We start from the raw sequence: 54,967 nt of genomic DNA, 5'->3' as shown, positions 1-54,967 counted from the left end.
CACACATCATCGAAAACAATGGCGTATTTTTTGTTAGCAGATGGCTCCTCAAACTTCTGATCAGGTCTTCCACCTTGTTTGCTTCCCGTGGTTCCACGTGTAGCTTCTCCATCAGCGTTTCCAGAATCTTCTTCGGGTCGTACGATTGAGACACTGTGACCTACACGCGGGCAGATTCGAAGTGTCCCATCACAGCTCCGTTGTCAAACACATTCTTAGCGAGAGTAGTCTTCCCAACACCACCTTCGCCCACAAGGATATTACCACAAACTCCGACGGACCTTTCACTAGCTTGTGGATGAGCTCCTCCCTCATAGGCTCGATTCCGACGACCTCATCATCCTCCACGAAGAGCGACTCCAACCGAGGGACAATGTGCTCTTTTCCGGCACATCCCGACTCGTCCCAGCCCAATCCAACGGTCTCAGCCCATATCCCACACCCCGGGCTTTGATGTCGTGCAACGACCGCTTTATGGCGTCAATTTCCATCGCTATCTTGCGACGGGGTTTTAGAAATTTGACTCGGCCGATATAGCGTGTGAGCCCTTTCAGGTTGTTGAGTTCGGTGAGCTTGTAACGATAGTTGTCAATGAGGACTTCAATGTGATCGGATTGCATGCAGATCTGATTGACCCACGCTTTAACGGCTTGACTCGTCTCTCCTCTCTCAGACTTGGCTTCACCATCTTTGAGTAGAGGCTGGATTATCTCCGGCTCCTCTTTTAAGCTCTCAACCTCCCCATAGATTTCTTTCAACGATTTTACTTCATCGATCAGCAAATTTGCCTGTTTCTCGATCACTGGAACCAAGAACGCTTCCATTGTTTTCGATCAATTAGAAAACGAAACTTCGTCTGTCTTTCAAATCTCTTGCCATTGTTGAGCATTCACTTGCCACTACTATCTTGAACAAAACTCCATCGCAAATTTCTGTGCACAATGACTAGCTTGCCATGTTCTGGGTCAAATATTTGACTGGCTGTCTAGTCTATCAACTTGGCATTGATTTTTGCATAGCAACAGTCACCAAAACAAGAATTCCTCGCCAACTGTTGTCTACATGGGTCGGTAATTAATTACTGGCTTGTTATCCTATCAACGCCTTCTATTCTCCTTTTTAATGAAATTGTTTTCCTTGGTCTTTGGGGCTTGACGGACTTATGAGAAAACTTTCTATTCCAATTTTCGACCATAAATTTTAGGGTAATTATTAAGCTATATAGCCTCCTGAAAATAGGCAATTTATTTTTAGCCCACATTTTGTTAATAAATGGTAAATAGCCAGGAGAATTTATTTACAGCCAAAATATGACTAGACTACCCTTTTGTTTTCCCGCCCAGTTTCTATCGGCTATTTACACGTAATCAAGTCAAATATTTGGTTATTAATGCTCGCGAATATCAAGGAGGTAATTATAACCGTGTAGCTGCGTTCACACTTAACCACAACCGCTCCCATTTATAATTTTTCAATACAAAATGAAAGAGAACCGAGAGAGAGAGAGATAGAGCCGAGAGAGAGATCGAGGGAGTGAGAGCTCGAGGAAGAAGAGAACGCTCGACCGGATCACCACCAAACACCCCGTCATGAGCGGACCCAAAACCCGCGCGCGCTCGGACCGGGGAGTCGCCGGGAGTTGCCGAGAAGAGATTGATGAGGAGTTCGGCTGGAATCAAAGAGGACCGTCGGAATTCATCAAATTGAGAAGGTATTTCCCGTGAAAATTCATCAAATTGAGAATGTATTCATCAAAGAGAACCGTTAATTCAAGAGATTGATTTTTTTTTCTCGTGCTCCCTGTTTGAATTTTCCGAGAAGAGAAGAATCTGCGTCCAAAGATCCCGATCGATATTATGGACTCCGCGAATAACAGTTTTTTTTTTTTTTTTTTTTTTTTTTTTTTTTTTTCAGTATGTTCGTGAAAATAGAAATCATATTTACAGTATATTCGTGTAAATACGAAGCTTATTTACAGTATATTCATTGTAAAAACAAAGCATATTTACAGTATATTCACTGTAAATACAAAACTTATTTACTGTATATTTACAGTATAATCGTGTATTTGCACTGAAAAAAAAATCTGGAAATATTTTGAGCACGAAAATTCTGGAAATTATGAATATATGGAAGACAAATAATAGCAACGAATGAAGAATATATTTACAGATTTTATCCATAATTAATTGCACGAAAATAAAAACTAATTACCTAAAGTCAACTCCGAAAATTTCCAAATACATAACAATTAATGGCTGAGAACTTTCAAAATCTGCTCAAAATTCAAATTTCAAATTTGAAAACTTCCCTATTCGGTTTCAATATTTAATTCGAAATTAAAAAAAAAAAACTGTCTAATTAAAATAACGTAAGGGCAAAAATGTAAAACTAATTCAATTAATAAGCTGCCACGTAAGCAAGATGGCTATTTACGGGAAATTAACGAAAGGGTGACTAAAATTAAATTAGTACACATTCCGTGGCTTAAGCAACCAATTATTTATAAATTTTATTGGGCCAGCCAACAAACAGTTACTTCCTCTTTTGCCCAAAAACCCCAATTCGGGGGAGAAAAGACAGAGCAAAAGGCAGTGACTCATTCTGAGATATTCTCCGTCGTCTACGGCGGCGACGTACATGATCAATACCTAAAATTATATGGATTTTATATAGGTATTATAGACTTACAATTTCAAAGTCGGTTTGTATACTGTTATTTTGTGTCCTGCTCAATTTATTTTATTTTTTGAAATTTTTGGGATCATTCTGAATGGAGAAAATGGTGGCAAAAATACCCAAAGATTGAAAATATTTGCATTTTCTTACCAATTGTTTAAAACCTGCGGGCAAAATACTTAAGGTTATATTTCATCAACTCCGTTACTACCCATGTCGTTATGTTGGATGTGTATTACAGATGTTAGTGATTTATTTGACAATTAAGTAATGAGAATTGAATGAAAAAGCAATAGAACGAATATAAAAAAGAAAAGCAAATTAAATAATAATTTAATCCGAATAAAAAAGCATGTGTTGGTCGAAATCCCCAAATTAATGCCTTAGGTTTTTTTTTTCTTCTTCTTTTCTTCGTCATCTTCATCGAGTCTTCATCTTCATCGCCATCTCTTGGTCTCATCTCATCATCGAAACTCCAGCGACCTGGCGATGTCGTCATCTTCATCGTATAATGGCCATCGAGATGTGCGTAGGAGTTAGTCGGTGAAGCACGTTGGATTTCGTCCCACTGAGACGTGCCACCAAGACCCGTTCGTGTTTTCCATGTCTTCTTCGTGTTCCCCATGATCTTCGAACTCTTCCTCTGCGAGATCAAAGTCTTCAACTCCGACAGCCTCGTACTTAGGATTTTTCTTCGTCTTCGTCATGTAATCTTCGTCTTCGCCAGGATTCTTCGACGATTCAGGGTCCTCCATCGCAACTGTCGTTCGAACGGGAAATTAGGTTTCGTTTGTTTTTTTTTATTCGTTCCTTTTCAATCAAATGTATTTAATTTGTTTTTCTTTTTTTTATTCGTTCTATATAATGCTTTTTCATTCATTTCTCATTACTTAATTGTCAAATAAATCACAGATGATGACATCTGTAATTCCCATCCAACATAACGACACAGGTAGTAACGGAGTTGATGAAATATAACCTTACGTATTTTGCCCGCAGGTTTTAAACAATTGGTAAGAAAATGCAAAAATGTTCAAACTTTGAGTATTTTTGCCACCATTTTCTCTTCTGAATGTCATCTCTTGAATTTATACTTTTTTTTTTATACTTTTCCTTGTTATTATTTTAACAAATTTATCAGTAATAAGTTACTTCAAACATGGAAATTTCAAAATAGCCAAAATTTTAAAAATATTAAACAACTAGCACAGACAGAGAGAGATAGAGAGAGAGAGGCTTCTCGGGCGGTTGTGAGCGGCGGGCGACAACGACTAGAGAGCAGTGAAAGGCAGAGAAGGAGTGGATGACTTGGGCCATGCAGAAAGCAAAGGCGGGGACTTATTACAACTTCATTCCTTTCATTAAGGCATTAAGGCGTTATCATCATCACCATGAACTCCAATCTGATTTCGATGTCATCATCCGTGATATGTACTTTTGACTAGTACTGCTCTGTTTTTTTTTATTTGAATACTCTAGGGTTAAATAATTGATATATTAGAAGAAGAATTGGTTTTAATCAAGGAAAAAAATGCCGTTTCGAGTCTCATGATTTACGGAAAATCTTCATGCCGATGAAAAACCGAACGGAAAAATTGTGGAAAATGGCAAGTGAAATGCCGTTTTCAAATGCCGTTTTCGATGGAAAACCGACGTCCCGACGGAAAACCGAACGGAAATAATGTGGCGAAACAAACATATATATATATATATATATATATATATATATATATATATATATTTAAAATATATTTGCAAAATTCATTGTTAATGATCATCTTATTCTAAAAAATAGTTTAGGACCAAAATGTTCCATTTATAGCTAAGCCTCCTATTTTATTTTATTTTAGTTTTTCTAAATTAAGCTCATAACTCATTTTTATTAATATCACACAATCACAATTACAACATTTCTTTATCAACATTTCAATTCATTTCACACAATCACAAATACATTTCAATTAATAAATATTCCAACAATTTCATATCAACAATTCAAACAATTTTATTTCAGTCATAAACTTACTTGAAAACAGAGAACACAAAAAAAAAAAAAAATGTCGCCGGAAAAAATGGAGGTTCGCCGGAAAAAATGGTGGTTCGCCGGACGTGTCAGAAAAATTTGGAAAAAATATATATCATAGATCACAAAATTTCAAACAACTTTAATGAAGGACATTATGTTAAAAAAATCATTTTACAGATCAAATCAACGAAAACAAATTCTGGGTTTTTGAAAAAAAAAACGACGAACTTTCTCCCCGATTTTCGCCGATTGTCGCCGGAAAAGTGTGAAAAACACACTGCGCTTGGACGGCCGAAAATCCATGGAAACGAGATGTCGTTTTCGCCGAAAATCCAACGACGTAACAATGACATATTGCACATCGTCGGCCGTTTGGACGGCGAAAACGACTTTTCCTGCGAAAATCGTGGAAAGCCGGCGACATTTGAAACCCTGGTTTCAAAAAAGAAAAACCCAAACCATTTTAGAGAAAAAAAAATCTCAGACCGAAACTCAGCAATTGAAGAAGTTCTGGAATTTTTCGACGATTGAAGCGTTTTCAGAAGCTTTTTATGCAATTGAAGATCATAAACACTCGAACCCGTCGCCAAAGAAAATGTAATATCCCGAGTTTTTTTTTTTCTTCCAAAAATGGCTGTTCTAAATTTTTTTGACAGCTGTCTAATCTATTTTTTTTTCCCAAAAAAGGTTGTTCTTACTTTACCGAGAAATTGTGTTTGCATGCTAATGTTTTTGTTCAAGAATGTTAATTAAGGGTTTGTAATCTGAGAATGGCGTTGGTTTGAAATCAATAGTATTGTTTGAGTGAATGACGTTGGTTTTTTGGATCTGCTGTAGGAAATTGTTTGAATCTCCATCTGAAAATAAGTATCTGTAAATTGGTTGTTAATAAGTTATTATAAACAGCTAGCCTATTAATGGTGTAAATAAGTCACAAATAATTTTGAGAGTGTTTGTAATATGCTACTATAGGTCGTTAATTCTGACAGTAACAAACCAAGCAGTCAACTATCTTTTTACTTAGGAATTTAGAATTTATTTAATGTTTTTACTGTCCTAAAACTCTAGTATTCATTGTTGATGCCATGTTACTGCAATAGTTAAGTAAATTTGTATTTCAGTTTTTGAAGTTTGAGTTTCTGCTCAATTCTGTAAGTATGTGTATAGCTATAACTTTTATCTTTTTTTTTTTTTTTTTTGTCAATTTACATGCATGTTAGTTAATTAACTACCAATTTACATCAGAATTATCGCCAAATGAAAACAAAATAATATCAATAAATGAATAATATTTTTACAGATCGTATATTAATGTTTTGCCACGAAAATAGAAACTAATTAGTTAAGTCAATCGCTGAAATTTCTCCAAATCCACACGTCCAAAAATTCAAAAAAACCAGGTTAACTACTTTCCTAATTGGTTTGATTCAAAATTAAAAAAAAAAAAAAAACTGCCTAAATGAAACTAATTAGTTAAGTCAACTGCTGAAATTTCTCCAAATCCACACGTCTAAAAATTAAAAAAAACCAGGTTAGCTACTTTCCTAATCGGTTTGATTCAAATTAAAAAAAAAACCGCCTAAATTATAATTAATAAGGGCATATTTTAATTAATGAGATGCCACGTAAGCAATATAGTTAGTTACAGGAAATTAACGAAAGGTTGGTTAAAACCAAATTGTTAACTTTAAAGATGGCTAGCCTTAGAAATGATCCCGGAGACTGATATCTCCAGCGATGAGGTGGCGGATTTTACGAGGTTTATAGGTAATGGGGATTTTTAGTGTTGGTTGAATTAAAACTAAAAGTAAGTTCTCTTTTCTTGTCGGAATAGACCATATCGGGTCTCTTTCAAATAATAAATAATTTATTTTTTTAACAAGAATTAATAAGTAAATTTAAAATTAAAAAAAATACACAACTGTTGCCGATTAGATTTTAAGGCAAAGTTGGAAAGACTATCAAGCAAGTCAAAAGGAATGTCGAGTCGAAACACGGCAATCCAGTCGTTGGACACAGTAGGTTGTCTGAAATTTGTGGTTGAGAGATTAGTACTAAGTCAATGCTCAACAATGGCAAAGAGAGTTCATAGAGTTGTCAATTTGATCGGAAATAATGGAAGCTTTATTGGTTCCGGTGATCGACAAACTGACGGATTTGCTGATCGAAGACGTAAAATCGCTGAAAGGAATTCACGGAGAGGTTGAGAGCCTGAAGGAGGAGCTGCAGATAATCCAGCCTCTGCACAAGGACGTGGAAGCCAATTCGGAGAATGGAGAGACGAGTCACGCCGTGAAAGCGTGGGTGAACCAGATCCGCGTTCAAGCTGATCGCATTGAAGATCTCGTCGACAACTATCGTTACCATCTCACCGAGCTCCACAACCAGAAAGGACTTATCGGCTATGTCCGCAGAGTCACATCTCTAAAGCCCCGTCGCAAGCTTGCATCGGAGATTGAGACCATAAAGCGGTCCTTGCACGGCATCAGAGGCCGAGGTGTGGGATACGGCTTGAGACCGTTCGATCGGGCCGGGCCGATTCGAGGATGGCTCGGAAAAGAGCGCATTGACCCTCGGTTGGAGTCGCTCTTTGTGGAGGAAGAGGAAGTTGTTGGAATCGAAGCAGTGAAGAACGAGGTCATCGACAAGCTGGTGAAAGGTCCGACGGAGTTTCTGGTCATTTCTCTGGTTGGCCAAGGCGGTGTTGGGAAGACCACACTCGCCAAGAAAGTGTTCGACGATGGAGCCGTGATGCGACACTTCGAATCTGCCCGAGCGTGGGTCACTGTGTCTCAGCAGTACAACGCGAGGAAGATTCTGGAAACGCTGGCGGAGAAGCTTCACGTGGTACAACGCGGAGAAGGCAACAGGGTGAATGATCTGATCGAACTTTTGAGGAACCATTTGCAAACAAAGAGGTACCTCATTGTTTTTGACGATGTGTGGGAAGAGTGCTTTTGGGACGATGTAAAGCTAGCTCTGCTTCCCAACAACAACAACAACAAAGGAAGCAGAATCGTGATTACGACACGGAACAGTTCGATCGCTGATGACTGTAGAAACTCGCCTCGCGATCTCATTCAACACATCAGTCCTTGGCTTCAAACGCCGGCTTTCGAGCTGTTCTGCAAAAAGGCTTTTGGGAGCGAGTTTCCAGGTGGTTGCCCCGACGAGCTGTTGGAATCTTCGATGGAGATCGTTAGTAAATGCCAAGGCCTGCCTCTTGTTATCTCAGCCATCGCTGGGCTGTTGGCAACGAAAGAAAAGACGGTCTTTGAATGGGAAAGAGTTCTTCAAGATCTTAACTCCAAGGTCGGAGTGAGCTCCAAACTAACCCGAGTTAACAAAATTCTGTATCTTAGCTATAGCGATCTGCCTCACTCGCTGAGACCATGCTTCATGTATATTTGTCTATTTCCAAAGAACTATTCAATTGCCGATGAAACACTGTACCGCTTGTGGATTGCTGAAGGCTTTGTCAAGGCCAAAGGAGATATAACACCGGAGGAGGTCGCTGAAGGATATATGGCTGAGCTCTTTAGAAGAAACTTGGTTTCCCTCAACCGATTCAAAGTAACCATCGGAGAAGGTAAATTCTTTCTCGTCCATGATTTGATGCGTGGTGTGATCATATCAAAGGCCGAAGAGCTGAACTTCTGTCAAATCTTGGATGCAAATGCGTCGAAATTTAGGGGCAACTACCGCAGGTTGATGATCTTCGGCAACACTGAGAAAGCCTTAGAGAGCGTAGAAACTTCAGGTGCTCGAACTCTTTTCCTCTCCCGCACCTCCAACAATAAGTTAACAGACTCTTTCATGGCTTCTTTGTTTCGAAAATTGAAGCTTCTTGAGGTGTTGGATCTCGAAAGCTCATGGATCGAAACTCTCCCAAAAGAGATCGGAAAAATGTTGTTGTTGAAGTACTTGAACCTGAGGAAGACGAACATCAAGTCGCTGCCCAAATCCATAGGGAAGCTGAGAAACCTGGACTCGCTGGACATCAGAGACACACTGATAACAGAGCTGCCAAAAGAGATCAACGAGCTCAGAAATCTCCAACACATATTGGCGTACCGTTTCAACAACCGCAACCACAAAGGAAACTTTGATTACGTCATCGGAGTGAGGCTACAAGAAGGCTTCGGAGGTAACCTTGAGGGCCTTCAAACTCTCTCCGCTGTGGAAGCCCGTCCCAATGGAGGAGCTAATCTCATGAGAGACTTGGAGAAGTTAGTGAAGCTGAGGTGGCTCGGCGTCGTGGGGTTGACCGCAGGGCTGACCAATCAGCTATCCTCCGTCATCGGGAAACTGAACCGCCTCGAACGGTTGGGTTTAATGTCAGCCAACGACGCGGAACTCTTATCTCTCCAACAAGTGACATCACCGCCTCCTGGGCTCCGCGACCTCATGTTGATCGGCCGGCTCGAGAGGCTTCCAGGCTGGATCACCGAGCTCCGAAGCCTGCGCGCAGTTGCATTAACCTCGTCGAGGCTGAACGGCAAGGCGATCGAGGCTTTGAAGGGCTTGCCAAACTTGGAGAGCCTCCAATTGGGACCCGACGCATACGAGGGAGAGGAGTTGTGTTTCGAGGAGGGCGGGTTTCGGAGACTCAAGTCACTGACTATATACGAGTTGGGGAATCTGAGGGCGGTGAAGATTGCGGAAGGAGCTTTGGTCGTCCTCGAACGGCTTTTCGTAAACCATTGCCCGAGGCTTGAAGAGGTACCTTCGGTCAACCATCTGAGACATCTCGACTATGCGAAGGTGAATGGAAATTTTATCATCTGATCATTATATCCAAGCTCTATATCATGCCATTTTTTTTTTGTCCGCTTTTCATTTCTCTGGTGGATTAATCTGTTTTACTGACGATTGTTGTACTTTTGTTGTCACTTGGGGTTTACATAATCGCACATAAAATTTTGATTTTCTTTATGTAGAAATTGAGAGAGAGAGTGAGAGAGAGAGTTAAATATGAGAAATATTCTTTTATGTTTTTTATATGAAATTGTATCACCTATTTATACATATGTTGGATACATTAGACTAGACTAGGTACATGATCAGTGTGATAAATATGTGCAATAACAATTTTTAGGAAATAAAGAATATTACACATAGAACAAGACATATAAAATAGAATAAAAAATAATTGCAACACTTTTCCCAAGTGAGATGAGTTCCAAGGAACCGGCTGATTCCAAGGTGGTGAGGTCAGTTCGGAGTGCGGACTCCGAACTGAGGACGAGTTAGTGTTGACACGAGCTGGAAGATGAGACGAGCACGAACTAATTTTCTACACTCCCCCTCAAGCTTGATTTGGTATGATGAACAAATCGAGCTTGGATTGCACAGTTCGAAGAGGCTCGTCTGAAAGCTGAGAACTCCGGCGAGTTGGGCTGCAAGTTGTGTTGAGAGCTCTATGTGAGAAGAGCTTCGAGATGAGAGCCTCAAAAAATGAGACGAGCTCTGAGCTGGAATATGCTTGCTCAGTGATACGAGCTTCCGATTCTCTTCCACAGGACTACAACTGATTTTCCTCCAAGCATGCCTGTCTTTTTTGCAGGTCTTCGTTCCTAGAGTTGCGTCTTGGAACTTATTTACTGCCAAGTATACATGGTCTATGTTAACAGGCGTCCGGAACTGAAGTTGAGTCTTGGGGCTGGTTCTTGAATCATGTTGTTGCGTGGAGTGATGTCCGAGAAGCGTAGAGATTCTTCCAGTATTGACATAGCTGGTAGCTTTGAATCATGAGTGTTGTCAATGGTGCCCACAAGAAGAGTAGTGGTGTCTATTTGTGTACATTTGATGTAATATAGTCTTACGAAGACTCTTTCTTGTAATTGCCTATCTATTCATTAATAAAGTTGAAACGTTCATTCATTCTTTCTTTGTTTGAAGCTTTATGATAAAACCTTAGTCTTTTAGTCCATAAACAAACTTAACAACTTACGAAGAGACAAATGTAGATTTGCATGAACAAACTCTTCGTAGTTTGCTTAAAACGATATATTCGCAATCTTAGGGTCAAAGGACTATTGACCTCAGTATGATTGTTAGAAGAATCTATGATGTCTGGTTATGAGGCATTGGGAGTTGGGGACTCTATAGTTCTTCTAGGTATCTTCCGAAGGTACTGAATTGACCAGTGCACTTCTAGACACAATATAAGAACAAACCATTTAACCTCTTATGTCTCGAAGTCACTATGTATGAATTGCATCATGCTTACCTTAATCCTGAAATGAGACATGCCATTTCACACCTTAGTATTCTCATTTGAGAAAGTCAAAGTTCGGACTCACTATGTGATTCCGAACAAGGCCTATTGGTGAAGTACTAAGTTGTGAGTATGTCATGAGTAACTTTGTGAAGTTCTCATAGATATGGAATTCATGTACAAGATTGCTGAAATGCAATGTATGTCACCTCATGCTTTGTTCCTTGGAGTGTGAATAAATGAACTGGCCAGTGTCCAAATTGAGTCCTGACTCTTTTGGATGAAACAATGTGACTTGTTAGCTCCTCGTCAATACATTGTTTCTAACTTATTCACAAGCGACGAAGGAGTTGAGGAAATAACAGCTAGAAGGGTAAAATGGTAATTTAGTAAATCCCGACTAGCTGATGACATTCATGAAGGGTAGCATAGATAATATTCAGTGGATCCGCTCATCATAATTAGGTCGAATTCTTGAGTAGAAAATAAATTCATTTGAACCGAGAGATTTTCAGTGTCAGCTCTTTAGTGGAGTCAGTTGGCATTAAGCTAAACTTGGAAAATGTTTGTGAACTTTTGAGTCCAAGTGTTTAGCTCAAGCTTTGTTCATTTGGGTCCATGAGGTCACTGTCACGAATCACATCGATAGGAATAGTTAAACTGGAAGCTAAGTCAAAACAAGAACGAAAATTGTCAAAAGGGTAATTTTGTCTTTTGAGACATATGATGAAATGAATGTCAATAAATTTTTTGACAAGTTCATTTGATGACTTAATGTCACTCGGCCATAACTTGATTATTGGGCCTCGTGAATTAATTTCATTTCATAAGAATTTTATTGAAAATTCTTAATGGGCATTTTTCATGTTGTCATGAACAAGTGGAAAAGCTTCTAGAAGGCCTTTCTAGATAAGTTATAGGCGCCCAAATACCCAAGAAACAAGAGAGAATATTTTGTGCATAAATGTATGAAGATACTTGCCAAAAGAAAAAGAGGAAACAAATTTCCTCTAAGGGTAATAAGAGGTAGGCGCCCAACACAAGTAAGATGCAAGGCAAGGAACAAAAAAGGAAACAAATCCAAGGCTTAATGAAGTCCACCTTGGCCGAGTGCATCATAGAGGAAAAGAGGAAATTGGCTCATGAATATGTGATATTCTATAGAAGAGGAAACTACCTTATTGAAGGTAAGACCTCTCCTATAAATAGGAGCCTCATTCTTCTCATTTTTCTCATTCCACATAAGTTAGAGATTGAGAGCTTCTCTCTCTAGAACTTGTGGTTGCCGCCCCTCTTCTCTCTCTCTCTAGTTTATTTTCGATTTTTCTTGTTTTGGCACCTAGGTCCTCACTCGACCTAGTGTTTAGCTCTGCGACTCGAAGCAAATGGTATTTCCTCTCAATTTATCACAATAAAGGGTCATGGGCTCGTCGACGTTTGGAACAACTTCCAAATGCTTAAGGAATTTTCTAAGCCATACAGCCTCTTTGGATGCTTATCTTGCTCACGAAGACGAGAAACAGATGAAAACCCTTCGATCTGATCGAGGTGGTGAGTATATGTCTGGAGAGTTCGATGACTTTCTTAAAGAAGAAGGTATCGCTTCTCAGCTTACCGCACCTGGCACACCTCAACAAAACGGAGTGTCAGAGAGAAGAAACCGAACTCCGACATCTCTCAGCCCTTGTTGAGGATTTCTGTCCCGGAGATGGTCAAATGGAGTGTTTGACCACGCCTCATCTACCGAGGGACAGAAGATAAGAGCGTGGCTGGAAGTCTCGTTTTTACAGCTACAAAGGGGGCAGTCCGGTTGGACCGGTATATGTCTTCGCTCGAGATTCGCTCTAGTCGGGATAATATCCTTGCTAGCCCACCACAAAAAGACCTTGACTTTAGGGGGAAGCTCAAGATTCCACACTTTGCCCCACAACTCGTCGGGTGAGGTGTTAGACGGACCAACCTCCTCCTTGTCTTCACCAGTTGTTCTCGCAAAGTGATAACCGCTGCGAACTGTGTAGACTCCATGAGGCCCGGGGTGCCACACTAATCTGTCTCCCTGCTAAATATTAGGTCGTGCCATAGCTAGAATAGCCTCTGCTTCGAAAGGTAAGAAAGGTTCTCTAACCATTTGAGCATTCCACTCTCCTGAATCGAGAAGTAACTCACTGACTTTGGCATCCGGGCTAAGTATCCTCGGGGACTGCATGACAATGAAGACGGCATCGGTAACCATTTGTCTCCATAAATTCGCAGGGAACTGCCATCTCCGACTCTCCATCTACACCCCATTTTGAGCAGCTCCGCTCCCCACACGAGGCTTCTCCACACATAGGTGATAAGTGAGATTCATTCACACTTATCTATGACTCTTAGATAAGAATCGAAGCTTGTTCTTAATGTTTTTGATATTATTTTGTACTTTTAATTGCATTTTCAGGTTTGAGAGAGTATGAGAAGGTTGTGGTGCATAAACGGGCTGAATCGGAGCTAAATCGAGCAAGTTATGGTCATTTGAAGTAAAGTCAACAAAAGTCAACGACGGTCAATGGAGTCAACGTTTCTCGAGAGGCGCGCCGCGCCCTGGTGCCACAATTTACACCGAGAGCTCGAGCGGGCAACGCGCAAGAGAGGCGCGGCGCGCCTTCATAAATTCTCGGGTGGCGCGCCGCGCCGTTATGTGGCGCACCGCCCTTCAGAAAATTCACGAGTGGCGCACCGCGCCGTTATGTGGCGCACCGCGCCAGTTGCCTTTTCAGCATTTTTTGGAGCTCGTCTTTTAGCTCATTTTTGGCCCTTGGATCTCATCCAAGGGTCCTTATTTGCTCCGAAAACATCTCTTGAACCCTCATATACACTTGTTCAAGTGGGAAAGGAGGAAGCTTTAGAATAGAACACTTTTGTTTTGGTTTTTGAAACTTTAGAGAGAGAAAGTGAGAGAGAGAAAGCTAGGGTTTGACACCCATTTTGCTCTTGAGCTTGGGAGTGAAGAAGAAGAGGGAGAAGTGACTACCTCCATCATCCTCATCACCTCCATTTGTTCACTCTAAACTCTATCTCTTTTATTTATTGTTTTTTACTTATTTACTCCACTTTTTGCTTGTTGAACATATTTTAAGCTTTCAAGTATTCTATTTGGGTTTTGTTGATTACCTTTGTCATTTGAGCATTGTGATAAGTTTATTGTTTTATTTAAGTGGAATATTGAAGTAGTGCTTGAGTTTTATGATATATTTATTTGGTTGTTGAGATTAGCATTCAATGTCTTGTTTCTTTATTGTTTTGCTTCTTTTACTTATTTCAATTTTACTTTGTTTATTCTTAATCATGAGTAGCTAAGTAGATTTGGGGTGCGATGTAGTTGAGTAGTTGAGTTGGTTGGTCAAACATTTGGATTAGATTGGTGCTTCATGGTTGGGTTGAGAGTGGAATTCTATGGGTATGGGGCGTGTGTTAGCGCTAATTAGAGTAGCTACCTAGTTAGTGAATCTTAGACGAGTTTAGACACCGAGAGGTAATAAACGAGTGAGCTCTACCCGTCCCATCATTAACCTTCCTAGAGCTATAGAAAGACTAGGGGGTAGATGTAGTTGTTTGAAATCCCGGGCTAAATGCGGTTTTGTGCTTTAATAGAACCCAAACCGAGAGGTGTAAGTTCGACACATAGCTAGATTCCTAAAGACTCGAGAGAGATTAGTGAATGTTATAGGAGGGATTGAGACTAAGTTTTAACACTCTAAACCCGAGCTTAGAATCGTATCTTGACCGACCGACTCGATGAAATAACAAAATCGTACCCCTTCCTTTTAACTTGTGTTTAAATAGTGCTTTCACTTTTATTTACATTTCATCTTGTTCACAAAACAATAAAAAAACCCCCATTTTTCATTTTCCATAACTCGAAAAAGAAAGCTAGTGAGTTCGCTTCGAAAATAGTCTAGAGTCCTTGTGGGATCGATATCCGTGCTTTTGCACTCTATTACTTGACGACACGTTCGCTTGCGTCGTGTGAGATTTCTCTAGTTGAGAAAATCTCCATCAATAGGAACAACCCGTCTTTAACTTCGCGTCTAAAATCGAGGAGTTGAAGAAATACTTGCCCGCCATGACCTTTGCCGCCAGAGTTTGAGGCTCACACGCTAGTCTCCACACCTGTTTGGCGAGAAGAGCTCGATTGAAGTCGGAGAGCTTTCGGAAACCCATCCCCCCTTGACTCTTTGGCCGACACAGCTGGTCCCAACCCTGCCCGTGGAGTTTATTCTTCGAACCCTCTGATCCCCACCAATAGTTAGCGCATTCCTTCTCAATTTCTTCGCAAACTCCTATGGGGATTTTGAACGAGCTCATGGCATACGTCGGAATGGATTGAATGACAGATTTGATTAGCGTCTCGCGCCCCCCCATCGAAATCAGCTTCTGGCTCCACCCCCCAATCTTTCGAAGAGCTCTTGTCCTAAGATAGCCGAACTGGAGGTTCTTGGATCGGAGTGTGAAAGTGGGAAGACCTAGGTAGAGATCGAGTCCCTCGGCTACACGCACCCCGAGCATCTCTTTGATTTGTCCGATGTGGTACGGAGAGGTGTTGGGCGAGAAAGAGATCGTCGATTTTTCGAAGTTCACCACCTGCCCTGACGCCTTTTCATAGATGGAGATGCAATGGTGAAGGGCTCGGCACTCATTAACGTCCGCCCGGAAGAAAATAAGACTGTCATCGGCGAAGAACAAGTGCGACACCTCCGGGCTTCTTCTCGATATACGTATGCCATGGATAGCCTCGTTTTGGACCTGTTGGGGAATCAAGGAGGAGAAACCTTGGGCACAAAGTATAAAAAGGTATGGAGACAGGGGATCACCTTGGCGGAGACCTCGGGAAGCGGTAAAGGGTTCGGAGGGCTGTCCATTAACTAGGACCGAGAATTTAGTCGTGGATACACAGTCCAATACCCGGCCGACCAACTTCGGCCCAAACCCCATAGCCTTCATCATTCTTTTGACGTAGACCCACTCGATCCTGTCATAGGCCTTACTCATATCGAGTTTGAGGGCAGCATACCCAACACGACCTCGCTTGCGTGCCCGAAGCCAATGGTTACACTCGAAACCCACCATTATATTATCACCAATATTCCGCCCAGCGATAAAAGCACTCTGGTTGTCGTCGATGACAAAACCGATAGCCTCCCGAAGGCGGTTAGCTAGAGCCTTTGCCACAATTTTATAAAGAATGTTACACAGAGAGATAGGACGGTAGTCTTTGACGTTCTTGGCCTTCTATTTCTTTGGGGTGAGTGATATGTAAGTATCATTCTAAACTGCAACACTCACCCCGTCGTTAAGAATCCGAAGGCAGCTCTGGATGACTCTTTCCCCCACCAAGTCCCAGCAAGTCAGAAAAAACCCCGCAGTCCATCCGTCCGGGCCCGGTGCTTTCGTTGGGTGCATGTCAAACAAAGCCTTTACAGCCTCTTCCGGAGTGAATGGGCTCTCCAACTTCTCCCTTGTCTCCTCGGGTAGCTTCGGGACCGAGTCAGGTATCCCCTCGTCAAGATCGTCCTCCCCTGGAGTGGTCGACGTGAAAAAATCGCTGTAGTGGCTCGAAAACACCCGCAGAATATCAGAGTTTCTTGAGAGGTTTGCTCCATCCGTATCCATTATCGACGTAATGGTGTTCGTTCTGCGTCTTTGATTGGCTTGGGCATGGAAGAGCTTAGTGTTGTGATCTCCATGAGCAAGCCAATTAACCCGGGCCCATTGTTTCCAATGAATCTCCTCCGCCGAGAGAAGCTTTTCAAGCTTTACATTGAGGGAAGTGATTAGGGGAACATTCGAAGCATGCACCCGATCCATCTTCAAACCCGCAATCCGTCTTCGCAACGCTCCGATTTTATGGGGTAGGTTCTTGAACTTTTCCCGATCCCACTCTGTTAGGGCGTGCCTCGTGCGAAGAAGATCAGCCGATACCTCCCCCGGCCAACCGCCGCCTTCTGTAATCCGCGTTTCCCGAATCTTGTCTTTGAAATCTTCCTCGAACCTCCATTTTTCCTCAAAGTGGAATCGGCGCCCGGGACGTCTCTTGGCTCTCTCCTTCCCCCTTCCAAGCCTGAGGCGAATCGGGCGGTGATCCGATCCGTTGAAGTCCAGGTTGAAGGCTTCGAAGTCCGGGAAAGTCTGCAACCACTCTTCGTTGGCACAGAAACGATCAAGTCGTTCTTGGATGAATCCCGGGGGGGCCACCCGTTGGCCCACGTGAATTTCTCTCCTCTATACCCCAAGTCCTCCAGCCCCGCTTCGTTAAGGGCCTCATGGAACTCACTCATATCACTCCAACTCCTCCGCGCTCCCCCCTCATTCTCTCCGTCGTACAAAATTTCGTTCCAGCCTCCTCCTACGAGCCACGGTAGTTTCCTGTTTCCATGGGCCCCAGCCAATCTCTTCAGCAGTTCCCACGAGAAATGTCGTTCGTCTGATTTTGGGTTCCCGTAAAACGCCATTCTTTCTCCTCTTTCCTAATGATAGTATCAATGTGCCCTATGGATGAAGAATGGACCGTAACCGAGACCCCCTCCGCCCATAGAAGCACCAAACCTCCGCTTCTTCCCCGACTATCAACAACAAATAAGCCATCCATTCCAAGGGCTGCCTTCTATCGCTTACACTGTGCGGATCTCAACCTCGTCTCAGACAGGAAAAGTACGTCGGGAAACTCATCACGGACGAGCCTCCCAAGGTCGCGGAATGCACCGGGGTTGCCCAGCCCCCGGGCATTCCAGCAGAGGAGATTCATAATGACCGCCGGGTCTGGCTCACCTCGCCAGTCCCCGCCGATCCCGAAGAGACACCGCCCTCCGATTCTTTTCTCACCAGTCTGTCCTCTTCCCTCCCCGTCTGACTTTCTTCTGACATAGTTGCCACCTCCTTCAGAACTCCCAGGCCGTGGAGGAGGCCTGTAGTTGGTTTATTCTCAGTCGTGCTATCAGTTTTTGTCGCCGGAGTTGACCTCTTTGTGAAGCTACGCCGCGCCGCCTTTTTAATCGACGTTTTCCTCCGGCTCTGAGGGTGTTCCCGGGTCCCTTCTTCTTCTACGACCTCGGGCTGAACCCCCAGTCGTCTCTTCTTGGCTCCAACGCCGTCATAGCTCTTCGACCAACAGATCTGATTCCCCCTCCCCCCAGATGGTTGTAGAGCCGCGGGATTACTCAGCTTCTCATAGTTTCTTTTTTCAGAAATAGGCTTTACTGGGTCTGTAGGGAGGGTTGGCCCATTTTTTTTTAGAACCATTGTCTTTGGGCTTGGGGGGCTGTGAGGCCGAAGCCCAATAAACCCAAGTTTCTCGAGAGTAGGATCCGAAAATTTGGGGCCCGCCACGTTGCCAGATGGGGCAATAAATACTGGGATATTAAATCTTTTTTCGGGACTTTTAAAACCAGCCTTCTCTCGCTCCAACTCCCCAGAAAGCTCATCATTGTTTCTCTTGGAGTTCTCGGGAACTTCCACAACTCCTGCAGTTCCCGATCTAATCTCGTTCCCGAAGCCGCCGGCTTGCTTAGGGTTCTGGTTTGAGGCCTCCTCCTCGAAACATGAGCGTCGTCCCACCTCTGCTCTCAGCCATGGTCCCAGCGGAGCATAGATATTCCCCGACGAGTCCTTGATTCTTACCACTGGCAGGTTGCAGGATTTTGTTCCGTGGCTTAGTCGGCCGCATCTTAGGCACACCATCGGGAGTTTCTCGTATTTGAAAGATATCCAAACAGGTTTACCTCCCACATGAATGAAACGGCCTGGGTTTATGGGGTGGTCCAACTTCACCTGAACTCGACAGCGAAAGAACTCGCCGAGGACCGACCGGTAGATGTTGTCCCATTTGAGGTCTACCACTTCCCCTGCAGACGCCGCCAACCTTCGGAGATTAGCCTCACTCCTGGCCTGAATTGGGACCCCGAAAATTCTGATCCAAAGTTTTACCGATGAGAACTGGCAATCCTCTCCAGCAGGAGGACCCCCCATTGAAGACACATGGGCCCTTATCTATCATCTTATTGCAGGCTTCCACCGACATGAATTCCAGTCCTACCATCATGTTTCCTTCAGTCTTCGCTAGCAATTTAATGCCCCAATCCTTCTCATTCCACCAAAGACGTTTAAGGATTGAGGATAGGAGTTTAATGGATCCAATCTTGGACGCCACTACCTACCCTACCGCCGCATTCCCGCAGAGGGAAGAGAGCTCCTTCCCGTCCGTCCCCTCTGCATCCATCCCCCAGTCTTCTTCGTCCATGTTGAGCCCCTCTGCAAGGTTCACCAAAAGATCAACCTCCTCATTGCTCATCTTACCAACTCCCGCCGGCTGCCCTCTCCCTTGTCCGTTAATACCGCCGTCAGAATCTATATGTCCAGTACTCTTCCACGAAAAGCAACAAAGGACAAGATAGATATGACAGAGATAGAATGTCCAGGAAAGTAGGCGTAAGAAAGTGTCTGAATAGACAGGTCCACTAAGGAAGGGCTCCACTAGAAACTAGAGAGCATTTTTTTGTTGTTATAATGTTATCCTTGCTTTGCCTTGGTGTTTTTTTTTTTTATGGTCATATAATTAAAAAAAATAAAATAACCAATGTTAAGTAGCTATTTAATACTATTTTTATATCAAGTAATATTTTTACTAACTGTTAAGCCGTTTTTTGGGTTTAACATTCGAGGACACGTGGCGTGCCTGGAATAGTCACGTGCCTAATATGGGGTCGGCCCAAATTACTTTTCGAGAGTCCAGTGGGCTCAAGGAAGTTCGGGACAAAGGCCAAAGCGTCCAGGAGCTTCAGAGGATCTCAGAATCATAAACAGGGAAACGATGCTTTGTCTTCTTTTTCGTCGGGAACGCGTTCTTCGTCTTCGATTCCTGGCCTGGAGGTCGAGCTCGCCTGGGGGGTCGAGCTCGTCTGGAGGGTCGAGCTCGTCTGGAGGTTGAGCTCGGCTGGAGGTTGAGCTCGCCTGGGGGTCGAACTCGGCTGGAGGTCGAGCTCGCCTGGAGATCGCCCCTGCTGGGAGAGTGAGCTCGCCTGGAAGGTTGAGCTCGCCTGGGGGTCAAGCTCGCCTGGGAGTCGATCCTGGCTGGAGGTCGAGCTCGTCTGGAGAGTCGAGCTCGCCTAGTGATCGCCCCTGCCTGGAGAGTGAGCTCGCCTGGAGGGTCGAGCTCGGCTGGAGGTCGAGCTCGCCTTGAGATCGCCCCTGCCTGGAGGGTGAGCTCGCCTGGAGGTCGCCCTGCCGGGAGGGAGCTCGCCTGGGGGGGTCGAGCTCGCCTGGAGGTCGCCCCTACCTGGGGTTTGAGCTCGCCTGGAAGGTCGAGCTCGGCTGAAGGTCGAGCTCGCCTGGAGATCGCCCCTGCTGGGGAGTGAGCTCGCCTGGGGGGTCGAGCTCGGCTGGAGGTCGAGCTCGCCTTGAGATCGCCCCTGCCTGGGGGTCGAGCTCGCCTTGAGGCCGCCCCTGCCTGGGGGGTCGAGCTCGCCTGGAGGCCGCCCCTGCCTGGGGGATGAGCTCGCATGGGGGGTCGAGCTCGGCTGGAGGTCGAGATCGCCTGGAGATCGCCCTTCCTGGAGGTTGAGCTCGCATGGGGGTCGAACTCGGCTGGAGGTCGAGCTCGCCTGGAGATCGCCCCTGCTGGGAGAGTGAGCTCGCCTGGAAGGTTGAGCTCGCCTGGGGGTCGAGCTCGCCTGGGGGTCGATCCTGGCTGGAGGTCGAGCTCGTCTGGAGAGTCGAGCTCGCCTAGTGATCGCCCCTGCCTGGAGAGTGAGCTCGCCTGGGGGGTCGAGCTCGGCTGGAGGTCGAGCTCGCCTTGAAATCGCCCCTGCCTGGGGGTGAGCTCGCCTGGTGGTCGCCCTGCCTGGAGGGAGCTCGCCTGGGGGGTCGAGCTCGACTGGAGGTCGCCCCTGCCTGGGGATTGAGCTCGCCTGGAAGGTTGAGCTCGGCTGAAGGTCGAGCTCGCCTGGAGATCGCCCCTGCTGGGGGTCGAGCTCGCCTTGGGGGCGTGACCGTGCTCCTCGTGAGCTGCCTACGTACCCGCCTTGCGGGATCAGGTCATGACGTAGTTCATGGGATTCTTGGTTCAGGCTCTATTCCTGAGTGGGGAGTGGAATCTTTTTGAGGTTTAGAGAGTTCTTGAGTTCGGAGTGAATCCTGGACCTTTTCCCCCTTTAGCTCGGCTGGAGTACTGAGTTTGGAGTCCTCTTGAGTTGGGAGAGTATTTGGCTGAGTGAATTCTGGGATTGAGAGTCTCTGGGGTTTTTGAGAGCTTTTGAGTTCGGGGGATTCTTTTTTTCGTTCTCCCTTTGAGTTGAGAATGAGTGGATTATTTATAGGAAAAGAAACCGGTGCTTGATGCTTGGTTGATGCTTGATTGAAGCTTGGTTGGCGCTTGGTTTTTGCTTGGTCGGTGCTTGATTGAAGCTTGGTTGGCGCTTGGTTTTTGCTTGATTGAAGCTTGGTTGAAGCTTGGTTTTTGCTTGGTTTGAAGCTTGGTTTTTGCTTGGTTGAAGCTTGGTTGGCGGCTTTGGTTGAAGCTTGGTTTTTGGCTTTGTTGAAGCTTGGTTTCTGGCTTTGGTTGAAGCTTGGTTGGCGGCTTTGGTTGAAGCTTGGTTTTTGGCTTTGTTGAAGCTTGGTTTCTGGCTTTGGTTGAAGCTTGGTTTTTGGCTTTGGTTGAAGCTCGGTTTTTGGCTTTGGTCATGCGTGTTTGACTTAAACTGTCATTTTATATTGTAACGTTGTTTTTGCGATTGAGGTGTCGTTTTTTACCATAAGAAAAAGACGGCATAACACTAATTTTAATTCTTTTCACGCTACTATTTATTTATGATTCCGGGAGCATATTTTAGCATGTTCGACTACATTAGAATAAGAAAAAATAAATAAATACAAATTACAAAAAATATATCTTAGCTCATGTAGATATTGTTCACCATCTTAATGCACAAGAACTGTTGGCAGAATCGTGCTAATAAATTATTGTTGGAATATGGAAAACCATTGTTTCTCATCCGAACGTGCAAGATCCTTTATAAGCAAATAATACACACACACACACACACACACACACACACACACACACACACGTGCAAGTATATATATATTATTCTGATATACTAAACTGAAATCCCAATACACCGTAACTTCTACGGTTTTGAGTGGGTCCCACAACTTTTATTTTCATTAATTGTTAATTAATATATTCTATAGATTATTTTATTTGTTAACTTAATATCTCTATTACACATTATACTAATGGATCTTACAATCTAAACTTTTTCTCACTAACATATTTCTTTGTTTATTTGCTATTTCTAAACTTCTGTTCTGTTTTAAATTTTATTTTATTAGGCTTATAACGGTTTTATTTTTTATTCAACCGCACCTTCTATTCGTTTGCTACACGAGGATTAATGGGACTATCTATTTATTTTCCCTCTCTGCATATACAAACCCACAGGTTTTGCCTAAATTTAATTCCAGTCTCTCTCAACCCCAAAAAATTAATCTAACCATAATCTATTTCCTTGAAACTTATAATAATTTAGTCACACACACATTAAAATCTAAAGTATATAGACACCATAACTCATACACAAAATGATACCATAAATTATTAAATGATCTTGCTCTAATCATTACACCTCTAACCAAAAAAAAGGAAGAGAAAAAGCAAACATTGTAACACATCCAAATTGTATAAGTCTATCAAAATAATCTCTCAAATATTTAAATAAATACTTAAATTTTACTCATGAACAAGAATGATTTTACTTATTATGTTATGTAATTTATTTATTCATGAATATAAGACAAAGTTTGCGAAGCAACAAAAATCAAAACACATATACATATTTTTGAAAAAGGAAAGAAATATGTTTTTTAAATGGCTAACTTTAGTAATTATTTTTTGGATAAATTACAAGAATACCCCCTGAATTCAAAGGTCGTTAACGAACTGCCCCCTGAACTCGAAATTTCCACAAAAACTATCTTGAACTATTGTTTTGCTGCGACGTTGCCCCTTCCGTCAAATTTATTGTAACTCTTTTAAAAATTTGGTGACGTGGATATCAAATGTGATTTAAAACATGTTTAATTATCAAGTTACTCTCAGTTATTATTATTAAAATCCATTGCTCCTCTTTCTCGATCGTGAGGACTTGGAACCCTTTGCTCGAGGACGAAATCGCCGGCCAGACCCGATACTAGCAGACGAGCGACAGGGCGAGAATCTGCAGAGTCGCCGGGTTCTTCACGAAGTACTTGTCCCATATCCTCTGGACGACCAACCCGTCGAAGACTCCTATTATTTCGTACCCAAAAGCCCTTCGAGTTGAGAACAAAATTTACCTGGCAAAGAGAAATAGTTGAATTCTTGAACACATTGTCGCCGACCAAAACATACATCCAAGAACACCAACCCAATTTCAGAAACGCCAAACCATGTCCAAAAAGAATAATAAACCCCTAATTTCAAATCAAATTTTCGGCTAAAACACGAAGAGATTTCAGAAATCAAACCTAACACACGAATTCACACAAAAACGAGCCAAACCCGAAGCCAAACACCACATAACCACGAAATCAAGCAATCAGAACCAAAATCCCTAAATCAATTTTTGAAAACCGAAACCCTAGAGGATGCAATTCAATTCATTCAGCTCATAAACCACCACCATGAAGAATCGGAGGAAGAGAACGAAGGTACATGGCTTACCGGCGAAGTTTTCCGGCGAGAATCTCTTTCTGTCGGCTGACCCACGACGCGCGCAACCACAGAGAGCGCGAGTCATCAACAAATGTAGATTTGCATGAACAAACTCTTTGTAGTTTGCTTAAAACGATATATTCGCAATCTTAGGGTCAAATGACTATTGACCTCAGTATGATTGTTAGAAGAATCTATGATGTCTGGTTATGAGGCATTGAGAGTTGGGGACTCTATAGTTCTTCTAGGTATCTTCCAAAGGTACTGAATTGACCAGTGCACTTCTAGAGACAATATAAGAACAAACCATTTAACCTCTTATGTCTCGAAGTCACTATGTATGAATTGCATCATGCTTACCTTAATCCTGAAATGAGACATGCCATTTCACACCTTAGTATTCTCATTTGAGAAAGTCAAAGTTCGGACTCACTATGTGATTCCGAACAAGGCCTATTGGTGAAGTACTAAGTTGTGAGTATGTCATGAGTAACTTTGTGAAGTTCTCATAGATATGGAATTCATGTACAAGATTGCTGAAATGCAATGTATGTCACCTCATGCTTTGTTCCTTGGAGTGTGAATAAATGAACTGGCCAGTGTCCAAATTGAGTCCTGACTCTTTTGGATGAAACAATGTGACTTGTTAGCTCCTCGTCAATACATTGTTTCTAACTTATTCACAAGCGACAAAGGAGTTGAGGAAATAACAGCTAGAAGGGTAAAATGGTAATTTAGTAAATCCCGATTAGCTGATGACATTCATGAAGGGTAGCATAGATAATATTCAGTGGATCCGCTCATCATAATTAGGTCGAATTCTTGAGTAGAAAATAAATTCATTTGAACCGAGAGATTTTCAGTGTCAGCTCTTTAGTGGAGTCAGTTGGCATTAAGCTAAACTTGGAAAAGGTTTGTGAACTTTTGAGTCCAAGTGTTTAGCTCAAGCTTTGTTCATTTGGGTCCATGAGGTCACTGTCACGAATCACATCGATAGGAATAGTTAAACTGGAAGCTAAGTCAAAACAAGAACGAAAATTGTCAAAAGGGTAATTTTGTCTTTTGAGACATATGATGAAATGAATGTCAATAAATTTTTTGACAAGTTCATTTGATGACTTAATGTCACTCGGCCATAACTTGATTATTGGGCCTCGTGAATTAATTTCATTTCATAAGAATTTTATTGAAAATTCTTAATGGGCCTTTTTCATGTTGTCATGAACAAGTGGAAAAGCTTCTAGAAGGCCTTTCTAGATAAGTTATAGGCGCCCAAATACCCAAGAAACAAGAGAGAATATTTTGTGCATAAATGTATGAAGATACTTGCCAAAAGAAAAAGAGGAAACAAATTTCCTCTAAGGGTAATAAGAGGTAGGCGCCCAACACAAGTAAGATGCAAGGCAAGGAACAAAAAAGGAAACAAATCCAAGGCTTAATGAAGTCCACCTTGACCGAGTGCATCATAGAGGAAAAGAGGAAATTGGCTCATGAATATGTGATATTCTATAGAAGAGGAAACTACCTTATTGAAGGTAAGACCTCTCCTATAAATAGGAGCCTCATTCTTCTCATTTTTCTCATTCCACATAAGTTAGAGATTGAGAGCTTCTCTCTCTAGAACTTGTGGTTGCCGCCCCTCTTCTCTCTCTCTCTAGTTTATTTTCGATTTTTCTTGTTTTGGCACCTAGGTCCTCACTCGACCTAGTGTTTAGCTCTGCGACTTCAAGACTCGTTCTTAAGTCGTAGTGTTTAAAAGTGCCCACTCACTGATTCCTTCTTTTCGAGTGATTTAGTGATAGAAACTTTCGTGGTTGCTCGAGGTGCCGAGGAAAGAAAGAGAGACGTGCTGCGAGGGGAGACGAGCGTTGCGAACTTTCCAAAAGCTTCTTCAAAATTCAAGCTTCAAGAAAGGTTAGTAAACTCTTAGCTCATATTGTTTTTTAATTACATGTACTTGCTTCTTTGTCTAGGTTAGTAAAAAACCGTTTTTACTTGAAAAGAAATTTTTTAAAATTCCGCCGCTTTGCGAAGCGTTTAATCTTTTTCTTAAACCCTAGATCAATTCCAACAATGAGCTCGTGCGACTGAGTGAGACGATTGAGTGAGACTTTGGCGGGACTAGATTGGATAGTCATTGATCATCTCCCCCTGACTAGCCGATCATGGAGTGAGGAGCTCGTTGGATAAGAGCTTGGTGATGAAGTGAAGAGCTCATTTGGTGAGAGCCCGAATGCGTCGTCCACTTCTAACAATCATTCTGTTCTCCCCCTGACTATCAGAAGTGGAGAAGAAAGATGATCTCTTGAGAGTGAAGACTTCTTAGTGGCGAGTTGTGAGCTCGATGTAGTGGGGGAATAACGTCCTGAGCCGAAATGACACCAAGTGGATATGTCACCGAAGTAAAGAGGTCACCAGAGTAAGGCTCGGTTAAGAGCTGATTTGGTGACGAGAATATTTGGTGATGAGAAGACTTGGTGGCGAGTGCTCGTTGCGGAGAGCTCGGCTTGATGATGGGAGCTCGGGGTGATGGGAGCTCGTTGTGGAGAGCTCGAGGTGGTGAGCTCGTTGCGGAGAGGTCGAGGTGGTGTGGTGAGCTCTATGAGAAGCTCTTCGTGAGGCAAGCACGTTGATGAGAACTCAATGTCTACAATGAGCTCGACTAGGAGAGTTCTCTGCGATGAGCTCAATGATGTGAGACACTTGCGGATGAGAGGCTGTCTGGAAAAAAATAGCCATTGATTTTTTTGAATTTGGAAGATATGGAAGTGTGAAAGAGCTTTTGACGTGAGCCGGGCAATATTCCTAACAATAACTACTTCTAGGAAATAGAGAACAATAAATATTACACAAAGAACAAGACATAGAAAATAGAATGAAAAATAATTGCAACACTTTTTCCAAGTGAGATGAGTTCCAATGAACCAGCTGATTCCAAGGTGGTGAGGTCAGTTCAGAGTGCGAGTTAGTGTTGACACGAGCTGGAGTGAAACCGAGCTGGAAGATGAGATGAGCACGAACTAATTTTCTACACTTTATGATTGAAATAATTGAGGTTTTGTGATCATAGCAGTGCTTGTTTTGATGAATTATTAAGTGCACATATCTCACTTTGAACAGGTTGAACGTAGCCATCATTGTTTATGTTCCATGTCTCACTGCTAGAAAATGTTTTTTTTTTTTTTTTTTTTTTTGGTACTAATTTTATAAAACATCAAATCTAATTACTATATACTTCTATAGTAGCAAGCAGAACAATGCCGAACTAGTACAACGTAATTTTGTGTGTGTGTGTGTGTGTGTGTGTGAGTGTGTTTTATTTTTTATTATTATTATTTTTTATAAATCTGTTTAGGATTTTACTATATGAAAAAATAGAATTATTAAATAATAACAAAAAAATTTAGTAACCATATACTACAGTTGTAAAGCATAGTTATTGTAATGAAATTTGACTACCATTACAAATCAGTCTAAAATAATTTGTAAGTATAAACTACCATTAAAAGTTGTAGTATAATAAGATTCATAAATCAAAACTACGGTTAAAAAAACTAGTCCATTAAAAATTTGACTACATTAGACTATATGGGGAAGAATTATGATATTCAGACTTCGAAAAAGAAAATAATAGTCTTTTGTGAATCAGTCACACTAGAAGAGACTCAATACACAGGACCACATATATGCGTAAATTTATTTCACATTATTACATGTTTTAATAATTGAATCACACCATGAAGTTACTCTAAGTAGGTATCACTGATCAATGACGGGGTAAAGATAAGCATTAACACGAGAAACTTCTTAACTCCCTCTTAGCTAATGTCGCCCTTTGGAGACCAAATTGATGCATTCCGTCCTTTTGTAAGGACTTCAGGTACAGGTCAAAGCCATTTCAGACATTTGTACTAATATATGTATTTTTTATTTTCATATTGACCGATGCAAACTGCAATTCTGAAGCAAAATGATCCAACATTACAAGAAAAGTGTGAACATAATGGTGTTCGACTACGAATTGGACTAATGCTAATATACTACAAGAAAAGAATAAATCAAACCATATATATGTCCTTACCAGTCTTTAACTATTATGGCAGTGCTATAATCACACTTTATACATCACTTTTTAGCTGCGATTCTAAAGCAAAATGATTCAACCCCATTCACAAGTGTTATAGTGATATTATATTGATCACCAACCAACGAACGAATTTTAACCAACCAATCACAAAAGAGCTTTTGCATAGTTTTGGTTTAAGAAATGGTTTTGTTATTACAAATTTCTAAATGTTTTTATATACTTGTAAAAATAGACCGAAATTCATCTCTGTCAACGCCAACTTTTCGTGTTGTTGTCTCTCTCCCCGGAGTTGGTGGCTTCGACGGAAACCACCTCGCCGGCGACGCGGAGCATGTGATGCATCTGCTGATCCAGCTCTCTCAGCTTCTCCACAGCAGCGTCCACGCGTCGGTACTCCTCTTTCAAAGCTTTGATGCCAAGCTTCAGCCTGAAAAAAGGACAGTCAGATTCAGAGTACTCTTCAACTAACAATTGAAAGTAATAGCCAAGGAAAAAGCTCACATTTCCTCGTTCAAATCATTGATGGCTTCCAATCTGTCTATAGCAGGAATCACGACCCTGGTTCCCCAATCGACTGCCAATTTCCTCAAACTGCGACAATTCTTTTGCAACTTGTCTGGCGTGATATCTCCGGAATCCACGCAGAAAGACAGGCTTGCCAACTTGAGATTTCTGATTTTCAGAGCGGATTGGTGCTGTGTTCTTGTCCGAGCTCCAAAAGTCCTTGCAATAATCAAATCGAAATCCTCAATTTATAAAAAAAAAAAAAAAAAAAAAAAAAAAAGTAACAGTTAACGTAAATCACTATCCAGTACAGTTTATCAAATGTCCTTTATTTTAAGGCATTGAGAATAATCATGTCGATTTGATTTAACATATCAAAGAATCATACACCATATCTGTAGAAATAAAGAGTAAAGAGTCGGAAATGAGAGAGAGTGTTCCGAGACTTTGAATGTTATATCTTATATATTGATATGAACTTGTATCACCTATTTATACATATGGTGGATACATTAGTATAGACTAGATATATGAGAGTAATAAATACATGTAATAATAATGCTTAGGAAATAGAAAATAATAAATATTACACAGAGAACAAGACATAGAAAATATGATGACAAATAAATGCAACACTTTTCCCATGTGAGATGGGTTCCAAGACGTGAGGGTTCCCGAGACACGCCTGTCAGGAGGAAATGCGAAGTGACGAGGTGAAGCCCAGCTTAGGTGAAGTGATCACGAGGTGAAGCACAGCTTAGGCGAAGTGGTGAGGTGAAGCTTAGGCGAGGTGACGAAGTGACAAGTGAGGGCGAACTGATGAGCTAGATTTCAACAATCCTATATTCCTAGGACATCGCGCAGGTCTTTCGTTGTGATGGTGATGATGAAGCTGATTATCACGAGAAATTATAGACCGAACAAAAGGTGCAAAATACTGAAATGGGAAACAAAAATTCAAACCTATCTCCGTAAACATGACATCATCTAACCCCTAGAGTTATAGGCATTGCTTCCTCCTACCATGTTATCCGGTATTCTAGCCGACCCTCCTCCGTGGCTCACTCCCTTATTTCATTGATGAGTAGGTACCATCTCAATTTGTACATGTAGAATATCAAAAAAGAATGTAAAAAAATAATACTACTAACTGATCAAATTGATCAGGTTTATAAAGTAAAATAAGAGCATTTTACAAGAACTTGCCTATGCCTCTTTACGGTGGAATTTATCCATTTACCATTCTTGTTTACGTAGAGTATCTGCCAATTTTAAAGCTCCGATCGCATATATAACTTCTTTTTAAGTATTGTTTGCAAAATCAAAACAAATATATTATCAAAACAACGATGCTTCGTATAAAAAAAAAGTTAATAAAATTTCATTTGCAACAATTTACGAGTTGAAGCAGTGTCCTGCGAAAAAAATCATGTCTGCTAATTCGTGTTGTCTTCTATTAGTTTTTGGACTTCCTCATAAAATTTGTCTACACTAAAAAAACAAGATTTATTAGTATCTATTGTTTTGGCAGTGGATTTCCAACGACTTCAAGTAATACTCATCCTGAAGTTGTAAAGTCCAGCTGGAGCGTGAATAATGTTCCCATTAGCTTTCCGATCGATTCGAATAGGTCGAGTGAGACCAGGTTTCTTCGGACAAACTCGCCCATGTATTCCTTGGCGACCTCTTCCGAGGTTTTGTCTCCATTGGCCTTCACAAAACCTTCTGCGATCCACAACCGGTAAAGTCGTTCGTCAGCAATTGAATAATCCTCCGGATATAGACAAATGTACATGAGACACGGTCTCAAGGAATGAGGCAGATCATCATAGCTGAGGGAAAGGATTTTGTGAACTCGGGTCAGCTCAGAGCTCATTCTGATCTTGGAATTAAGATCACAAATACTTTTTCCCATTCAAAGGCTGTCTTCTCTTTCGTTGCCAATAACCCAGCAATGGCTGAGATAACAAGAGGCAGACCTTGGCATTTACTAACAATCTCCATGGAAGCTTTCAACAGCTTATCGGGGCAACTGCCTTGAAATTCAGTCCAAAAAGCCTTTTTGCAGAACAGCTCGAAAGCCGGCGTTTGAGGCCACGGTCTGATTTGTAGAACGAGATCTTTAGGCAAATTTTTACAGTGATCTGGGATCGAACTGTTTCGGGTCGTGATCACAATTCTGCTCCCATCGTTGTTGCGAGGCAGAGCAAGCTTTATATCGTCCCAAAAGCTCTCTTCCCACACATCATCGAAAACAATGGCGTACCTCTTTGTTCGCAGATGGCTCCTGAAACTTCTGATCAGGTCTTCCACCGTGTTTGCTTCCCGTGGTTCCACGTGTAGCTTCTCCATCAGCGTTTCCAGAATCTTCTTCGGGTCGTACGGTTGAGACACTGTGACCCACGCGTGGGCAGATTCGAAGTGTCCCATCTCAGCTCCGCTGTCAAACACATTCTTGGCGAGAGTAGTCTTCCCAACACCGCCTTCGCCCACAAGTGATATTACCACAAATTCCGACGGACCTTTCACTAGCTTGTGGATGAGCTCCTCCCTCACAGACTCGATTCCGACGACCTCATCATCCTCCACGAAGAGCGACTCCAACCGAGGGTCAATGTGCTCTTTGCCGGCCCATCCCCGACTCGTCCCAGCCCAATCCAACAGTCTCAGCCCATATCCCACACCCCGGGCTTTGATATCGTGCAACGATTGCTTTATGACCTCAATCTCCAACGCAATCTTGCGACGGGGTTTCAGAAATTTGACTCGGCCGATATAACGTGTGATCCCTTTCAGGTGGTTGAGTTCGGTGAACTTGTAACGATAGTTGTCAATGAGGTCTTCAATGCGATCGGATTGCACGCGGATCTGATTGACCCACGCTTTAACGGGGTGACTCGTCTCTCCTCTCTCAGACTTGGCTTCACCATCTTTTAGCAGAGGCTGGATTATCTCCAGCTCCTCTTTTAAGCTCTCAACCTCCTCATAGATTCCTTTCAATGATTTTACTTCATCGATCAGCAAATCTGCCAGTATCTCGATCACAGGAACCAAGAACGCTTCCATTGTTTTCGATCAATTAGAAAACAAACTTCGTCTGTCTTTCAAATCTCTTGCCATTGTTGAGCATTCACTTGCCAGTTGCCACTACTATCTTAAACAAAACTCCATCGCAAATTTATGTGCACGACGACTAGCTTGCCATGTTCTGGGTCAAATATTTGACTGGCTGTCTAGTATATCAACTTGGCATTGATTTTTGCATAGCAACAGTCACCAAAACAAGAATTCCTCGCCAACTGTTGTCTACAACGACTGGTTTGTGGGTCGCTAATTAATTACTGGCTGGTTAGCCTATCGACGGCCTTCTATTCTCCTTTTTAATGAAATTGTTTTCCTTGGTCTTTGGGGCTTGACGGACTTATGAGCAAACTTCTCATTTCAATCTTGGACCAGAAATTTTATTGGGCCAGCCCAACAAACAGTTCCTTCCCCTTTTGCCCAAAAACCGAAAAGACGAAAGGCAGCGACCCATTCTGAGATATTCTCCGTCGTCTACTGCGGCGACGTACTCGTCCTCGAAGAGTAAGGGAAAGCCTTCGAAGCCCAATCCGGTTAAAGTCCGCCGCTCACGCCGTCCCGCCTTCGGTGACGGCGACGCCTCTCTCGACGTCGGTCCTGAAGGCCGCGCTCTGCTCACCGCCGTCAACGACGATTTCACTCACTTCAACTTTTAAGTAATGAATGCCCTAATCAACCACTCTAAGTTGTCCAAGTTTTAGAATTTTGCAGGCTTTTGTTTCTCTGTTGCTTTTTCCTTTTGAGGAAAGAGGAATTGGACGGTGTTTCACCTGAGGGGCTTCCGCCGGGGATGGTGGTGGAGTTCGACGACTCCATTGAGCTCCGCTGTGTTCGAGTGATTTTTGGCAATCTCATTTCCCCCAATTTATGAACTTGTTTGTGTTGGTTGAATGAAAAAGAAGAGGAACTTTGGTTTACAGAAGGAATTCTTGTGCCTACAAAACTTCGATTCATGTTACAAAACTCAATGTCTCTTTTCAGCCTAAGCCTAAGTGCCTAACTAGTTTCGTAGCGGCCTATGATTTATTTATGACATGATAAATAATAATTTTGAATAAAATTTATCGCTTGGAGTATATAAAGAGAAATTTCATTTTCTAGACTAAAAAACTATGAAAATATCACCATTAGACCCGTTACTTAAAAAATATCCAAAATTGGACTTTTAGACACATTTCGGACAAAAATACCCTTACAAGACCATATAACACTACTAAAAAAAAATTCATTCTCTACTTCTCTCATTCTCTCTCATTCTCTATCATTTTTTCATCATTTCGCGTGTCCAATTGGTGTAATTCCTTCAAAATGGGTAAGTATGCTTCTCCATTCATCTTTTATTGCTTTAGTCATATAGCTTGTATAGAAAAAATAAAGTTGGTAGATGTAGGTAAAAGTTTCCGGAATTTAACGTTATTTCCGATGAATTCCGACCTTTTCGGATGAAAATCATGTAAAAATTCCGATGAAATTTAAGCCACAATTTCCGACAATTTCCGACACTTTCCGACACATTCCGACAAGACCAAATTTCCGATGGTTTCCGACCGTTTCCGACCGATTCCGACCGGTTCCGACCAATTCTGATGAGTTTGGAAAAAATCAAAGTTTAATGCATTTTTTTTTTATATTTCTTGCAGTTTTATTGATGGTTAACGGCACGTGGGAGAGAAATGGACACTTATACGTGTTCAAAAACGCGAGAACATTTCCGCTTGAAGTTTCGAAAGAGACAACCTACATGGAGTTAGTCGACAAGGTGTACAAGAGAGTCGATATAGACAGATCAAAGTATGACTTAAAGTTTGAAGTTCCATATGAGGCTAGTAATATGCCAATTGAGCCTGCTTTGTTGAAGGACGATATGGACGTTAAGTATTATACGAAGAATAAAAGTCGTAGAAGTTATGCACTTTGTGTAACTTTGGTATCGAAAGAAGTCAAGGCGTTAACTCCCAAAAAAAAAGATAAAGGGAAAAATGTCATGAACGAAGAATTGTCTCGTGTTGAACTCAACAAGAGACAACATAATCTTATTACAAATGATCGAGATGATAATCATGTGTGCAACAGTCGAATAGATGACCGAGACGATGAAGTATACAAGCGTGATAGATATGACTACCACAACAACGATCTGGATGATGACGACAAGTTTGACCTAGATGATGGAAACAACTGTGACAAAGGAACAGAATTTGAAGAGTTCGTGAACACTGAAGAATATGAAGATTTTGTAAAACATTTTACAGTACCATCGGGACAGGGTGAACCATCGAGACACGGTGAACAATCACGTAACCCTCATAAAATTGTACCACCAACAGATTGCGTGCCTTATTCATGGAAAGCCCCTGAGTTCACAACCGATGATTTTGTCAAGGAAGAACATAATGACGATCCAAGTCGGTTGCCAAATTCTTCGACAGGTATTAAGAATGAGATGTACTTATATTCTTAAATGAAAAATGTAATGTTATATGTATTATAACCATTGAATGCAATAGGTAGCACAGAAGAAATGTACCTTGGGAATGAGTTTGAGTCCAAGAAGCAGATGAAGCAAGAGATTCATGTTTTTGCTCTAAAAAATAATTTCGAGTTTAGAGTGAAATCCTCTTCGAGAAGTAGATGGTATGTCATATGCAAAAATGAGATGTGCACTTGGAAGCTGAGGGGTGTTGTGCAGTGGTCTGAAATGTGGCAGATTACGTCGTACGAGAGTAGACATTCTTGTGCGCGTGTGGTTCGAACAGAAGGACATAGAGGAGCTGCACCATGGGTTATTGGTCACGTCTTTAAAGATAAGTACAATATTAGCTCTATGGCTGAGTATTCGGCACATAACGTAAGAGAGGAAGTCAAGACAAGAAGGGGTGTTGACATATCGTACTTGAAAGCTTGGAGAACCAGGGAGAAAGCAATTTCATACGTAAGGGGTACGCCAAAAGAATCTTATCAGAAGTTAGCATCTTGGCTATACATGTTGGAGCAGAAGAACCCTGGGACTCTGACTGCGTTTGTGAAAGATGGCGATAGATTCAAGTACGCGTTCTTTTCTATTGGGGCGTGTCGTAGAGGATTCAAGTCTTGTCGACCGGTGATATCACTAGACGGTTCATTTTTTAAGACAAAATACGGTGGACAGTTGTTATGCACAATTGCGATGGATGCTAATTCACAATTATATCCACTTGCATTCGGGGTAGTAGATAGCGAGTGTCATGCTTCGTGGATTTGGTTTTTGAGAAAGTTGAGAGAAGCTATCGGTGAAGACGTTGAAGAGTTGGTGTTCATATCCGATCGACATGTTAGCATCATACATGGCGTCGAAGTGGTGTTTCCCGGTATCCCTCATGGAGCATGCTTCCATCATCTCAAACTAAATGTCCAACACAAATTCAAGACCGATCATTGTGGAATTGAACTGTATGAAGCCGCTTATGCCTTCAATAAGAGGGCTTTCGAAGCTCATTTTCAGCAATTGAGGAGAAAAGATGTCGAGATGGCTAAGTATCTCGAGGAAGTCGGTTTTGATCGGTGGGCAAGAGCATTTTTTCCTGGAAAACGGTAAAACTAAAACTTTTCCCTTTGTCATTACAAGTGTTTTAACTAGAACGTCGCTAATATGTAACTGTGTATATAGGTACGATATAATGACAAGTAATAATGCAGAAAGCTTCAACAATAAGACGAGGAATGCTAGAACGTTTCCAATTACCACGTTGCTTGAGTTTATTAGATTCACACTTCAAACGTGGTTTTTTGATCGAGAGGAAATGGCTAGAAAATGTGATACAAGACTGTCCCCGAAGTTTCAAGACAATCTCGCCCATCTAAACAATAAGGCACAATTCGTCAATACCTATGGACTCGGTATGTATGAATGTCATGTAAAAGACGAGAGAGGTGACTTTGATGTTGATTTATTGAGAAAGACATGCACGTGCGGCCTACCACAACTACTTGGAATCCCATGCGAGCATGCCATTGCATCTGCACAACACAGGAGTGTCGACATCTATTCTTTATGCAGTCCTTTCTATTCGAAGGAAACATGGATTGAGATGTACAAGGAATCCATATATCCTGTTGGGAACGAAGACCAATGGAACGTTCCGGATGACATAAAGAACGTGAAGGTGTCAGAACCAATTGAAAAGAAACAAGCCGGTCGACCGAAGAAAAGTAAACAAGGAAGGCGCAGGGTCAATCGTTATCCTTCGCAAGGCGAAAAAGTTGTTATTCACCGCAAATGTGGTAAATGTGGTGGTATGGGCCATAACAGGAAGACGTGCACTTGGAGAGAGTGACAACATTTATCTTTTATTTTGTTTGTTTTGAATTAAAGACGCATTTCTATGTTGACAACTTTTGTACGTGTTTTGTTGAATATTTGTAGTTTAAGGTGAACTTCATCTTTATGTAATTTCATATAATTTATATTTACTATTTATCATATATTTTCATAGCGAACATTAACATAACATTTTAAAATATTTAATGACACAAAAATATCCAAATATTTAATGAATACATATCATCGCGCTTCTAATTGGAAAAATAAATCGGTCGACCATTTCTTCCTGAACGTCCTCATGTTCTCGCTTAGAAGTGTATCGAACCCCACGCCAACAAGGATGTGCTCCACATACTTGATTGCGAACATCCCGCAATCACCACTGAAAGACAAAACCACAAAATTTATACACTAAATACTCTTAATCTTGTTCTTATTCAAATTACATACCTTGTCACACATTGTGACACTTTTTGATCGACTAGCCATAGAAACTCAGGAAGTCGAATTTCGCCGCCATCTAGTTCTCGCTCCGCCTTTGGATGCTCGGTGAACATCCCCGACATTGCCATAACCGTCGGCAACGCTCGTTTCCAATTCTACGTTAACATAATAATGTTATAATAATGTAAGATAATAAACATAAAGTTCATAAGAGTATTTACTAGAGATCTCATTTACTAACCTCAATCATCGTGTTAAAATCAACTGAATTGTGTTGCATATTCACAATATCTTTCTGGCAATCCAAGACGGTTATGGTCCACTCTTGAAGATCGACCCGGGACGTGAACCAATGCATGTTCTTGAAGTTGACGACATACAAGATCTCTCGCGCTCTAGTCCACGGAATGACTTGGGAATCTCTGCAGCCATTGACTCTACTAAGTCAATCTCTTCCTCGATATTACGTGGCTCAACCACGTCTTCGCCTTCAGTCGGATAGAGTGATTGACTGAGTTGCGTCTCTAGTAGCTCGAAGAACTCGCGCTCTCCGGTCCGTGGTCTCAACATCTGAAAAACACCGAGCTACAAGACAACAAAATTTATTAAAATTTATAAGTTAGATAATTGTAGTTATAAAATATTTTTAAAAATTACAAATTACCGTTTTTTTGAGCAAAACCTTCTCCACGTCCTTGCGCGTGATCACTCGAGTGCTTGACCAAGAATTCATCCTCGGTACTCGAACACCGGCATTATTCCCGAACTGCTGACCAATCTCCGGGATCGCCTCGAACGCCCAATATTGCACCGCGTGCAAATTCCCTGATAGGGAATACTTCGCCTCCTTCTGTAGGACATTCTCTTTGAGAGATTTCTCCTTTACTCGTTTGTAGTACCGCAGCAAGTTTACTGAGAGGGAAGACATCGTCTCAGCCCACGAGATGTTCCCCCATGGCAGAGAATAGAAGAACGGCAAATCCTCAACCATGTATAGGTACTTGTCGTTGACTGCCTTGTTGTGTTCTAGTCCAAGGAGATATCCCAAGACAAACACACATAATCCAAGCTTGTACGCGTCGTTTGGATCTTGACATGTCTTGAACGCGCTAATCAAGGCGTCGAACTTGGCGTTTGACACGCCGTTCAAGTAATCTTTAATGAGCCTATCGCTCCTCCGCTCATTCTGCTCCTCCTTCGATGGACCATCTTCCATGCTCATTCCGGTTATCAATGCGTATTCGAGTCTCCCGAATCTCACGCGTTTATTTCCTATTCCGAAATGAATCTCCCCCCTTTTTGTTGGATGGATCTTACGTAGAAGAAGAGAGTGTAGAAGTACCGTAGAAAAGTTTAGTGTGCTCCCTTCGAAGAATTGAGCGAATGGACTCTCCGCGACCCTTTGAAGTAGACCGAGATCGGTGAATTTTTCTTTCACCGTCTTAATATGCCCCGAACCACCGTACGTGATTCGACCGGCAAAGTCGTGGTCGCATAAATACGTCAATTTATCCTACATATTTAATTATCACAAAATATTAATAGAATTAAACATAACTCCATGAATTCATAATTAAAAAAAAAAACAACAAACTTTCATAACTCCAAGAATTCATAATTAAAAAAAACTAATTATATAAAACAACTAATTTGTATGTTGTTCATCATTTAAAAAATATACTTACAAAAAACAATTGTTGTTCATAATAAAAAAACAATTAATCATTAATTAGAAAAAAACAACTATTTATGATGTTCATAATTAAAAAAAAAACTAATCATTAAAAAAAACTAATCATTAATTACACAAACAACTAATTAGATTAATTATGTTGTTCATCATTTAAAAAAAATACAAAAAACTCTTTATTTATCTTAAATTATTAAAAAAAAAAAAAAAACTGTCGGAAGAGGTCGGAAAACGTCGGAATTGGTCGGAAATTTCCGATGAATTCCGATGGGATTCATCGGAATTTCCCAGAAATTTAAAAAAAAAAAAAAATTTCACCTCCAAATCTCATTCAAATCAACCTAAAATAACTAACAACCACTCAAATCTTGTATCCTATCATTCCTACTCTAATCAAACCATGAAAAAACTATAAAAAAAAAACTAACCTTTTTTGTCATTTGGTGAAGGTTGGAGCTATGGTGGTTCGGTCGGAGGCGTGACGGAGCTTCGGTCGGAGGCGTGTCGGAACTCGTCGGAATGGGTGTGGTTGGCGTCGGAATGGGCGTCGGAATGGGTGTGGTTGTGGTTGGAGAGAAAGTGAGAGTGAGAGAGTGAGAATGGTGTGGTTGGAGAAGAAGATAGGGTTTATTTTGAAATGAGGGTATTTTTGTCCGAAATGTGTCCAAAAGTCCAATTTTGGATATTTTTTAAGTAACGGGTCTAATGGTGATATTTTCATAGTTTTTGGGTCTAGAAAATGAAATTTCTCTATATAAATTAGTCACGAGTCCTTGAATGATAATGATAATTAAAAAAAGTTACATATAATTGATGAGGTAAAAAATTAATTACCAATGAAATATTGAGAGATATAAGATAGAAAGATAGTTCTTTTTGTCGATATAAAATGTACTTCAAAATACAATCAACTATTACATTTTGATATTTTTTTTACATTGTTTAAACTCCAAATACCTGCAAAATCTAGCTGACTAAACTTAGTTTTTTAAAATACATCCTTAAAAAACTTCAAAATAAAAAATTGTATAATTTAGGGTAAAAACTACACTCTATTGGAGGAAACTATTATAACATTAAAGAGAAAATGCAAAAGCTTTAACGAAACTAATTTATATTGTTTTCTACTCGACATACCACTACAAAGCAATTGTATGGTTTTTTTTTTAATGTACCAGAAGACAAGTTCATCAAACAAACAGAGGAAAATAGAAAGATTACCATGAAATCAATAGAAAATAATCCTTGATCTTTATCTCTTCAATTTGACATTTCGAGAGATAGTACCATTGCTCGTTCTCTATCATCTCTCTCATTTTTTTCGTCCGAATCCAAATCAAGCTAAGCGAATTTCATTAATTTCGGCGTTGAAGTGTCGTACTTCGATTGAGTATTTAGCACTTTTGAGTCTATTTCACATGAAGCTTTAAAAAAAATGGAAACATACCTTATATTATATGACTTTATAAGGCATTTTGTTTGTTATAAATAAAGAACAAAAAAAAAACACTTGCAAAGAAGCAACTACGTACTGAAAAGAACTATCCTTGTTCTTGTCAATGTCTTTTCAATTGCTGAAATAGGAATCATAGTACCCTAAGGCAGATTTTCCTCGCTTGTTTTTCACTCCATTTCTTTTGTCCCCAAAAGATTTTTACTATAATAAGAAAGAAAAAAAATATGATTAGACAAAAAAAAAATATTAATAAATGAGAAGAACCCAGTAAAGTTTGATTAAAGAAATTAGGATAATTTACAAGAATACCCCCTAAACTCTTACTCTAATAACGAAGTGCACCCTCAACTCGGATTTTCAACAAAAACTACCCTGAACTCACATTTGTGTTGATTATTGCCCCCTCCGTCAATTTTTTTCACAAACTGTTAAAGTTTTGATGACGTGGAGGTCACATAAAACTTAAAACATGCGTAATTATCAAAATACCCTGAGTTCTATTATTATTATTTATATATATATATATATATATATTATTATTATTATATTTTAATAAATAAAAAACGTTAAAGAAAAACAAAAAATATCTCTGAGAGAGTCTCTTCGTCTCTGAGTTTCTTAGGGTTTCATTCCGCTCCTTTTTCTCAACCCTCGCAATCGGCAGAGTCTAAAATCTCCGACGCACGAGAGAGCTTCCCAAGAATCAAAGAAGAAGAGAGCAATGGAGGAAGAGACGACGAGATCCGGAATTGGTCTCACTCTGATAAAGCAACAAGCCGACAATGTCAGAACTCGGCTCCAGCATTATGGCCGATCTGGGTCTCACCTGGGAAATAGTGCCTCCATTGGTGTCCCGAAGGAGATCGGTCTCCAAAAGGGCCCAGGATTGTTCGAGGATATTCTTTCGAGAGGCTATCCGATTGTCTTCAGATGGGCTTTGATTGGGTAAAACAGATGCAGAGCAAAAGCGAGGCTCTGAGAACAGAAACTTGGCTTCTCAACACGTTCGACTACGCTTGGAACGCGAGCACCAACGGACCACGCCGCCCCGGTGACGTCCTTCAGAAGCTGAAGAAAGTCTCTTCATCGACCCCCAAATTCGCCGATATTGCCCGGAGGCTTACGCCTTTTGGACAGAGGCAAGTGGGTATAAGGATCAAATCGGGGGAATCTACGCCGCAGATCGAGGAGGAGAGCCACAATTTCTTCTCCTGGGTTTTCAAGTTTGGGAGGTCGCGGCCTAGACTGTTGGATCAAGATAGGGTCTCCGGTGCTGTTCAGGGAAACGCTCTATCTGTCTGTGGAGTGGTTTTGGACGGTCAGGATTCAATCTGCACGAGGCCACCGGTCGAAGGAAAAAAAAGATGTTCGGAACACAAAGGCATGAGGGCTAAAGCATCGGTCTCGGACATCGTTCAACAACCTGGCTCTGCTGGGCAGCTTTCGAGCCACGGTTCGGGCGATAGCTGGTTTGGACTTCCAAAGAAAAAAAAAATTTGTTTAATTTATTTATCCTTTATTTTTTTCATTTGTTAAAAAAAATTATTTTTAATTTTTTTTTCATTTGTTTTAAATATATTCATTTGATAAGATTACTAGTGTGCCCTCAAACTAGTAATTATGTGAGATCACGTGCTCAAAAATTGGATGTTAACGGAAAAAAATTAACAGAAGGGGCAACGCGTTAACAGAACAAGAGTTCATGGTAGTTTTTGTTGAAAATCCGAGTTGAGGGTGCACTTCGTTATTAGAGTAAGAGTTTAGGGGGGATTCTTGTAAATTATCCAAGAAATTAATGTAAAAAGAAGAAAAGAGGACTTATGGGAAAAAAAATCCAAACAAAAAAAAGGACTTGCAACCGCTTTGCCTACCTCTGACCACAACTTCTAAATCTTTAACCAGCGATCAATGCCCACATTAAACGTCAATGAAGAGAGTGAGTTAAAAGGAAATAAAATAACCTGTAAAGAAAATAACAGCACCAAGACAATTCAGAGAAAATTTTATATTACCTTTCATATATACATAGAATAAGGTGAAATTATTAAGAAAATCACTATACAAGATTAAATAAATATGATGCAATATTACGAACCTCATGTAGTAGAAGAAGATGTGTACGCAAAATCAGGACCTAAATTCGCCGAACACTCTAAATCAAAAGACATAAAAAAAATACAAATTCAATTATATCTACAGCATCAATGGTATATGGATACACTATAATGATGCACATATCTATTATTTATGGAAACTTGAGTTACCAAACTTAAGATAACATAAACGTTCAATTTTTTATTTTATTTTATGAAACGTGGACGGTATCACATAAAATCTATTAATAACTCTTAACGGAGGAATACCGTGGTTACACTTTATTGAAAACAAACCAAATATTTCTGTTAAAAAAAATTTGAAACGATTAGAAAGATAAATGCAAAAATTTCAAAATCACTAAGAAAAATAAAAACAAAAAGTTTAAAAATAAAAGTAATTTTTTTAAAAATAATATAGAAATAAATAGATTTTAAAAAAGTTAAAACATATTTTAGGAGAATATAGTTTATTGTAGTTGTGACAAATATGAATATTACAGTTAAATTATCATGAAAATAAAATGAATAGTCAATCTTATATTATCTTTCGAAATTAACTTTTCTATTATCCAAGAGTCGAAATCGTGAAAATTCATGATCTGATTAGGATTCGTCACTTTTTTCCCAAAATTTAAAATTAGAGGATTCGAATTCTAACAAATTTTGTTGATAAGATCATTTATGTCTTGTTTGGATGAGTTTGTCTCAATTTGTGATCTAATTTTGTCAATTGCTACCTACATCTTCGTTGTCCCATTATTAATTCATGTTTCTTTAGTTATTCATCATTCACCTCGAAGAACGTCGTTTATAGATGAGTTCATACTATAACAACCACGACGCGCATTTCATTCTTTTCAATCTTGTCTTTGATTGCTTTTTATGAAATTTCAACACGTGATAAATATTAACCATCTTAGCCTATACAATAAATATTATCAATCAAATTATGTTTAATGATGATTAATGATTAAACCATTGTATGCGTATACCATAATCAGATGATTATGTTTAATCATATTTTTTCGCGATTGGTAAATATTATTAATCATATGCATATACCATAAATATAATTAACAAAAATTTAGATAATTAACCAGCTTAGACGTTTGAGATTATTATATAGTCAACGTTTGGTAAATATTTGGTAAATAGCAACAAACATGACAGGACATTGTTGATTTTATATTTACGTCAATTTAAGCGTGTAAATATGTGTATGTGGCTATTTACCAAACATTGGCTAAATAACAATCTCAAAATGTAAATATGGCTATATACCTAATGGACCCATTAATTAAATCGTGAATTTAAGATTTTTTTTTAATTTCACAAATTGGAAATATTACCAACTTATGCATATACAATCACCCTGAGGATCCTCCATCGTCATCGGCTCGAACAAGTCGTGGCCCGACCCTGATGAGCTCAGATATGGACCAAGTGGAAAATGCGCCTCAGGATGATGATGTTGAGCATAATTATTTTTATTTAGACATTTTATTATGTACAGACACATAATGCTTCTTTTTTATTTTGTTAAAACTTTTAATTAGTTTTATTACTACGTATTTTAGTATAAATGAAACTTTTAATTTTATGTTTCTAAAAATTAAATTAAATTAAAAAAATAAAAACCAGTACTTTTAGAAGCGACAATCCACTTCTAAATCGCTTCTAAATATTACCCGCGATATGGTGGGAAAGATATAGAAGCGACAATCTGCTTCAAATGTCCCTTCTAAATCCTTCCCGCCATTTCGCAGGAGCTTTTTTCGGCGCCAAATTTTTGTTTTAGAAGTGATTTTAGAGGCTACATGTCGCTTCTAGTTTTTAGAAGCGACTGACCTTTAAAAACGGACCTTTAAAAATGACAAAAAGTCGTTTCTAAAGGTCATTTAAAAGCGATTTTTTGGCCTTTAGAAGCGACTTTTGTTGCTTCTAAAGGCTTTTTTTGTAGTAGTGTTAGAAGAAAAATTGGTTTTAATTTTTTTTTTTTCCTTTTCTTTGTTTATTAATAAAACGAAAATAAAAATGAATTAGGTTATCATATTAAGGGCAGTATGGACTGTTCAAATTTTTAATGAGCAAAAAGTCAATAAAATTTTAGACTAGGAGATAGATCTGATACATTTAAGGTACAAACATAATACATTTTTTAGGTACGTATTATTAATAATGATGTACGAACATTATATTCTCATACTTCTATAAACTAAACTATGAGAATAGTCGTCCAATTAGATTAAACACAAGATACATATGATATTTGTTTAAATTGTAATTATAAATGTAAAAGATACTAATTTTATCATAATAACCATAATAACAATATAATATTTAAAAGAATAATTAGACAGACTAGCCAAATTCACACGTTGAGATTGCATATTAGCCAACGTTTACATTTATTTTGAGAAATAGCTAATTTCGCTGACGTGTGTTTCAGCCAATATTTGTGCTTCCAATTTTGCCCTTTTTAAATAAAAAATATAATTAAAAAAAATAAAAATTGATTGCCAATGTATTATGATTTGATTGCCAAAATATTCTAACTTGATTTGATTGCCACAAAAACCTTCCAAATATAGATAAAATAATACCTCTCTTTCATATATAATGAAGAAATAAAATCAAGGCTATCATATCAGCACTAAGAATGTCTATTATATCAAGCAGAAACGCAAACGGCCAGCCTACGGAGACCGAAAGCTTCAAGAACTTCTACAACCAATGGATTCATGAGCAAAACGGAAACCTAAACGAGCTAATCTCCGCCGCCGCCTCCTCCGATGAGTCAATGCGTCGATGGTGAACCGTGTGATGAGCCACTACGAGAAGTACTACAAAGAGAAGGAGCAGAACGGGAACCTAAACGAGCTAATCTCCGCTGCCGCCTCCTCAGACGAGTCAAAGTCGTTGGTGGTGAACCGCGTGGTGAGCCACTACGAGTAGTACTACAAGGAGAAGGAACAAAATGAAAACTAAACGAGCTAATCTCCGCCGTCACCTCCTCCAACGAGTCAAAGTTGTCGGTGGTGAACTGCATGGTGAGCCGCCGTTGCGTGATGCTGACTGCGCCGTGGGAGAGCTCTCTGGAGAACGCCTTCCTCTGGATCGGATTTAGTATTGGTATTTGAATTGGATTTTAGTGTTAATATCGGTATATTAGTGATGATTTGTGAAATTAATGTTGGTTTGTATTAATTTGTGTTGATTTGAAATTAGTGTAGAATGTCTTTGGGATCTGTTCATTTGTGTTGATACGTGTTTATTTGTTTTGATTTGTTGTTAAATCTGTTGATTTCCATTGATTTGAAAACTTGTGTTGATTCGTGTTCATTTGTGTTGATTTGTGAGTCAGTGTTGAAATTATTGGTGATTAGTTCACCTTAAAATAACCGTGCGGAAAAAATAATTACGGTACTCGAAAGCTAATTAAGGTGATTATTAAACAAGAATCTAGATTTACTTGTGTGTGCTATAAAAGTATGAGTGCGAGCAAGCAACCGATAAAAAATTAGATAAAGTTTTAGTGACATTTACTCGTTGGGCTCACGAACTGAATCTTCAAGCTTTGACAAATCCGTCTTCAGTCTTTATAAGACTACTCCTTCGTGTTGTTACTTCGGGATCAGCAGTCGTTGATGACACCGCAGTCTTCCGAAATGTAATCTCTGAGACGAATAGAAAATATTAGTGGGCACAATCTTTATCTCACTACGACCTCGAATAATGAATTCAGGTCGCACCATGTTTATGGGATTGAAATCACGGAGTTCCGAGGGCAAGGGAGAGAGAGAAATTTTCGTCCACCACAGAGAAGGAATGGACGGAAATTCTAGAGCAATTAGGTGCCTTATTTTGTTCACTTTTTCTCTTCCCTTGAACCCCTATTTATAGTAGTGGAATGAAGAGGTTTTAGGAAACCCTAGTCTCCAATTAAAGATCAACCGTTAGATCTTTATTTAAATTCCTACTTTCTCTCTTAACCCTTAGAACATAATCTAGGATATATTATTCCATAATATCTTCCTTTAAATAAGGAATCTATTTAAAAAGGCAATATCTTATTCCCTTTTAAATAGTGAGATAATATCAAATCTAATATTATCTCATAGATATTAGGAATTTAAATATAGAGAGAATAAAGACAAATATCCTATTTCCTTTTAAATATTATTCTCTCTTTATTTAAATCATGAAAGAGAAAAGTTGGGCGTTTTTCCAATATACCAACTATGGGTATTTCGAATTTCATGTGCCCATGAGCAAATGATTTCGTTTTTGGGCGTTTCCCAATATACCCAATGTGGGTATGGACAAATTAATTGCTTCTCCATGGGCCAAGGAATTTCGAACTTTGCAATGCCTATAAGGCCCAATTCAAAATTCAATTAATTATTTACTTGGTCCAACAAGAAATAATTAATTCCACTATAAATAGTTAATTTGACAAATAAAGAAATTTTCGAATGTATGTTGCTAATCATATTACAACATGTGAGATTATAATAAAAACATTATTATTAGAAAGTTCATATTCGTCTTTATCGAAGCCGAATCGAGGACTATGGACCCAGTAGTTGAAGCTTAACGAATCCGATCAAAAATACGAAATAGTCCTTTCTCTTTTTCGATCGATTCGTCTAATATTAGTCAATACTCCACCGTGTAAGCTAAGACTAAAATCTCATTTAATACTGGAATTATATTTACTCATCGTGACGAGTGTCCACTGATATAGTTAGTATGTGATCAAGATCCTCCAGGTTCAACCTGTATCGAGAAGAGGTCAATTATTCTGTTATACCTTTCTCATACATATGTGCCCTAAGCTTTGTTGCTTCCCCAGCGAAAGATTCTCTCGAACGTTACTTACTTCGAGAGTGCGGGCAATCTATCGGTTCTGGAATCAACCCTTAGGTGAGAGAACGTTTACCTTCTTTCAAGAGGGCTGGATTCCGTATATGTGAAACACTTCCCTTCTCTGATCAAGTCCCGAGTTCCCAAAACATCTGTTTATGCAACCTCAATTGGCCTTTAACGTGATGAATAAAAAAACTAAGTAACAAGACCTAAAAGTCCATGAACACTTCAGGATTTAGATTAAGTCTCACTGTGACCATCATAGTGACCCTGGTTGGTGCGTCGTAACGGTCCTTACACGACACATCCATAACCAAAGTCTGTCTGGATCGTACACTTATCACAAGTGTAGAATGCTCACACTAAGTGATAAACCTTCACTTGTGTTCCACATATGTGACTTCGGATACAGCTACCCAGTTTTAGTTCACCGCCCGAACTCAGGTGCCCAACACGTGACTCAGTTTAATATGAAGACTTAAGGATTGATGAATGTTTGTCGTAACTATTTGCAATAGTAGATAACGCTTTCAATTCATATAGATTATAAATGTCAAAACTTTATTTTATTAATATTTCAGCGAAAATTACAAATAAATCTTCTCGTGGGCAAGAATTCCTAACATAAATGTCGTTGGAATTTGTTAATTTGTGTTAATATATGTTTGTTCCTATTAATTTCGATTTTTTTTTTGTAAGAGAATTGGTGACTCTGTGTCTCCGGTCGGAGAATTGGCGGTTCGAGATGGATCGACTGTGAAGATCGGCGGAAAATTGCGTAAGTTGACTTGACGTTGAAGTCCGACGGTGAAGATCTCGTAATATCTTTAGAGATTTTTTTTAATCTATTAATGAAACAGTTATTTATTGTAATATTTTTCATTAATTTATTTATTTTTGTTAAATAATTTATATTTGGTAATCTTTCATTTTAAATTAATGGTATTATTGTCTATTTATTTTGGTTAATATAGTTAATTGGCTAGTCCACAAAATAAATCATTAATCATTGACTTTATTTCATGTTATTGGCTAGTATACTTATTTTTGTTTTTGTTTTTTTACTACTAACGTCGTCTTCAATATACGAATAAATTGTAAAAAATACGAGAGAGAGTCACAAAACTATTCTGGCTGTGTATAATATTAGCCTGATGGCTAGCCAGCCCGCTACAAGTGACGATCCAATATTCGGTTGTGTGCTAAGGATCAGTTTTTGTATGAAGACTAAACTATATGTAATGGTGAATTCAGATCAGATAATAAAAGTATTCATTTCACCTCTGAGCTCACTTTAATCCTATAACAAACACGACAAACCCAGTCGTTATACACACCAGACGGTGAGGGATATTGTTCGAGTAAACGCTCAATAACGCTGAAGTTTTGTGCTCAATTTGATCGGAAATAATGGAAGCGTTCTTGGTTCCGGTGATTAATAAACTGGCTGATTTGTTGATCGAAGAAGTAAAATCGCTGAGAGGAATCCATGGAGGGGTTATGAGCCTAAAGGAGGAGCTACAGATAATCCTGCCTCTGCTCAAAGACGCAGAAGCCATGTCAGAGAAAGGGGAGATGAGCTATACCGTGAAAGCGTGGGTGAACCAAATCCGCCTTCAAGCCGATCGCATAGAATACCTCGTCGACGAATATCGTTACCATCTTACCGAACTCCACGGCAAGAAAGGACTCGCAGGCTATGTAGGCCGAGTCAAATCTCTGAAGCCTCGTTGCAAGATCGAGTCGGAGATTGAGTCCATAAAGCGGTCATTGCTCGACATCAAAGGCCGGAGTGGTGGATACGGATTGAGACCATTCGACTGGGTCGGGCCGAATCAGGTATTGGCCGGTGAAGAGCACGTTGACGCTCGGTTGGAGGCGCTCTTCGTGGAAGAAGAGGAAGTCGTCGGAATCGAGTCTGTGAAGGACGAGATTATTAGCAAGCTTGTGAAAAGTCCGTCCAAGTTTCTGATAATTTCTCTGGTGGGCCAAGGTGGCGTTGGGAAGACCACACTCGCCAAGAAAGTGTTCGATGATGGAGCTGTGATGCGACACTTCGAATCTGCCCGAGCGTGGGTCACTGTGTCTCAGCCATACAACGCGAAGAAGATTCTGGAAATGCTGGCGGAGAAGCTTCACGTGGTACAACGCGGAGAAGGCAACACGGTGAATGATCTGATCGAACTTTTGAGGAACCATTTGCAAACAAAGAGGTACCTCATTGTTTTTGACGATGTATGGGAAGAGTGCTTTTGGGACGACATAAAGCTTGCTCTGCCTCGCAACAACAACAAAGGAAGCAGAATCGTGATCACGACACGGAACAGTTCGATCGCTGATGACTGTAGAAACTCGCCTCGCGATCTCATTCAACACATCAGTCCTTGGCTTCAAACGCCGGCTTTCGAGCTGTTCTGCAAAAAGGCTTTTGGGAGCGAGTTTCCAGGCGGTTGCCCCAAAGAGCTGTTGGAATCTTCCATGGAGATCGTTAGTAAATGACAAGGCCTGCCTCTTGTTATCTCAGCCATCGCTGGGCTGTTGGGAACGAAAGAGAAGACGGTCTTTGAATGGGAAAAAGTTCTTCAAGATCTTAAGTCCAAGGTCGGAGTGACCTCCAAACTAACCCGAGTTAACAAAATTCTGTATCTTAGCTATAGCGATCTGCCTCACTCGCTGAGACCATGCTTCATGTATATTTGTCTATTTCCAAAGAACTATTCAATTGCCGACGAAACACTGTACCGCTTGTGGATTGCTGAAGGCTTTGTCAAGGCCAAAGGAGATATAACACCGGAGGAGGTCGCTGAAGGATACATGGCTGAGCTCTTTAGAAGAAACTTGGTTTCCCTCAACCGATTCAAAGTAACCGTCGGAGAAGGTAAATTCTTTCTCGTCCATGATTTGATGCGTGGTGTGATCATATCAAAGGCCGAAGAGCTGAACTTCTGTCAAATCTTGGATGCAAATGCGTCGAAATTTAGAGGCAACTACCGCAGGTTGATGATCTTCGGCAACACTAAGAAAGCCTTAGAGAGCGTAGAAACTTCAGGTTCTCGAACTCTTTTCCTCTCTCGCACCTCCAACAATCAGTTAACAGACTCTTTCATGACTTCTTTGTTTCGAAAACTGAAGCTTCTTGAGGTGTTGGATCTCGAAAGCTCATGGATCGAAACTCTCCCAAAAGAGGTCGGAAAAATGTTGTTGTTGAAGTACTTGAACCTCAGGAAGACGAACATCAAGTCGCTGCCCAAATCCATAGGGAAGCTGAGAAACCTGGACTCGCTGGACATCAGAGACACACTGATAACAGAGCTGCCAAAAGAGATCAACGAGCTCAGAAATCTCCAACACATATTGGCGTACCGTTACAACCAAAACCACAAAGGAAACTTTGATTACGTCATCGGAGTGAGGCTACAAGAAGGCTTCGGAGGTAACCTTGAGGGCCTTCAAACTCTCTCCGCTGTGGAAGCCCGTCCCAATGGAGGAGCTAATCTCATGAGAGACTTGGAGAAGTTAGTGAAGCTGAGGTGGCTCGGCATCGTGGGGTTGACCGCAGGGCTGACCAATCAGCTATCCTCCGTCATCGGGAAACTGAACCGCCTCGAACGGTTGGGTTTAATGTCAGCCAACGACGCGGAACTCTTACCTCTCCAACAAGAGACATCACCGCCTCCTGGGCTCCGCGACCTCATGTTGATCGGCCGGCTCGAGAGGCTTCCAGGCTGGATCACCGAGCTCCAAAGCCTGCGCGCAGTTGCATTAACCTCGTCGAGGCTGAACGGCAAGGAGATCGAGGCTTTGAAGGGCTTGCCAAACTTGGAGAGCCTCCAATTGGGACCCGACGCATACGAGGGAGAGGAGTTGTGTTTCGAGGAGGGCGGGTTTCGGAGACTCAAGTCACTGACTATATACGAGTTGGGGAATCTGAGAACGGTGAAGATTGCGGAAGGAGCTTTGGTCGTCCTCGAACGGCTTTTCCTAAACCATTGCCCGAGGCTTGAAGAGGTACCTTCGGTCAACCATCTGAGACATCTCGACTATGCGAAGGTGAATGGAAATTTTATCATCTGATCATTATATCCAAGCTCTATATCATGCCATTTTTTTTTGTCCGCTTTTCATTTCTCTGGTGGATTAATCTGTTTTACTGACGACTGTTGTACTTTTGTCGTCACTTGGGGTTTACATAATCGTACATAAAATTTTTATTTTCTTTATGATTAAAATAATTGAGGTTTTGTGATCATAGCACTGCTTGTTTTGATGAATTATTAAGTGCACATATCTCATTGTGAACAGGTTGAACGTAGCCATCATTGTTTATGTTCTATGTCTCACTGCTAGAGAATGTGTTTTTTTTTTCGTTTGTACTAATTTTATAACAAAAAATTAGCAAAATAGCCAAATAAAAAACGTTATGATTTGCTATATAGCCAATGTTTTGTAAATACTGAGTAAATAGCCACTCGGATGACGTGGCCCAATAATAAGTTTTTTCATATCTGAAAATTGCCCTTGTTGCGTTTGAATTTTGAATTTATTTGAAATTTTGGATTATATAACTTCCCGAAATTTTTTTAATTTTATTTCCTGATATAAGTATGAACATGATTTAGTCTATTAATGATTCCATTTATTTTAGGAACTAAATGGACGTGGCAGTTGCAATTTATTTGTTTCTTATTATATATTATTTCTTATATATTCGGCTAGATTTATATTGTATCGTTTATTATTTAAATTCTTGTTTCTAAAGCCCAAAAATTTTCAAACGTTGTTACATCTCTCTTCCACGCTATGTCTGGATTTTCTCTTATTGAATCAGGTGGTGAAATTTTTTTATTTTTGATTTTATTGTTGAGGTTTATCCCAGTTTATTAATGTATTTACATATAATATTCAGACTTCGAGAAGAAAATAATAGCCTTTTGTGAATCAGTCACACTAGAAGAGACTCAATACACAGGACCACATATATGCGTAAATTTATTTCACATTATTACGTTTTAATAATTGAATCACACCATGAAGTTACTCTAAGTAGGTATCACCTGGCTTCGTGCCATCCAGTAGCTATATATTATATTTGACATTTGATATACCTATATATATCACTGATCAATGACGGGGTCAAGATAAGCATTAATACAAGAAACTTCTCAATTCCCTCTTAGCTAATGTCGCCCCTTGGGAGACCAAATTGATGCATTCCGTCCTTTTGTAAGGACTTCAGGTACAGGTCAAAGCCATTTCAGACATTTTTACTAATATATGTATTTTTTTTATTTTCATAGTGACCGATGCAACTGCAATTCTGAAGCAAAATGATCCAACATTACAAGAAACGTGTGAACATAATGGCGTTCGACTACGAATTGGACTAATGCTAATATACTACAAGAAAAGAATAAATCAAACCATATATTTGTCCTTACCAGTCTTTAACTATTATGGCAGTGCTATAATCACACTTTATACATCACTTTTTAGCTGCGATTCTAAAGCAAAATGATTCAACCCCATTCACAAGTGTTATAGTGATATTATATTGATCACCAACCAACGAACGAATTTTAACCAACCAATCACAAAAGAGCTTTTGCATAGTTTTGGTTTAAGAGAATGGTTTTGTTATTACAAATTTCCAAATGTTTTTATATACTCGTAAAAATAGACCGAAATTCATCTCTGTCAACGCCAACTTTCCGTGTCGTTGTCTCTCTCCCCGGAGCTGGTGGCTTCGACGGAAACCACCTCGCCGGCGACGCGGAGCATGTGATGCATCTGCTGATCCAGCTCTCTCAGCTTCTCCACAGCAGTGTCCACGCGTCGGTACTCCACTTTCAGAGCTTTGATGCCAAGCTTCAGCCTGAAAGAAAGACAGTCAGATTCAGAGTACTCTTCAACTAACAATTGAAAGTAATAGCCAAGGAAAAAGCTCACATTTCCTCGTTCAAATCATTGATGGCTTCCAATCTGTCTATAGCAGGAATCACGACCCTGGTTCCCCAATTGACTGCCAATTTCCTCAAACTGCGACAATTCTTTTGCAACTTGTCTGGCGTGATATCTCCGTAAAACAGTTAGAGAATCAGATCTGGGCTCAAGGATTTGTGTGAATGATTTTGACTTTCATTAACATTCACTGTTTGGCTCATTGAGCTTATATACAAAAGCTGAGTTTGTTATACAATTGGTTAAGCGTAACTAACTCTAACCAATTGGTTAAGCTGAGTTTGTCATTAACATTCACATAGCTATTTGCCAGGTTGGATAGTATAGTCTGTTTGTTGTGTGTATTAGCCTAAGTGACTCCAATAGCTTCCCTCAATCTGGACTCCGGTGCACGTGAGGAAGGATCTTCAGCAAGGCGAAGTTTGTCACGAAAATAGGTAAATTGCGCGACTGAGAGAGGCTTGGTAAACACGTCGGCAATTTGTTTGGCAGAGCAGACAAATCGCACGTCAAATTCCTTGCTGAGCACGCGATCCCGGACGAAGTGAATGTCGATTTCGATGTGTTTCGTTCGTTGGTGAAACACAGGATTCGAGGCTAACATACTAGCGCCAATGTTATCACACCACATCACCGGTGGTTGTTCGATGACCACACCAAGTTCTTGAAATAAGGACCTGAACCATAGCACATCTGTCACCGCCGAAGCAAGAGCCCTGTACTCTGACTCTGTACTGGAACGAGCAACCACCTGTTGTTTCCGAGAGCTCCAATTTAGGAGATTATCACCTAAGTAGAGACAGTGACCCCCAGTTGAACGCCTATCATCTGCATCGCCGGCCCAGTCAGCATCAGTGAAGCACTGTAGAGCAAAACGAGTGACCGGACGTAAGGTGAGACCATGAGTCACAGTCCCACGCAGGTAGCGAAGGAGTCTCTTGCACGCAGACCAATGATCAACTGTTGGTGCTGAGAGATATTGGCTGAGTTTGTTGACTGTGTATGCAATGTCCGGACGAGTGCTGGTGAGGTACTGAAGAGCTCCGATCGTACTCCGATATAGAGTGGGACTGTTGAAAAGCTCACTGTCTGTGGACGAAATCTTCAGTGACCCGCACATAGGTGTTGGACTGGGTTTAGCATGAATCATGTTTGTCTTAACAAGCAGCTCCAAAATATATCGGCGTTGAGTGAGGTAGAGACAGTTTGCTGTCCTATGTGCCTCAAACCCCAGAAAATAATTGACATCACCAAGGGTCTTGAGAGCAAACTGTTGGTCGAGGTCCGTGATAACTCGCTGGATTTGGGCCTTATCGTCACCGGTGATCAAGATGTCGTCGACATAGATGATCAAAATCAGGATTTTCTCGTCGGAGCGCTTGTAGAAGAGAGAGTTGTCGGAGCTGGCATTTACAAATCCCCATGTGGATAGAGCGGCCTTTAAACTGTCATACCAAGCTCGCAGAGCCTGTTTTAGGCCATACAGTGCACGCTTGAGCTTGCAAACATGAGTGGGTTTAGCTGGGTCTTCAAATCCACCAGGTTGACACATATATACTATCTCTTTCAGCACCCCATTTAGAAATGCATTATTGATATCAACTTGTTGAATTTCCCAGCCGTAAGTCATTGCAAGGGTGAGAATTACTCGAACCGATGGAGCTTTAACCACCGGGCTGAAAGTTTCAAAGTAATCACTCCAGCAGTTTGTTGAAACCCCTTTGCAACTAGTCGGGCTTTGAGACGATCCAGCGAACCATCAGCTTTCCTCTTTACCTTGTATACCCATTTGTTTTGCACAATGTGCATATTTTCTTCGTATGGAACAATGTCCCATGTGTCGTTTGCCTTGAGAGCAGTAAGTTCAGCCTGCATTGCGTTAGTCCACCAAGGATCCGAAAGAGCTTCTTGCACAGTAAATGGTTCACGAAGCAAGTCCAAAAAAGATAGTTCCACATTAAAAATTCGGGGTTTGAAAATACCATATTTAGACCTTGTGACCATAGAATGGGAAGAAGTAGGAATAGGTGGAGAAGATGAGCTTGCAACTAAACCAGGGGTAATTTCTTGAGACATGGTGTCAGCTTGGGATTCAGTCGGAGAGGAAGAGGCAGACACAGGAAAAGGGACAGGTTCCGGGCTTGGTTCAGACTGGGAGGCCGAGACAGACAAAGATGGAGATGGTTGTGGGCTAGGGGTAGTATCATGAATATCAGGAGGGTAAAAGCGAGCTAGGTCTGATTTGGTGACACTAGAGATGATGGTGTTTGGAAAGAGAGTTGAGTGAGGGAATTGTTGTTCATTGAACGTGGCTGTTTTGACGATGAAAATACGACCAGTGGAGCTAAGGCACCGATAGCCTTTGTGTTGAGGGCTGTAGCCCAGAAATAGATACTTTGTGGTACGGAAATGAAATTTGTGAGGCTGATAGGGTCGGAGATATGGGAAGCAAGAACAGCCGAAAACTTTGAGAAAATTGTAGTTTGGTTTCCTGTTGTACAGCACTTCAAAGGGTGAGATATTGTTTAGAGTGGGTGTAGGAAGTCTGTTTATGGTGTATGTAGCCGAGACAAAGGAGTCCCACCAGAATTTTAGTGGGAGATGAGCATGAGCTAGGAAGGAAAGACCTGTTTCGACTATGTGAAGATGTTTACGCTCGGCTTTCCCATTTTGTTGGTGCACATGTGGACATGGGTGCCGAAAAACAATACCAAGTTTTTGGAGAATGGGAAGAAGCGGTCGATACTCACCACCCCAGTCCGTTTGTAAGGTTTGAATTTTGGTGTTGAAATGGCGTTCAATGAGGGACTGAAATTGAGTGAAGATGTTTAGTGTT

General features: G+C 40.7%; 5 protein-coding genes and 1 pseudogene across 5 annotated transcripts; 3 read left to right on the top strand and 3 right to left on the bottom strand.

Moving 5' to 3' along the window:
- Nucleotides 1-6,820: 6,820 nt before the first annotated feature.
- LOC149381625 (disease resistance protein RPM1-like) lies at nucleotides 6,821-9,493 on the top strand. Its single transcript, XM_089601404.1, has one exon. The coding sequence runs from the start codon at nucleotides 6,821-6,823 to the stop codon at nucleotides 9,491-9,493; it is 2,673 nt and encodes an 890-aa protein (XP_089457530.1).
- An 18,274-nt stretch (nucleotides 9,494-27,767) lies between these two features.
- LOC149381624 (uncharacterized) lies at nucleotides 27,768-28,630 on the bottom strand. Its single transcript, XM_089601403.1, has 3 exons — nucleotides 28,626-28,630; nucleotides 28,235-28,456; nucleotides 27,768-28,160 (listed from the first exon to the last, which is right to left on the bottom strand). Exons 1-3 carry the CDS (start codon nucleotides 28,628-28,630, stop codon nucleotides 27,983-27,985), a joined length of 405 nt encoding a protein of 134 aa, XP_089457529.1. The 3' UTR covers nucleotides 27,768-27,982.
- Nucleotides 28,631-30,109: 1,479 nt separating this feature from the next.
- Nucleotides 30,110-31,303, bottom strand: LOC149381623 (disease resistance protein RPP13-like). Its single transcript, XM_089601402.1, has one exon. It carries the CDS (start codon nucleotides 31,301-31,303, stop codon nucleotides 30,110-30,112), a length of 1,194 nt encoding a protein of 397 aa, XP_089457528.1.
- A 4,555-nt stretch (nucleotides 31,304-35,858) lies between these two features.
- On the bottom strand, nucleotides 35,859-38,477 carry LOC149381622 (uncharacterized). Its single transcript, XM_089601401.1, has 6 exons — nucleotides 38,181-38,477; nucleotides 36,727-37,575; nucleotides 36,443-36,647; nucleotides 36,304-36,326; nucleotides 36,069-36,217; nucleotides 35,859-36,000 (listed from the first exon to the last, which is right to left on the bottom strand). The coding sequence occupies exons 1-6, from the start codon at nucleotides 38,190-38,192 to the stop codon at nucleotides 35,859-35,861; spliced, it is 1,380 nt and encodes a 459-aa protein (XP_089457527.1). The 5' UTR covers nucleotides 38,193-38,477.
- A 1,452-nt stretch (nucleotides 38,478-39,929) lies between these two features.
- Nucleotides 39,930-41,808, top strand: LOC149381621 (protein EFFECTOR OF TRANSCRIPTION 2-like; annotated as a pseudogene).
- A 5,775-nt stretch (nucleotides 41,809-47,583) lies between these two features.
- On the top strand, nucleotides 47,584-50,247 carry LOC149381620 (disease resistance protein RPM1-like). The gene is made up of 2 exons (XM_089601399.1): nucleotides 47,584-48,660; nucleotides 48,886-50,247. Exons 1-2 carry the CDS (start codon nucleotides 47,584-47,586, stop codon nucleotides 50,245-50,247), a joined length of 2,439 nt encoding a protein of 812 aa, XP_089457525.1.
- The last annotated feature ends 4,720 nt before the right edge of the window (nucleotides 50,248-54,967 follow it).

The sequence above is a fragment of the Urtica dioica genome, chromosome 11 (genome assembly GCF_054948205.1).
Source record: "Urtica dioica subsp. dioica isolate 48M chromosome 11, U.dioica_male_clone48M_v1_H2, whole genome shotgun sequence".
Taxonomy (NCBI): domain Eukaryota; kingdom Viridiplantae; phylum Streptophyta; class Magnoliopsida; order Rosales; family Urticaceae; genus Urtica; species Urtica dioica.
This window is presented reverse-complemented; position numbering and strand designations above follow the sequence as displayed.

Coding starts and splice junctions, on each gene's coding strand:
- LOC149381625 (XM_089601404.1), top strand. CDS start 6,821: ATGGAAGCTTTATTGGTTCCGGTGATCGACAAACTGACGGATTTGCTG.
- LOC149381624 (XM_089601403.1), bottom strand. Junction 28,161..28,234: donor AATGATTTGAACGAGGAAAT/GTGAGCTTTTTC, acceptor TCCTTTTTTCAG/GCTGAAGCTTGGCATCAAAG.
- LOC149381623 (XM_089601402.1), bottom strand. CDS start 31,303: ATGGAAGCGTTCTTGGTTCCTGTGATCGAGATACTGGCAGATTTGCTG.
- LOC149381622 (XM_089601401.1), bottom strand. Junction 36,648..36,726: donor AGGTTTTGCTCAAAAAAACG/GTAATTTGTAAT, acceptor GTTGTCTTGTAG/CTCGGTGTTTTTCAGATGTT. Junction 36,001..36,068: donor GTGTCACAATGTGTGACAAG/GTATGTAATTTG, acceptor TTTGTCTTTCAG/TGGTGATTGCGGGATGTTCG.
- LOC149381620 (XM_089601399.1), top strand. CDS start 47,584: ATGGAAGCGTTCTTGGTTCCGGTGATTAATAAACTGGCTGATTTGTTG. Junction 48,661..48,885: donor TGGAATCTTCCATGGAGATC/GTTAGTAAATGA, acceptor CTATTTCCAAAG/AACTATTCAATTGCCGACGA.